The sequence below is a fragment of the Medicago truncatula genome, chromosome 5 (assembly GCF_003473485.1).
Source record: "Medicago truncatula cultivar Jemalong A17 chromosome 5, MtrunA17r5.0-ANR, whole genome shotgun sequence".
NCBI lineage: Eukaryota > Viridiplantae > Streptophyta > Magnoliopsida > Fabales > Fabaceae > Medicago > Medicago truncatula.
The window spans coordinates 32,732,029-32,792,976 of record NC_053046.1 but is presented as its reverse complement, the minus strand read 5'-3'; the positions used below and the strand labels follow the sequence as shown (position 1 = coordinate 32,792,976).

The 60,948-nt window shown below is 34.8% G+C and overlaps 4 protein-coding genes, 1 non-coding gene and 2 pseudogenes across 5 annotated transcripts; 4 read left to right on the top strand and 3 right to left on the bottom strand.

Annotated features, from left to right (window-relative positions):
* Positions 1 to 2,234: 2,234 nt before the first annotated feature.
* Positions 2,235 to 3,452, bottom strand: LOC11415730 (probable WRKY transcription factor 40). The gene is made up of 2 exons (XM_039834169.1): positions 3,327 to 3,452; positions 2,235 to 3,193 (listed from the first exon to the last, which is right to left on the bottom strand). Exons 1-2 carry the CDS (start codon positions 3,442 to 3,444, stop codon positions 2,502 to 2,504), a joined length of 810 nt encoding a protein of 269 aa, XP_039690103.1. The 5' UTR covers positions 3,445 to 3,452; the 3' UTR covers positions 2,235 to 2,501.
* Positions 3,453 to 3,795: 343 nt separating this feature from the next.
* Positions 3,796 to 6,757, top strand: LOC11416714 (uncharacterized). The gene is made up of 3 exons (XR_005646227.1): positions 3,796 to 4,086; positions 4,566 to 5,128; positions 5,338 to 6,757. It is a non-coding gene; the product is annotated as an uncharacterized protein (transcript).
* A 7,970-nt stretch (positions 6,758 to 14,727) lies between these two features.
* On the bottom strand, positions 14,728 to 15,622 carry LOC11409596 (uncharacterized). The gene has a single exon (XM_003615882.4). The coding sequence runs from the start codon at positions 15,615 to 15,617 to the stop codon at positions 14,928 to 14,930; it is 690 nt and encodes a 229-aa protein (XP_003615930.2). The 5' UTR covers positions 15,618 to 15,622; the 3' UTR covers positions 14,728 to 14,927.
* Positions 15,623 to 22,936: 7,314 nt separating this feature from the next.
* On the top strand, positions 22,937 to 25,352 carry LOC11412866 (exocyst complex component EXO70B1). Its single transcript, XM_024783741.2, has one exon. The coding sequence runs from the start codon at positions 23,156 to 23,158 to the stop codon at positions 25,190 to 25,192; it is 2,037 nt and encodes a 678-aa protein (XP_024639509.1). The 5' UTR covers positions 22,937 to 23,155; the 3' UTR covers positions 25,193 to 25,352.
* A 4,910-nt stretch (positions 25,353 to 30,262) lies between these two features.
* On the bottom strand, positions 30,263 to 30,808 carry LOC112422156 (uncharacterized). The gene has a single exon (XM_024784950.1). It carries the CDS (start codon positions 30,806 to 30,808, stop codon positions 30,263 to 30,265), a length of 546 nt encoding a protein of 181 aa, XP_024640718.1.
* Positions 30,809 to 36,077: 5,269 nt separating this feature from the next.
* LOC112422155 (uncharacterized) lies at positions 36,078 to 36,941 on the top strand (annotated as a pseudogene).
* Positions 36,942 to 38,743: 1,802 nt separating this feature from the next.
* Positions 38,744 to 39,539, top strand: LOC11412865 (uncharacterized; annotated as a pseudogene).
* Positions 39,540 to 60,948: the final 21,409 nt, after the last annotated feature.

The following is a 60,948-nucleotide window of genomic DNA, read 5'->3' as shown; positions in this document are numbered from 1 at the left end:
AGGTTGAACTTTTAGATGTACACTTAAACTCAGTTTACACGACCTACTTAAACTCAGTTTACATGACCTACTTAAACTGAGTTTAAGTATGTACACTTAAACTTAGTTTACATGACTTACTGAAAATAAGTTTACATGTACATACTTAAACCGAGATTACGTAGAATCATTGAACAAAGTTGAACTTTTAAATGTACACTTAAACTCGGTTTACATGACCTACTTAAACTGAGTTTAAGTATGTACACTTAAACTCAGTTTACATGACCTACTGAAACTAAATTTACATGACCTACTTAAACTGAAGAGGGATTTTAGGGTGTAATCAAGAAAAAACGAAGATGCTTTTTGAAAATTAAATTTTATGGAAGGGTAATTTTGTCATTTTAGAGTGCAACAAGAATTAAACAGGGTGTAATTAGAAAAACTCAAAAATAAATTGTGATGTTTATTTAATTCTTTAAATTTTCTAACAAAAAGTAACATAAATAAATATTAATATTAATTCTTTTTAACATATGCTTTTTTTATCATGATTTGAATTTTTTTCTTAATTTTTTTTTTGTAGGAACTATACGAGTTGGGATGCAGAAAATTTGCTGTGACTGGGCTTCCTTCTATTGGTTGCATACCTATTCAAATAACAGCCAAGTTTGTAAAGGATCGTTATAAATGTGTGAAGGAAGAGAATTTAGAGGCTAAGGATTACAGCCAAAAATTGGCAAGACGTTTACTTCAATTACAAGCAATGCTTCCAGGAAGCAGAGTTATTTATACAAACATATATGATCCCTTGATTGGTCTTATCAAACACCCTGAAAAATATGGTGAGCTACATTCATCAATATTATTATTTTTTCCTTCCCTTTTATGTTCAATTTGTCAAAAAAATTCTCCAAGTTATGCTAGATCAATCAAATGATGATTAAGTAACTTCTTTCTAATGTGGAATTGTAATCCACTAGCAGCCATTTTAACCATCTCTATTTATAAGATAGATTTAAAACTCTTAACTCTCATCTGTCTAAGTCAAGCAAAATAATCATCGACAAATTAATTGAATTGATAATGGTAATTGCTAAAGAAAAATTGGCCAACAGAGATAAATTTAATGGGCGACGATCTTTGTCTTTTTTCAAAAAATTATGTTAAATATTTTATTCTTTAGGTATGACGGTTAAGATTTTTTCTTTAAATTTGTTTGAACTTTAAAAACGTTCGTTATTCCACAAAAAGATAAAGCTCAATCAGGATTCAGTCTACTAGAAAAGGCTAGAGTCTTATAGGGTCGCAAATGAGGAACCTATATTTAGTATCTGATAGTATCTCGAATATAATTATCTATTATAGGAAACCAAAAAATATATATAAATTTCAAGCTTGAATATTTTAAAAGTAACAGAAAAAATTAAGTTAAGGCTTTGGCTTGGAGTTTAAAATGGAGCTTTAAGAATAAGGAATAATGAAATGAAAAAGGAAGAATGGGATAGTCCTCAACTTGAAATTGAAGTTTTATATTTCTTGGTAATGAAAAATGCACTTGAGAATTTTTTTAGAAAGTTTTAAAGAGTTTAGATAAATTATTCAAAATTCTTTCAACGTCTTTATAATATTCTCAAAATTAAGAATATGTTAGTCATAAATATTTTCTTTCCATACTCTAGAAAACCAATCTCTCAAATAAGGCCGGAAATTTCTCTCTTTTCTCTCTCACATTCCCTCCAAAGTCTTCCCTTTCCCTTTTCTTTTCCTTCAAACATTTTGTTTTTTTGAAGGAAAAAGGTAAACAAACATTTTTTTTTTTTTGAGAGAAGGTGAACAAACATTTGTTACCTATAGTATTTATTTATGTATCTTTTAACATTTTATTATACAGGTTTCAAGGAAACAAACAAAGGGTGTTGTGGAACTGGCACATTTGAAGTAACTCCATTGTGTAATGAACTCACACCTGTATGTGATGACGCTTCAAAATATGTATTTTGGGACAGTGTGCATCCAAGTGAAGCAACCAACAAATATATTGCAAAGTATTTAGAATTGGAAGTTCTACCAAAGTTCCAATTTCATAGGAATTGTAAATTTGATTGAAGACTAGAGCTTCCTACTTCATTTGTATATAGTTCAAAGAATATGAAATCCATTTGGAGTCTTTGTAATTCATTCATTTGTAGTAGTAAAATCTATGATATATATATATAAATGATGAAGCTAAGTAACTAGCAAAAAAAGACTAAACTATCATAAATTCCTAACACACCATGTCATTAATCCCAACAAAGTAGAAGGGATAAAATATCAAGGTTTATCTTTACAAAAATAGATAAGTTATTACCTCTCTATAAGACACATGGTTCAACTAAGAGATTAAAAGAGCTAATGAGTAAATGTTCGAACCTTGGTAAAGGAGAAAATACTAACATAACAACCAACATACTAATATTTTCCGTTAAAAAAATAAAAATGAGCGACTTCCAAATAAAATTCAATATGAAAACATTTCATATCGATACCGAAGACTTCGTAGGTTCTTCATCAGAATCCAATTGTTCACTTCCAAATGATTGATCTTGCAAGTCAATGGAGCCCGTCTCGGAAGGTAAAAGTGAATAAAGATACTCAGATGATGAATTCCTCTTCATTGAAGACGTTGGCTTCCAATGATTATGTGTACCTTTGTATAGTGTCTCAATAACTTCTCCATCTATTGTTCTCTCAACCTTTTTCTTCACAAAACAATTAGGCCATGTACATTTATAATAGCTTCTTTGATTTTCACTTCCTTTTGCTACTTTCTCTTCATACTTTTTCCAATTATACCCATCATCATGATTCATCCTTCTTACTGACGACTTATTTTGTTGGCGACCATTACTATAATCAGATTGAAATTCATTTCTATTGTTATCTACACCATCAATTTCTATAGCTACATCATCTTCTACTCTCAAAGTTCCTATTTCATGCCTCGAACCCAATTTCGAACGAAGAACAATAAGAGAATAACATAAGATTGCAGCAACAATAGATAGAATCAAATTGATCTTCATCAATTGAACGGTTAAAATTCCAAGGAAGAAATTGAGGAGATCAGATTCAAAACCAAGATCGATCTGTCTTGATAAGCAAAAAGACATTAAAGCAAAGGCAACACAAGAAATCATGCTCAATAGGTCTGGTTTTTCGTTCGAAGCTTTATCGGAGACAAAAGAGTACAAAGATGTGAGCAACAAAACAAGAACACCCAAATGAGCTCTCAGCAAGAATCTCTTTGAAAGTTTCCATTTTTTCAAAAATAACATCATGCTACTGATACTGAAACTTACCACTGTGTAAATAATGATTTTGATGAAGTTCCACTTTCCAAAAAGATGATTGAAAGAAGAGCTGCTTGCATAAGAAATGAATCCCATAATACTTGAAAAAAATCCTAAAATTCTCCATTGATTTTTCTGTATTAGTCTATTGGAAATTCTTATGGGCATAGTTTTTTAAAGGGTAGTGCGTTAATTTCTATTTGGATTCTAAGACTGATATGTTTTCCTTAGAGTCAGAGAGGGGTTAGAGGTAGGAAAAAATGCATAATCAAGTGAATGAAAATTATTCAGTTTTTATGACTAGAAAAATATATTTAATGACAATATACGTTGAATTTGTATTGCAAATAAGACTTGGACAGTTGTCCTTGAAAAGTAGTAGTTAGTAATTGGACCATATAATCATATGTTTAGAATTTGAATACTTATGATGAGAGTTGAGTTACTGTTAGAGGGTTGGAGAATTGCACCTTATAATACCAAACATAGTATTTTTTATAGGATTAATTCTATGGCTACCGATTATGGTGGTAGACTAGTGTGAACATGTGAATAGAGAAGCTCTTAAAGTCAAAAGTTATGCTGAAATATCTTCACTTAGCGTGTTGAGACAAATTCAGTGCAAATTTGAAGTGGATCTTAAGTAATTTTATTTGGATAGTTGGTACAAATCCGCAGGTGTACGGTTCTACAGAACAGTAAAAAAATATCAATTGACAGGAAGTTGATGAAGTAATTACCAATCTAATTCTCACTTCTTCATTTTAAGGTACATTGATTCCTCAATTTTTAAAATTTTTAAGATCGATTTTCTAAATTTTATGTTTTATGTTTTAACTCATCAATTTTTAAGGTATAATGTTTGATTAATTGTTAGGGTACACTGCTTCCTAGGTTATTTACCCTAGTTTCGTTGACAGTTATTCATAATAATTCTGCTTCATCAAAATTCTCCGAATCTTGTTGTTCTATCTATGATAATTCTGAATCTTGTTGTATTTTGATTCATCAATTTTGTTTTGATAATTATTTTGTTTTGATATTTCTACAAATTTAAAAAAAAAGTTATTTTCTGCGTTCAATGTCAACTATTTGGATCTTACAATTATGGGAATCTAGTGTTCATTTCAAAGTCAACAATTCTACTTTTCAAGAGCTATTGTTCTCTATTTCTGTGAGTTTTATTTTGTGTTTACTTGAGTATTTGATTGAATTTAAGATGTTGACTAAAAAATATTGATTTGATAGTGAAAAACAAGAAAAAAAAAATACAAAATGGACAGCTAAAACATCAGAACAATGAGTTTTTGACAAATAGAATTGGCTCCTCACCAGCAACGAATTGAAGTTTTATTTGGAATTAAGTCAATATGGACGGAAAGCCAATATTTTTTATTGATAGGAAATTCCGAGGAAAGTGACCAAAAACCTACTTCCCACTTATTTAGTATGAGCAAGAGTAATGCTGTTTGTGCACACTTTCTGGATAATAATATGGGAAATCTGCACTGTTTAGGTAATACGCTCTTTCTACTGTTGTATAAAAACAAACAATAACATATAAGGTGTTGTTAGATTTGTCCTGATAAATATTTTTAAAGTAGAAAATAGAAACTACTATTAATAATTCTTATTTTTAAATATTCTTGTTGTATCATTCATTGATACCCATGATCATCCGAATTCGGATGTGGCTGTTGAAGGCAAAAGTGTGGAGATTTGTTAGCTTTGTTTCAGCTGTTATTGGATTGCTTTGTTATGCTCTAAGCTCTTCGTTCAACCATCTATTTGGAAATTGGAATTTGTTGAAGGTAATTCTTTTCAGTTTCATCATCTGCCTCATGATTTTGTATGCACATATATGGCAAAACTCAAGAAGGCTTCGGTTCAAAGCTCATACAGCTTTTCTGGTATTAACAATCACCTCTGTCTATTCATTTTTCTTTGGTAAAGTGGTGAATGGAAAACCAGATGCATATAGTCTAATAACATGTGCTGCCTTTGCTATCATGTCGCTTAGCTTGTCGAGCCAAATTCAGTGCGGATTTGAAGTCGATCTTATTTACTTTTACCTAGGATATTTAATTGTACAACTCACGAAGATTAAATTACTGTTATCTATTGTTGGAGTTTGTTATAGCTACTGTCTTATTATTCTTCGGTCTTCTTTCTCTTCCTTAAATGTTACAGAAGAAACTCAATGTCTTGGACTTGAAGAACAACGTGTGTAATCATTCAAGTCGATTCACAACATGAAAATACCAATATTGACAACAACATTATGCAGCAGTTTATAACTTGTAAAGTCCTTGACATGTTTGAGACGTTGTGTGATCTGATTCCTGAGTTCGAATCATTGTTTCCTAGTTCATTGTTGAATGAAGCAATAAAAGTAAAGAACGGATTGGGTGAAGTAAGTAGAGACATTTTCATGGAAATTGGGAATCTGGTCTTTCTTACACTAGATGCAGGGTTAGATAGTTGGGTCAATGGTGGAATTCATCCGATGCTCTGTGAAGCCACTGGCTACATCGTTATGGTTTTTTGGTCAAAACATAATTTGGAGAAATTTTTACGAGAATACCCGTTGGTTGTTGGTGATGGAGAGGGAACATCTTCCGTATTCTATTCGCAGGTGGAACTTGTAATGAAGCAGTTTGAGAGAAATTTGGAAGCCAAGTCATAAATTTATGAGGACCTTGATTTGCGATACTTTTTCATGATGAATAATCTAGGCCCGGTTGAGTGCAAATTGGAAACCTTTTGGGATATTAGATTCTGTAAAAATACGAGGCAATATTTTGAACTCTATTCTAGAAGCTCATGGAATAAGGTGATAGATATTTTGAAGATGGATATCAACGAGTCAGTGGCACAAAATTCTGAAGCAGATTCAATGAAAGACAAACTCAGTTTGTTCAATCAGAAGTTTAGGGAGATGTGTGAAATTCAATCTACATGGCGTGTTTTTTATGACAACTAAGGAAACAAATAATAATTTCTGTGGAAAACTTGTTGTTGCCGGCTTATGAAAACTTCATTGCGAGAGGTTTGACAAAGTTCTTGGTAAAAATGCCGACGAGTATATCATGTATGGAATGTCTGGCATTCAAGCTCAACTCAATCATCTGTTTCGGTTACAGTATTTCGATGCTGATTGTGTTAGATGATCGGTTAGAAATTAGTTAGTTAGTTATAGTCTGTTAGTTTTTGTGAGTTTAGGAATGAATAGTGTTATTTATGGCTAAAGCATAATAAACTGTATAAATAGGGTCCATGTATTATACATTCTGGATCTTTTGAATATGATTGCTCTTGAGAAATATCTCAATTTGCAAGCATTTAACTACCGTTTCTCTAATTTCTCTAATTTTCTCTTGGCCTTTGTACGGGATGTCATTATATCATTTGTTTCATATTTTTTATTGGCTAGTACAAGTTGAAAATGTAATTGACAAATTTTCAATTTTATTTGATGTTTGTAAACAAACTATTGAGTCTCTTTTATAAATTTTAAACTCCAACGATGCAATTAAATTTTTAGCTGCAATAATTCAATTAACCTGGCTTGGGAGTTGGGACCTTGGAATGTGCTCTTCCTCATGGTCTCAAGTTCGATCTTTCATGATGTTAATTTAGGTGGACTACTTTAGCTTCTTCAATTGGGTTTATAAACGACTACATTTAAGTTCAGCTGGATTTTGATGCTAAGAAAGAAACAATTCCACCATGTGACTATTATTGTGACACTCTCTATCTTTTGTCCTACTCTCATTTGCTAAATTTCGACCAAGTTTAATTTCAACTTCAAACACATTTATTAACCATACTTATTTTTCAATTTTACATTTATTTTTCAAATTTAATCCCTTCTTTCATTACAAATTCGCAATTCAGAAAACAAGTACATTCTTAGCGAGATTTCCTCAACAGTTTCTTCATATTAAAGTAAATGGAAGATCATAGCTGAACACAAATATTGCTAACACTGAAAAACTAGAGCTGAAGTTGCTAGACTTGTATTCAGGTTGCGGTGGGATGTCAACTGGTTTATGTCAAGGTGGTATGCTATCCATTTCGAAGATGGTTACTGTGAGTTTTATTTACCTTGCATATGAAAACAATAACTTGAATACATGTTTTTGTTCTTGTTTTGATATGATATCATTCGTTGTTATTTTAATAGAGATGGGCGGTAGATATGAATGAACATGCATGTATGATTCTTTAACTAAACCATTTTGAGACTGAGAGGTAATTATATGTTATTATGTTTTGTATTCATACATGTTAATTATTGGCTTAGTCGGCTCCTTATGCTACACTTCAAAAATAAAGAGTTGTTTAAGTGCATTTCTGACCCTCTAACTTTAGGGAAAAGAAGAACACGCATGTATTTTTGAAGTGTAGCATAATGAGCCGACTAAGTCAGTAATTAACATGCATGAATATAAAACAGAATAACACACAATTACCTTAGTCTCAGGAAGGTTTAGTTAATGAATGATACATTCATGTTCATTCATATTTACTGCCCATCTCTATTAAAATAACAAATAATATCATATGAGAACAAGAACGAAAACATATAGTATTCAAGTGATTGTTTTCATATGCAAAGTAAATAAAACACACAATAACCATCTTCGAACTGGATAACAGACCACCTTGACATAAATCAGTTGACATCCCACCGCAACCAGAATACAAGTCTAGCAACTTCAGCTCTGGTTTTTTAGTGTTAACCATATTTGTGTTCATAAATGATTTTCCATTTACTTTAGGATGAGAAGAAACTGTTGAGGAAATCTCGCTAAGAATGTCCTTGTTTTCTGAATTGCAAATTTGTATAGGTCGAAATTTAGCAAAGTAGAGTACGGCAAAAGATAGAGAGTACCACGGTAGTAATCAAATGGTGGAATTGTTTCTTTCTTAGAATCAAAATCCAACTGAAATTAAATGTAGTCGTATATAAACCTAATTGAAGAAGCTAAAGTAGTCCATCAAAATTGGCATTTGGAAAGATCGAACTTGAGAGGAAGAGCACAGTCTAAGGTCCCAACTCCCAAACCAAGTTAATAATTGTAATTGAATTCTTGCCGTAATGAGTTAACTTATAGTGTCCTTAGCTCGGTATTGCCATTGCGCCCTAAAGAACAATTCTCCATCAACTGACTTGAACATCTCTATAATTTTACAAATATAACTCTCTCCATCAAGTGTCCTTAGCTCGGTAATAGCATTGCGCCCTAAAGAACAATTCTCCATCAACTGATTCGAACATCTCTATAATTTTACAAATATAACTCTCTCCTCCTTTCTCACCCTGAATATAAAAAAAAAAAAAAAAAAAAGATCAATCTCATATTTTGAATTAACCAAAAAAAATAGTTATGTACTCAAATTATGGATTCATCATAGCAGGTGAATACAATTATGTTTGGATATTCAAGAGTTTACGCATTTAATTTTGATACCAAAGATCGTTAAGATGAAATTACAAGAGTTTTGTAATAAAAAAATAGCAACAAATTCTAAGAGTTCACTTGAAAGTAGGACATTATAGTCATTAACACTTATGAAAACAATATTATTGCATTTCGTATCAACATATCTAATCTATGAATCACAAACTCAGACATGGCCGGACACGACACGGGCACGTCAACAACCATAATAATTTTAGAAAATGATGTAATTTAATATAATCATGTGTCGGTGTTATGTCGTAGGTGTGTCGGACACGATCCCTATCCGACAATGGACATGCCTAATTCAAAGAGTATGTGATTCATGTATCCATTTCATCTTTACTATATCCTAAAGAAAAATTCAATTTCAACATGGATCTACATTTACACACGTTCAGTTCAGTTTATCACATTCTCTATCATTTACAAAATACAAATCGCAGAACATTCTCACTTTCATATTCAAATTTCAATTATTTTATAATTGCATGTGCAATCAAGATAGTTACCGGCTCTAGATACCGCTTTGGCCAGCGCCGTTTAGTTTATTCATCAGGAACCGGATCTCCAAGAAATTTAGAGTTTGAAACTTCATCATCACCGCTGTTACCGTCAACATTCATCGGAACAGCTTAACATACTCTCTTCTTTTCAACATTCCGATTCGTCTTCTATCTGGATTTGGATTTGTTACGAGTTCTAATGGAATTTGAATCGCCGGAAACAGTTATGGTACGACCAGAGGAGGTGGATGAATCAACACTGACTGTAACGGCGTCACCAGAAGATGAATCAGTGGTAACAAAATAACCAGAGGCGTGGTTGTTGACCTAGTTTTTTTTAGGTCCATGGTGAAAATGGAGTGAGAAGAGAGCGCTTAAATTATGAGATGATGGGGAAAGCGGAAGCGAAATTTTAGGATTTTACGGTTGGAATTGATTACGTGGGTTGACTTTGGTTTATGGGCTTTTTGTAATGGGATGGACTAATATCAAAGAAAATTGCACTTCTCCAATCAAATTTTGCTCATTCCCAAGTGAACAATCCAAAATACCTCCGCGTGCGTTAACTCATGTAGATGTTACACGCAACGTGACTTAAGTTATACTCGCTACCTAACTTAAGCCAGCGTGAAATAGAATTGATAGAATAGTTAGATGTTGATTAAAGTATAATTGATTGAATTGGGGTAGAAATTGTAAGTAATTGTTAGGAATTGTTTCAAACTGTTAGGTATTTGTGGTAGAATTTTTTGGATTAGAGAAGGTTTTGACCATTGATTTTAACATTGTGTAGAGATGTCTCAGAAACAAGGTGATGCTCAATTGAAAAAGGAGGGTGAGAAGAAGAAAGCAAAAACCACCGTGACATGGCACAATATCGAATGCGAAGGATCCCGACAAAAAAGCAAGGTGAAGTGTCAGTGTACAATTTCAACAAGATGAGAAGGAGCGGAAAGACGTGTTATTTTGATCGCTAGCCAAAAGCAGGTGTCCCAGGAACCGTTAAGGACAACCCAATTGACTTAAGTGAAGAGGGAGATGATTAAATGTAATGGCGTGTAATATCTCATTTGGGTACATTTTGGTATTGAATAAATTTGAATAATGTTTTGTATTGAATAAAGTTTTGTATTGAATACATTCGAATAAAGTTGCACAAGTAAACAAAATCAATTCAAAAAATACACAATTTTATTTAGTTTTAATTTCATCTAAATTTCATTACATTCTCCCTAAATATGTGGTATCATAATGATGTCGGGTTTAAATTATATTCTTGAAAGTTTGCCGAAAATTTTGGCATTAAAGTGTCTTATACTACGGGTAGAGATTTGCAACATCCTTTGAATATTCAAAAGAATGAAGAGAACACAACACATGTATTCTACAAAATCAAGAATATAGGTTATCACATCGAATTCCCTCATATAAGATGAGTAGCGACGTAAAGGAATGCATTCCAACACATTCTTTTGAACTTAATCCTACTGCACTGCCAACTAACAAGTTTCAATTGACAGAGAAGCATGATCAAGCACAAAACAACATCTTAGAGGTGCACTCCCTTATGTCACACACTTCTTATACAAGGAAATTCAACGTGAAAACATATATAGTTGTTTCGGTAAAATACATGTTGTGTTATCTTCATTATTTGACTTTTCAAAAATTCTTGTAAATCTTTACACTAAGTATAAGACACTTTAATGCCGACATATTCAGCAAACTAACAAGAATTAAACTTAAATTTCAACAAAATAAAGACATTAAATAATAATCATGCTACCTAAACATAATCTTCTGGTAGAATCAAACTCTTAAGAATATCTTCAGGCAATCATTGGTGATTGATCAAAGCTTCAAACGACTCTATTTTGATATGCTGGCAATTCACAACGTCTCTTTCACACCTCTATAAAAAGGAGTGAAGACTCAGAGAATGGTAATGCATGAAAAATGACTCAACAACAATTTACAAAGTGCCAAAACTCTGCTGAAATTGTTCTGCATTCAAAAGTTCACATACAATTTCTTATTAAAGTTCATATCTTAGAAATTCTAGAGTCTTAAGAGTCTGTATCTGATTTCTATTGTGAACACCACTGATTTTATATCAAGTGTTCAACCTCAAACATTTTTCTTGTAATTCTATTTGAATTTAGAAGTCTCTTGTAGTTGTGCTTGAGAATTAGAAGTCTCTTGATTGTGTTCAGGAGCATAGGAAGTCTCTTGCAGCTGTGCTTGAGCATTTGAAGTCTCTTTGTAGTTTTAGCAGTGAGCAATTGTAATCAGATATTACATAGTGAACTCTCCTTGGAAGTGCAAGGGGGACATGACTGACTTCTGGTCTGTGGAAGGAACCTGTATAATTGTTTTGTGTCTTTCTTTTTTCTCTCTCTCTCTCTCTCTCTCTCTCTCTCTCTCTCTCTCTGTTTTATCCGCTGCATCTAGTCCTGAACATCACTTCAAAATTAGAACTCTATTTGCTTCTGATCAGTGTTTTCAGCTTAGGAGAAAACGAAGAAAAAACCAACACAATTCAACCCCCCTTCTTGTGTTTTTCTCACCTTCAATATCTACCAACACCTGTATTTTCTCACGGACAGTTGTATGTTGTTGTTTCAAGAGTTACATCCAAAGAAGGACTAAAGATATTGATCACTGATGAAGATGGTGAAGTACCAATGTAACATCTAACGTCGCATATGAGGAAGTATTTCACAATGTGCGATGAAACTACATGCCAATGTACTAAAAATTTCATATTTATTTTACCAAATTATCCTTATTTATTAATTTTGTTAGGTCTGCAGTAATTTAACCTAATATTTTCCCGCTCATTTGCTGTATTAGGTTAGCAGTAATTTAACCTAACAAATTTCATCTAAAAAATGCATCGCACCAATTTCATTCCTATCCTCTTGGTTTTTTTTTTTTGACAATATTTTCTACACTTATTTAATACGTTTACAAATCCTAATTTCCATTGGCTATATATACCAAACCCTAATATGTGTTTCTCTCAAAAAAACTTTATTTATTAATTTTTTTAGGTCTGCAACAATTTAACCTAATATTTTCCCGTTCATTTGCTGTATTAGGTTAACAGTAATTTAACCTAACAAATTCCATCTAAAAAAATGCATCGCACCAATTTCATTCCTATCCTCTTGCCTTTTTTTTTTTTTTTTATAATATTTTGTACACTTTTTTTTAAGGAAATATTTTCTACACTTATTTAATACTAAAAAAATGCATCGCACCAATTTCAATCCTATCTTGTTGCCTTTTTTTTGACAATATTTTCTACACTTATTTAATACATTTACAAACCCTAATTTCCATGTAAACTTGGCGATATATACCAAGCCCTAAACCGTGTTTCTCTCAACAAAAAAAAAACCTAAACCGTGGTAAGTTTCACACACAACACAGTTTGGTGATCAGGTTTTTGTATCCAGGCTATCTATATCGCCTTCAGATGTCAGTATTCCCTTAAAGTTTCAACGAAGATAATTTTCTTTGACTGTATCATTTGAAATGACAATTAACAAAAGTCAAGGGCAGTCGCTTAAACATGTTTGTGTATATCTACCAACACCTGTATTTTCTCGCGGACAGTTGTATGTTGCTTTTTCAAGAGTTACATCCAGAGAAGGACTAAAGATATTGATCACTGATGAAGATGGTGAAGATACCAATGTAATGTCTAACGTCGTATATGAGGAAGTATTTTGCAATGTGTGATGAAACTACATGCCAATGTACTAAAAATTTCATATTTCTTTTACCGAATTTTCTTTTATAATATTTAATCCAACATATCAATTAAATAATTACTACCTTTAACACTTCATAGATTTGAAGATTGAAAGACGATAAGAAAATAAAATCATGAATTTTAAGCTTAAAAATTCATATGAAATTGGACAAAAAAGACCAAATTGAAATGAAAAAAAGATAAAGGACCAAACTGTTACCTGAAATTAAGTTAAGAGACTAAAAGTGTAATTTTGCCTTAGAATTAAAAAAAAATGGAAAACAAAAGAAAGTCCGTGAAAGTTGATGATTTGCGAAATTAAAGAGTTGATAACTGAAGCATGCCATTTCCTTCCTTCAAAAATTTACTCCATTGAATTCCAATACTGAAACTTTTTAGTATTGGCAGTATGTATTTTGATAACAGAAGCAAAAAAATACTAATAATGCCATTTACAACATTGAATTCCAATACTGCTACTTTTTTTTAACGAATTGAGTATTGGAGTACTAGTATTGGTATTACCGGTATGTATTGGTATTGCCATTTGATTGACTTTAATTAATTTTGGTATTGGTATTCGAAGTAATTATGATGAGATGGGAGTTTTTCTATTCACACCCTATATATTTCTGGTTACATCCAGTTTTTTTAAAAAGTTTTTGATAATACCAAAATTGTCTTTTTATATATATATTTTTTAAAATCTTGATTTCATTCATTGTCACTCTAAAATTCCATTCTCTTTCAACCACCAACGATCAAACAATATCCTTATGGAAGATTAAAGAGTGAATCAAAACATCTTTCATTCATACTCGATTGCATATAAATAAGTGAATTTTTTCTTCTTTTTCAATAACGCTGGTTTCAATTTTCTTCTTCTTGTTCAACTGCACTATACGACAGTTTCAGTTTTACATTGTTGAGGTTAACTTAAATTCAGTTTAAGTAGGTTCATGTAAACTTAGTTTACATAATCTACTTCAACTTAGTTTACATAACCTACTTAACTGAGTTTAAGTATGTACACTTAAACTCAGTTTACATGACCTACTTAAACTAAGTTTACATGTACATACTTAAACTGATATTACGTATAATCATTGAACAAGGTTGAACTTTTAGATGTACACTTAAACTCAGTTTACATGACCTACTTAAACTGAGTTTACATGACCTACTTAAACTGAGTTTAAGTATCTATACTTAAACTCAGTTTACATGAGCTACTTAAACTAAGTTTACATGATCTATTTAAATTGAGTTTAAGTATGTACACTTAAACTTAGTTTACATGACCTACTTAAAATAAGTTTACATGTACATACTTAAACTGAGATTACGTAGAATCATTGAACAATGTTGAACTTTTAAATGTACACTTAAATTCGGTTTACATGACCTACTGAAACTAAGTTTACATGACATACTTAAACTGAATAGGGATCTAGGGTGTAACCAAGAAAAAAGGAAGATGCTTTTTGAAAATTAAATTTTATGGAAGGGTAATTTTGTCATTTTGGGGTGCAACCAGAATTAAACAGGCTGTAATTAGAAAAACTCATAAATAAATGTAAAATGGAAAATTGACTTGAGTGACGCTTGCAAGATTTCGGACATTAGAATTCATAGTTGCATCATTTTCAGCACTTTCTTTTTTAACGGCAAAATATTTTTATTAAGAAAAAATGGATAAAGATACAAGAAATTCTAAACACACAATATTGGAATTACAAACAAATGGAACTACACCCACCCTGAGATACGACGCACCAACAGACATAACATAACACAGTTATCATTCCACGCGAAATAAAGAGCTAGCAATCAATGGTTTGCATCTTCATCTCCAACATCAACTATGTTTGCACATTCAGACCCTTCCAATAATCCAATCAATGATTTTTCTAACCATCGTCTTCTTCTTGTTCTCGTTACTAGGATTGGTTTGGTAGAAATGTCTAATTGGATCTTCTTCAACACTTGATGCCGCGGTATTATTTGGGATGAAATGCAGAATTGGATCACTTTCTGCGCCGTTTTGATTGCCTATGGAAGGTTGATCTTGGATTGGGAGTCCGCTTTCACCCGGGTAAAAACGAAACATGATGAGAAAATAACTGAAACTCGCACCAACAACAACTAAAAACAATTTAATTTTCATTAGTAGTAAAGTGAAATATGCACAAAAAAAATATAGGAGATCAACCTCAAATCCCAGGTGAGTTTGCTTTGACATACAAAGCGACATGACAGCAAAAGCAGCAAGCGATATCAGGCTATATGCATCCGGTTTTGCGTTATCTTTTTTATCAAAGATATAGGAGTAAATAGTTGTGATTGTGAAAACTAAAAATGCCAAATGAGCTCTGAACCTAAGACTTGGCGACGTTTGCCATATGTTTGCAATCAAATCCGCGATGCAGATAATGAAACTGAAAACAGTGTAAAGAATTATCTTCAACAAACTCCACTTTCCACATATATGATTGAAGGAAGAGCTTAGAGCGTAAAAGAGTAGTCCAATAATGGATGAAACAAAACACACAAATCTCCATATCATTAGCTGCATCTTCCTACTCAACATTTGGTTGAGCTTGGAAGTCACGTTGTTTCTCAAGCGAGCAATGTTTGCTTTCATTTTCTAGGAGATAAGATATGAGAAGCCTTTCTATTATTTTGAAATTAAACTTAAAGGAAAATATAAGTTGCATTTTTCATCTTCTAGAAGAATAAAAAGAGGATCTTCGCCAACAATGAATGAGTTGCATTTTTCCTTGACTTATGGAATGGAAAAGTCTTTCATGGTGGGAAATGTAAAAGAAAATAGAGAAATCTTGTATAATTTTTTAAGACTATTTTTCTTTTTTAATGATAAATTAATACTTATGATTATTATATTTTTCATTTTTAAAAATATTATAACCACAAAATTAAATTTGAAGAATTCACGTAACATTATAACAAAGTCAAGTAAACATTCCTTCAAAAAACAAAGTCAAGTAAACATATATAGTTTTGGCAACCGCAAATTAAGAAAAATGAGTCGGTTTTGAAATATTGAAAATGAAATGAAAGCGACCAGTTTTGTGTCTATATTCGTAAGTTTCGTTTCTTCTTCTTTCGACATCCTTGTATAGGACAGAAGCAACCACTTTTGTGTGTGAATCATAAGAAACCAATATTTTTTAGTTCATAATATGATGAGATATAGATAAAAGCAACCATAAATCACATCTCTCTTACATAGTATGGAGAATAAGAGTTATTTTTTTCCTTCAAAAAAAAGTTTTTTTATCTTCTAAAAATATTAAAAAAATATGAGTTTCTGACATCATAATCCTCTCATAAAAACAGTTTATCCTTCTCATTTTGCAATGTTTTGAAAGGTCATTGCCAAATAAAAAGGGAAGGCTTATTGATGTGTTTAGCCCTTGCAATTAGGCGGCATTTAAAAATTTGTCCCTGTAATTGCTAATCCTGGCATTTTAACCCTGCAATTGTTAATCATTTAAAATTTCGTCCCTCTCCCCACTTAATCACTGCCATGCCACATGAAATTCCAAATTTACCCCTGGGTTTCCAATTCTTTCTTCAATATTTTGTCCTCTTCTTAAGGGCAAAATTGGAATTTCATGTGTGACAGTGATTGCCACGTCATCAAATTAGTGACGTGGCAGTGATTAATTTGGTCCAAGGACCAAATTTTAAACGATTAACAATTGCAGGGTTAAAATGCCAGGATTAGCAATTACAGGGACGAATTTTTAAATGCCGCCTAATTGCAAGGGCTAAACACATCAATAAGCCAAAAGGGAATTATTTCATGGTGTGCGTAATTAACTTGCACGGCCTTTCTTGATTTGTTTCAAGTTAAACTTGGCAAATGAACGTATTTTTTATCCTCCATTTGTTATACTAGGGAGCTTCTACGAAGAAGTCAGTAAAATGACTTCTTCGGTAAAGTCGTTTGAATGAGCCAATCAAATTTTAAGTGATGACACTTCAGAAGTAAGGACAAATTATAATATGGATCACTTGCTCCATATGTTCCACCATAGACAGATTTACTTCATGATCTTAATGGTTAGATTTGTTTGGTCTCTATGGTATTATGGTACACCATCTACACATAATTTTTTGTCTAATTTCAATTCTCTCTCCACCCTATCACTTATTCATCTCTCTCATATTTATTTCTCTTTCTTTATTTACATATTTTCTCTCTTCCAGATTTTTAACAACATCTTTATCATACATTCATCATTTTCATCAACTTATTCATCATCTTCATGAGAAAGAAAAAAAAACCCAAAAAATTAAAAATATATTAAATTACTTAATTTAAAAAAAATTACAATTAATCACATTAGTTTAATTGTAGTACCCTGACTGTTTCAAAGTCTTCCAATGTAGTCTAGAACTGATTTGTTTGGCTTATTTTAACCCTCAGCATAAAAAATCAATCATCATCTCATACCATGGAGTTTGCAATCATTCTCAAGATGTTGAAATTTAAGGATTTGTGAGATAGAACGCGGATGTTTAAATTTGCGAATGAATTGATACGACCCAGTTGAATAATCAACATAACGAAAAAAGTGGCACGGCAGCAGGAAATCAAATTCAATGGGATACGTAAGTGCAGTAATAAGGAAATAAGGGAATTGAAACATTAAGTGCAGAAACCAATTCAATGGGATACGTAGCAACAATAAAAATTAATAAGGATTGGAAATTTGGAATTCAATTGACACAACAATGGAGACTAACAATAAATGGCATTAAATAATCATAAAACCAAAGTTCTCAAGGTTCTCAACGATGCAATAGCTAGCCTAAATGAAATAGAAAAAATAATTTAAATTAGAGACGTGAATGAGCAATGGCATCATGAATGAACAATATCAATGGCAGCGTAAATGCAAAGAATAAAGAGACAATTGAAACTTTGTATTAAATTGAAAGTAGTTTGCAGAACCTCAACTATCAATTTATTGTTCCTAATTTTTTTTTTTGAAAGGAAGTTATTCCTAATTTAATTATTTAGAAGTTGAGTTTTGATTTTTGTGTTTAGAAGAAGATTTGAGGTGAACATAACAAAAATTTATGATATTTGGACATATATTTGTGTAGAATTTTTTTTGGTTCAAGGAAACGATGAAGATCCGAGTGAAGAAGATGAAGATTTAAAAGAAGAAGATAAAGATGATGAACATGTTCATCTTATTTTTGGATTTTTATTTTTATTTTTAATAAAAAAATATTTTTAAAAAATAAAATTATGTATTTTTTAGAAAAAAATGAGAAAAAAGATTTATATGTGCTTTTATGAGAGATAAATGACTTAAATGGAAAAAAATAGATAAAGAACTAAAGTGTTACAAATAAATAAGATAAAGGACCTCTAATATAATTTTGCCTTATTTTTAATAAAGAAATATTTTTTATAAAAAGGATTACCCAATGTGGCTTTTATAAAATGGTTTATTTAAATATTTTTTGAAATAGAAGGAAGAAAAAGTCAAAAAGGAGAAAGGGAATAAGTATAGTGTGAAAAACAACACAATAACATTAGTGAGGTGCTTAATCTGATGGTTCAAAAAAGCTAGTCTACGATGGAACATATTGAGCAGGTACACAATACATACCATGCAACAATCAGCACACATGACATGTGACGCATTATTATTGGATGTAGGGTAACTTCACCGAAAAAGTCAATTGAATGACTTCTCCATAGAATTTCCCATATTTTTTATATCCTCCTTCTTTCCCACATGTTTCAATTACATCGTAAAACCAACTAGATCATAACACGTGTCATGTAATGGCCCGATTTTCGCTAGAATTATTTTAATTATCATTATGTGTGTTTATATGTGCTTGTATATGATTATTTGTTCTGTATGTATTTTATTTGGGATTAATGGATTTTGGCTTGTGAAAGGTATTTTAGTTATTTTGGACTCAGGGGTATTTGGGTCTTTGGTGAGCAAGGTTAAAATAGTCTTTTGGTTATGAGAATTATTATTTTAGCGTTTTAAGTGGGAACAATTATATTACTAAGTTACTAGTGAGTTGTCGTAATTAATTAAAGATGGTGATTGTTTGCTATTTTGATGGTTAAATGTGTAGTAACTCGGTGAATTAGTTGGTAAGAATATTGAGCCCATTAAGACAACTAAGGTTGAGCTCATTTGAGCAGTGACTATATAAACACTAGTCTCAAGAGAAATTAGGTCTTTACCACACTTTTACAAAACATTTTAAGATAGAGGTAGAGAGAGAAATGAGATCTTGAAGAGCAAAGAAGAACTAGAGAGAGAGGAAGTTTGGGGTTGGTGATTAAGAGCTAAATTGAAGCTAGGAATTGGATTATTGAAGCTTTGAGGTAAGGGGGATAGTCTCTTTTTCACCATTTAAGTTATAATCACTTTTTCTACTTGTGGGTTTAAGTGCTTTTGATATAGTTGTGACTTTTTATGGTTTTGAATGATAAAATTCATGCTCCTATTTCATGTGAAATTATGGGTATGATAAACTTCATGAAATTGACGAATTATGTGCTTAAAACTCATGGTTGTTGTTATTAATAAGTTGTTATGGTGATTTTTGTTCAAATTGGTAAAATGAAGTTGTTGTTGTCGATTGTTGACGAAATTATGAGATTATGTTTGATTGATGTTAGGTTGTGTTGTTGATGATAATTTATACCTTGCGTGTTGTTATTGGGGAAGTTATGATTAAGTTGTTGTTGTTTTAATGAGCTTTGAAGAAAATGGGTCATTAATGGTGAATTGTGATTCTTGATGATTTGAGGTGAATTGTTGATGTTGTTGTGTTGTGTTGATGAGATGATTTAGTTGAACTTCTATTTTTGGTTATAAGTTTTGTTTGTGAAAAGTTTTTGGATGGGAGAAACTTGAATTTTTCTGTAGATATGATAGAGCTAAGAATTACGGACGTATAGGCGAAAACGGCAATAAAAACGGAGTTACGTGTGGGTTTTTACGCGCGAAGACCCATGAGTGTGTTTTGTCTGATGCAAAACGCACGGTCTGGTACAGGGGGCGTGCGTTTTAAAGTGCACCACCGTGCGTTTTTGTCTTTCATAACATCAACTTTTGTGTTGTTGAGCCTTTTTCACCCTTTTTTGTTTTGAATTGGACTTTTGGTGTAAACATGAAAGTTTTAGATAAAGATGTTAGCTTTATAATGACTTTGGTTTGACTTAAAAAGAATTTTTAGATTTTGATTTATGATGAAAATACTACAGTAGGTCTTGGTGAAATTTTACGAAAATTCAGCATAACCATTTTTAAGTGAACTCAAAAGCTATGGTTTGGTTCCAAAACTCAAAACTTGAGTACTAGGAGTTTAATTATGATGTTTAAGAGTATTTAACCTGTCCCGTATGTGTAGCTCAATTGGTAGCCACCGGAGATAATTTGTGCAAGGGCCGGAGTTCGAACTTCGGATTCTCCACTTCTCTACACATAATGTGTGTGAATCTAGTCATTAGGCCACTTGAAAAAGAAAAAAAAGATTATTTAATGTATGTCATGATGGATATTACTTTGTTTTGTTTTGAAAATAAATTGGTTTTTCAAAATGACAAAATGAGACGAATTTTGGTATTTTTCGGTCTTAGCCTATGAAACGTTTGTGTACACGCTACTGCACTTATATACGATTTGTGTGTATGCTCGGTTAAGGCATTTGAATTTTTTTACTTTAATTTTTGAAGATTGTCGGAAAATGCTAGATTTCATAAATTTAGCCGAACTTTGCTGAACTAATGTTTTATGGTTGGATGACTTGTAAGAGACTTGAATCCATGTTAATATGATAGAATGTGAATGAGTCTATAAGGTTTGGATGTTTAATTGGATGAATGTTGTGATGTGGTAAATTTGCCGTATTTTGTGAAGAATGCGATTTTGGAACCATATGTTCTATAGAAAATTGTTGTTGAATCATTATGATAGTGATGATTATGATGTTAATGTTTGATGATGAGTATGATGGTGATTTTAATGATGATGAATTATTATTGGCGACAAATTCTTACATGCAAATTGGCGACGACTTGATGATGTATGCATGTATTGGAAAATGTTGATGTTGATTGTTGACGACTTGTTGTTGAACATATGCATTGATTGAGTCATATGTTCATGCATTCATGATGTTGGTGTTAGATGTATATCCATATTGGCGACAACGAATACTTTGTATTCATATTGGCAGCGACCATATATTCATATCCATATTGGCGACGACCGAATGCTTTGCATTCATATTAACGACGATTATGATATAAATGTATCTTGGGTGATGACCTCGGTGTTGACATGGTAACACATGCATCAAGACGGGTCTAGAACATTATATGCATTTGAATATTTGGTGGGTCGTGTCATACTTGAATATGTGACTTAGTGAATTTGGCATTGGTGAAATTTGGTGAATGTTATGATTATATGGATTGGTCTTGATCATACCTGATCAGAAGGTGGCTGCCAGTGCTTGGTTGAATGTGGTTGTTCACGGTGGTAGTTGTACTTCCGGTGAGCGTTGAACCGAATGGGGGTTGTGTACCTGCAGACACTCCGACGCTCAAGTAAGTAGAGGTTCAAAATGAGGGGTTTGAGAGTGAAATTTATTCTACCTTGGAGGCTGCAAGTAACCTCCTATTAATAGAGGTGGGTGAATGCAGAGCCGCTGTAAGGCAAACGTATGTCTGACGGTTACGAAATCAGTAGAAGTGTAACCACCGGTGAGATATTCGCGGGAACGTGGGAAAGAAACGTTACTGTTCATTTGAACATGTCTCAGTTGCTCCGAGCACCCCCCTTGCGGAGAAGGGGTATGTTGCGAGTAAGTTGCCAAATGCAGCATGTGGACTTGGTTTGTTATTGGGCCTAAGCAGTTAAGCCCAGGTCTTTGACCGGTCCAGAACAGTAGCCCCCCAAATCGTTGCTCTTGCCTAAGAGTGATGACTTAAGTCGTGGCGGGGGAACCGACTATGGAGGTCTTTAAGGTCTTTAATGATTTTGATGAAGTTCCACTTTCGAAAAAGATGATTAAAAGAAGAGCTACTTACATAAGAAATCAATCCGATGATACTTGAAAAAAATCCTCAAATTCTCCATTGATTTTTGAGTAAATTACACTCCCCTCTCCTCAAAGATGCTTGAATTACACTCCCCTCCCCTCTTATGTTAAAATATACACTTTCATCCCCTCTTATTCAAAACATATTAGAAAATATTTCACTCCCCTCCCTTAAGAGAAGCTTGAATTATATTCCGCTCCCCTCTTAAGTTAAAATCTACTCTTTAGTCCCTCAATAATTTTTTTTTTAATTTCTAATAATCTAACACACTTCAAAGAAAAATAGTAGCGATAGTTCATTTTATTTTAATATAATCAAATATTAAATACACATCTTTCTCTATTTTTTATTCACCGTCTCATTAACATATAGTTTTATACCCTATTATAAAATATGAAACAACTCAAAATAAAATTAAAATATGTGAAAAATTACTAAAATCGATTAAGTAAAATATTTAAATTTAATGTCATTGACATTTAGATTATAAAGAAACAAATTTCTATTTTTTAAATGGTGATTCAATATTAATATATGTTATAAAAATATTTATCCATGTTAAAATAGATTAAGGTGTAATCCATATTTAATTATTCAGGGGGTTGTAATTCAAGCATCTTATAGGGAAAGGGAGTATAAATTTTACTTTTCATGGGAGGAGAATGTATATTTTAACATAAGAGGGGAGGGGAGTCTAATTCAAATACTCTTGATTTTTCTGTATTCTGGGCTTTAAAGGGTAGTGTGTTAATTTTGTATTTGGATTCTAAGACTGATGTATTTGGATTCTAAGACTAATATGCCATACCACACATTTATGATAAGCCTAGATATGTGGTCACAGCTTGTTAACAAATATGTTTGACTTTCCTATCAATGCAACACTCATGTCACATAATCTTCCATAATTGGTTTCCCATAATTGCTTACAAAAGTTTCTCTGTAAGCAATTTTTAATAACATACTTTGTAAGAAAGAACATGAAAGTACACATGGTCATCAAAATTCAGAGGTGGCTGATGCAGACAAAGGTATGGAGATTTGTGGGCTTTGCTTCAGCTGCTGTTGGACTGCTTTGTTATGCTCTAAGCTCTTCCTTTAACTATCTATTTGGAAACTGGAATTTGTTGAAGATAATTCTTTACACTGTTTTCAGTTTCATCATTTGCATCATGATTTTGTATGAAAATATATGGAAACAGTCTAGAAGTCTTCGGTTCAAAGCTCATACAGCTTTTTTAGTATTGACAATCACCTCTGTCTATTCATTTTACTTCGATAAAGTGGTAAATGGAAAACCAGATGCTTATAGCCTCATTTCTTGTGCTGCCTTTGCTATCATGTCACTGAGTTTCTCGAGGCAATCTCAGTGTGGATTCGAAGTGGATCTTCTTTACTTTTTTCTCGGATGTCTAACTGTGTTACTCATGAAGATTAAATTGGAGTTATTCATTATTGGAGCAGGTTTGAGTTACTCCCTTCTCATTTTTCGTTCTTCCTTTTCATCTGTAGAAGAAATTGGATTATCTGAATTCCAAGATGAAAATTCAGTAATTATTGATGTAGATTCGCCACATCTAGCTAACGCTGATATTGCTAGTACGATTGAACAACTAAAAAATTATCTTAACTTGCTACAGCAGAAAAATCTGAACCTCGTTGACATGCTTTTGAAGCATGTGAATGAATATGATGACTCTGAAATTATGTTGCCCAGCCTTAATTTCATGATCGATGAGTTGCCTTCAGATTTAATCAACTACCTTCATGAAACCGCGAAGTTCATGGTAAGTGCTGGGTTTGAGGAAGAGTTTTCTAATGTATACATCAATTGTAGAAGGAAATGTTTGGAGGAGTGTCTAATAAATAGATTATTCGGCTTGCAGCAGATTAACATCATGAATGAAAATCAAAGGGTGAAATATGTAGATAATGTGATTAAAAAGTGGATCACAGCATCAGAAATCTCTCTGAAGATTCTATTTCCATTTGAACAACGACTCTGTGATCATGTCTTTTCAGGTTTCGCTTCCTCTGCTACTCGTTGTTTCACAGAGGTTTTCCACGGAGCAACGTTTCAGCTTCTGAATTTCGCTGATGCAGTTGCTGATGGAAGCCCTTCCATTTGGTGTTTATTCAAAATGCTCGCAATCTTTGAGACATTGCATCATTTGATATCGAAATTCAACTTGGGTCCTGATTCTTCGGTGAAGGAAGCTGCAGTTAGAGTCCAAAACAGATTAGGAGAAGCAATCAGGGACCTTTTCTTGAAACTAAATTATCTGACTTTCCGTGTCCCAGCAGCAAAGAAAGTTGCTCGGTCTGATGGACGACATCATCCAATGGCAGTCCAGATCATTAGCTACGTCGCTTCTGCTTGTAGGTCACGCCACACGCTAGAACAAGTTTTGCAGGAATATCCCAAGGTGAATAATGGAGTAGTGCTGAAAGATTCTTTTATAGAACAGATGGAATGGATAATGGATATGTTAGAGAAAAAATTGAATGGTAAATCCAAAGAGTACAGAGACCTTGCTTTGCGCAATCTTTTCATGATGAATAATAGGAGGCACATAGAAGATTTACTTAAAAGGTGGGATTTGGAAACCGTATTTGGCAACGATTGGTTCCAGAAAAATCAAGCAAAATTCCAACAAGACCTTGATCTTTATATAAAAAAATCCTGGATCATGGTGTCTGAGTTTTTGAAGTTGGACAACAATGACTATGCGGCACTCAATGACGATGTTGCAGAAGATATATTGAAAGAAAAGCTAAAATTGTTCAACAAGCAATTTGAAGAGATGTACAGAGTTCAGTCCAATTGGTTTGTATATGATAAGAAGCTTAAGGAAGAAATAATAATATCAGTGGGAAATACCTTGCTGCCAGTATATGGAATCTTTATTGGGAGGTTCCGTGATTGTCTTGGTATTCATGCAAATCAGTATATTAGATATGGAATGTTTGAGATTCAAGATCGCCTTAACAATTTGTTTCTGATGAAAAACAGTTAGTAGAATAATCAGTACATGGAACCATTTGGTGTGTTTGTGTTTTTAAATTGCATATGCATTTATGTTGTTGTAAAAGTTATGTTTGGACCCAAAATAATTCTAGGATTTCTCTGGAATATCTGTTTGAAAGCGAATTTTCAATTTACAGTTTCAATTCAAATTGAGTTCAATTAGGACCAGGAATTGATTTCAAGTTTAATTTAAAGTTATGAATTGATTTGTATTCAAATCTTTAGGCAAAAATATATTTTTTGAACTAGTATCCAAGTCAGGTTTTCATAATGTCCACACTCCAACTTGAGGGAGAGTAACAGAGTACATAGTAACTAACAGAGACAAATGCTGTTAAAACCTTCTAAAATTTAGGCTAAAGGTATAGGCTTGAGATAAAGCTCCATATATTTGTAATTTGTTGGTCCTAAGATAGGAACCTTGTATCTTTAGCAATTTGATTTCAACAGAATCAATACACACAGAAAATTCAATAGTGAGATTATGCATGATGATAAAAACTCAAGGAATAAAAAATTTCCATCCAAAAATCACTTAGGTTCTCTGAACAATCCTTCTTTAGTTACTGTTTTGACTCCGGAAAAAGAACATCACACTGACAGAACTTGATCATGATCTGGATGGAGTTGATTCCATATACTGCGATGTTGAAGGTGATTCTGAAGATCCTCACAAAAGATACATAGTTGGTGGTTGGGATAAGTTTGTCGGGGAGAGAAAGATTGCCATTGGTGACAGGTTGTTGTTCACAATTGAAAATGTTCCGAATAATATTTTTGTTCAGTTCATTGACGATGAGGAGATTGACTTTGATAGTGATTAAGTTCTTGTTGCCTTGTTTATGTTGAATTTCAGTCTGGTTTGGTTAGGAAGTATGAAATAATATCAATGTAATGTGTTGTTATCTATTGTTGTGAAAGTGATTTAAAATTGGAGAAATTGAAGTTTGCTGAAGCTGTCAAAATCGGAGCACGATTTATGGAGCAGAATTGGCACATTCATTCTTAAAAAATCGGAGCACGATCTGGCAAAGTCGGAGCACGATTTCGCGCAGAAGAATAAAAATAAAGTATTTTTATGGGCCTGATTTGGTTCCAATTTATGAGGGATGCTTTTACTATAAATATGGACATTGTATTAGTGTAAACCTTGAGATAGAGGGGGCTAAAACAAGGGTTTAGAAAGGCAACAACAAAACTAGGGTTTGTATAGAGTTTGTCTCTTGGGAACAAACACTAAGGTTTGAGGGTTGATTCACCTTGGGAAACACTATTAGGATTGAGTCTCTTGGTCACGGGAAGAGATTGGGACTTTTGGTAGAATTAGGCGGGATGCATCTTCTTCTAACCCATTGATATCTCTTTTGTAAAGTTACTCATCATTATAGTGAAACGGAGGGTTGCTCTCTCCCCCATACTAGGTCAATTTGGACCGAACTAGGTCAACAAATTCTTTTGTGTTCTCTCTTCTTCTTTTCTCTCATTGTTTTCTAATTTTGGTTTGTAATTATAACTGTTACCCACTTGTATTGGTTGCTTGAGTATCTCTTACTTCACACATCAAGTTTGTTATCGGTGTGTATTTTTCATCGAATTCGCAACAATTGGCTTCGATGTTACCCAGTTTTGGTTTGTGGTTCTCAATTTTGAACAACATTTAGGCACTAGAGTGTGATATTTTTAGCCTATAAATAGAGGCAAGTCAAATGTGAAAAAGTACACATTTTTATTTGGTTAATTATTTTATTAAAAACGTTTTTTTTTTTAATTTTACAACCAAGACTTCAATGGATTTGTGAAATTTATTTTTCAAACATAAAGCACATTTTCTGATACTATTTATTCCGTTAATTACCTTATTTCTTAATGTTTTTGTCCTGGTTAGTGCAATTAAAAAAGGAAAATTAAAGTGTAACCAAAAAAAAAAAGGAAAATTAAAGAAAAAAATAATGCATTAATAGGGGGACCAATATTGTGAGTAGACAAAAAATAGGGGGACCAAAATTGTAATTAAGCCTATTATTTATCTCATTACTAAACTTCGGTTATTAGAGTTTCTTTTCAAAGGTTAACATTCAAATAGTTTTTTTGAGAAAACATTCAAATAGTTGGTGAGATGGTAAAGTCACAAATCTAAATTATTTAAGCAAATAAAACTTTGAGTATTACTTTTCCCACTCTGCTGCCTTCTCGCGCGCCTTGAAAAAATTCCACAAATATCCCTGGTCCGAATTATGTTTTCCGAACCAGATTGTTAGTGTTTTTGGAAAATAAAATCTGGACGCATACGACCCCAGCATAAGCTGCAATGCAATTGCAGGGGTCGTATGAGCGGTCAACAATGACCATGACACCACAAACACTCCTAAAAGCTACCTAAAAACTTAAAAAATTTGAAGAAAATGTAAGAAAGGAGGTGAAAAAGAATGAAGGAAAATGTTGAAGATCCAAGCCTCTTTATAGACTAAAACAAATCATAGGTCATTTGGAAGTCAAGGAAAACGTGTTTTTCATTCAAAACCGTCCAAAAAACGTGTTAAAACTCCGCTAACCGACCAAACCTTTGGTGAAACAGCACCGGCCAAAATTTTACTAAGGTGTTCCGGAATATAAAATCTGGATTTCATGAAGTTGTTCCAGATCTTATAGTCCAAACTGCACCAGCGTGAGAAAGATCCTTAGCTTGATGGCAAAAATTTGTGTGTTTTGCTAGTATTGAAGCTCAAAACCAGAGAGGGTGTATTTATAGAGGTCCTTGGATGTTGTGGACCACATAAACTCTTATACAAAAGAATCCTATGTTGAGGTATTCCGGATGTCGTTTTCCGGAATACACTTACGCCCTAGGTGAATCCGGATTTCGTAATCCGAAAGGCATATCTTTGGTTATTTTATCGATTAAATGAACATATTTGACGTACATTAAAATATAGAACATTATCACGGATCATCTAAACTAACTTCTTCATCTGGTCCCTCCAACAGAACCCTGATCTCTTCGTAGTTCCTGGGTCGGTGCAAACTTTTCAGAATTTGTTCAGCAGATCTAAACAACGAAGCGTCCAACTCGATCGGTCCTCTAGTGTTGTGCTGACCAAAGAAAAAGAGCATGGTTCTCACATCGTCGTAATTTTTTAGTTTCATCCGAATGGCGAAGAGATCCGGCTGAGTCGGACAATGGACATCGGTATTCATCACCGACCACCCTCCTCGTGTCTTTGCGGTTGAGTTGACGGTTGATTTGATCCACATCATCCTTCAGCTCGGAGAGGGTGACATCGTTGCGAATCCTAAACAGTTGGGGTGGTGTTCCACCGTTGTAGAAGACTGCCGATAGCTTGGGGTTCAGATCAAAGCCAGTGAATTCCATGTTGCAGAGGTATATGGACGTTGTAGTTTTCTTGAAATGTGGGACATGCAAAAGAATCCAATTGTTAAGCAATCCAAATTTTAAAATCTGAACCAACCATCACCATACACAAAGTCCAAAGTATCCCTTTGGTTCAAGCCATGATCGTATTTTTCCAGAATATATAATTCGAAATATATGTCTATTCCTGATTATATATTCCGGAGTGCACTAGAAGCTTTGGGTCGGTGGTCTGCACCACAAAGAAAACATTTTTCAAACTTTTTCGACGGTGGTCAAGTTGAAAAACGTGTTTCTACATGTTTTTTGACCGGATTTAATGCCTTCCCCACCTTCTTTTCATCCCCCTCCCCTATAAATAGGCTTCATTTCCTTAAAAAAAAATCACACCTTCTTCTTTCTCCTCTTCTCCTCTACAACGATGTGTTTCCATCGTTGGCTTTTCATAGAAAGAGGCCTCTTTGGAAATCTATCAGGGATCATATGATCGGTCAATAGGGAAGGGGTCAGTCTGGGTGTGAGGTTGGTTTGTCTGGGTGTCATTGACCATCATGGTCTCTTGTTCTCTAGAGGCCCTTGTGCTCCCTCTGTCTCCCCTCCAACACCAAAGCTATTGATATGTCCTATTAGGTAGCATTGGTTTCTTCTTTTCCGCCATCTTCTTTCCTCCAACCCTATTTCCTCTCCACCAGTGGCTGGAGCCATTGGTATAACTTATGTAATAAGATAAGATTAGAAATAGTTTTAGGATGTAATAAGCTTAAAAAGCTTCAACATTATTGTAATGTATTATTCAAATATCAATAAAATGACTTGTTTTTATCTTTTTGTCTTTTTATTTCTGTTTTATATGTTTATTTGCATTTATTTTACGAATTTCAAAGCTTAAAATCGTAAAAGTTCTGGAAAAAAAACCATTCCGTAGTTTAAAATCCGGATAAGTCTGGAAATCCCTAACAATGCGTTTCGGAAAACGAAATCCGAACAAGGTGTAAAAATGGGAAAAAAAAAATAGGGCGCGCGAGGAAAGACAACAGGTGGGAAAAGTAAATCTCTAAAACTTTTTTAGACCAAACAAATGTTCTAGGGCCCATTTCAGTTAGACCTACCAATTCTACATGTGGGTCATCTACTCAATTCATACCTCCTCCTCGTGAGGTAGGTGCTCACAGCAATCTAGAATACCATTTCAAACTGAACTATAATGTCACCTCACTTGCTGTAAAATTTTGCCTGACGGTTACCATTTTTATAAATGCATATCCGTCAAACGCTGGACCACCCCGCCGGCTATTTCAGAGCTTACAGACGCCAAGAACAACTGCACCGGATGTCATCTTTCTGATGAGGTACGATCAAAAACACATACCACCTTATTATTACAATAACATATATGTTTTTTTTGGTTTTGCTTTTTCCATTGACCTATGTGTCCAAATTATTTAAAATTGTGACCAACATCTGAGTAAACTTTTAATTCAATTCAAATTCAAAATTGTTACCAATTCAATAAATTAAATTAACCATAATTTTCATTGTAATTTAAACTAACAATATTGTATACGTGATTAATCAAGTGTTGCAAGAAAAAATATGAGTGTTTGGGTATTTTTGTGTAACTGTCGAATAATGATACGTTTTTTTTTGGTTACAAAGATAAACAAAAGAGAACAAACAGAAAGAGAGAGACTAGGCTCTAGGAAACAGAGTTCCTATTGCATCCATCTGAAGCAAAACAAGAAGTTCTTGAGGGGCGGAGGCATGTACTAAACACTCTTCATTCGATGAAGCTCCCAATTTTGCCAAGTAATCCGCACATTGATTTCCTTCACGGAGACAATGATGAACTGAGTAATTTTGTGCAGATAGGAGGTCCTTGATATCTTGTATTAAGACAGCGTAAGCATGGTAGTTTGAAGCTGTTCCTGTAATGAGATTGATGGATAGAAGCGAGTTTGAGTAGCAAGATAACTCTTCTATTCCCATTGCAGCTGCCATGAGTAAGCCTTGATGAAGGGCAGTGAGTTCAGCTAACAAAACGTCCGTTGATTCCGGGATGAAACCGGAGTAACCAGATAGGTAAGCACCAACGTTGTTTCGAAATATACCTCCGAACCCAGCCCGGATTGGGGTTCCGAGACAACTGCCGTCCACATTAAGGATGAGACATTGATGGTTTCCTTGATTCCATTTCACCATGCGAGTTGAATCCGAAGGAATGACATTGCGCTTCATGAAAGGCGACTGAATGGCGTTGACGGAATTATTTATGCAGAAGCCGATCCTTGTTAAAGTCCAAGTTTCGTTGCTAATACACATCAAGTTACGGTTCCTCCAAGACCACCAAAGACCGGAGAGGAAAGGAATTGCGCGAGAGCCAGAAGAAAAGGTTCTTATCCAGTCCTGCACACAACTCACGGAGAAGAAGGTAGCGCTATCAAAACCAATTTTGTGCCAAATAGCTGCAGAGTGTTTACAGTCGCGGACACAATGCAAGAAGCTTTCATCATTCTCTCCACATCGCGAACAAGTGGCAGAAGTGTTTAATATGAGTGTTTAATGTGCAAGAGTCTACGTTATTTATTTCATTATCTAATATACAAAACAATCATTTTGAGGTTGTTATGAAGAACAAAAGTGGTTGTCATGTTCCCACTTGATGATAAGCTTTCATTAAATTATATAACCTTTAGCTTTTATAAAAGTTGTTATTACTATAATTAGGTAGTTGTCACGTTTCTTATTGAACGCTTAATCCAATAATACCAAATAGCTTTTATATATGGGTCTTGCTAACCGGTGTCCCTGGGGCACTGGTTAAGCATACAAAAAAAGGAAATTCTTACCATAAAAGGAAGTTTTGTTGACTTATTTATAGATTAATTAAACAATTTTCAATGCAATAATTAACATATAATTTCCCTTTTTATTATCCTTAACCGGTGCCCCGGTTAGCATTTCCCTTTATATATATATATATATATATATATATATATATATATATATATATATATATATATATATATATATATATATAAAAGATTACAATAAATATATAGAAAGAGTGACGAAAAAACTTATAAATACGGTGAACATTGCATATACCTCGTAATATTGTTAAAATGGTATGTTCCAATAGCATATAGTTGTTTGTTTCGTAAGCAGATCGATATACAATATTTGAGATCCCAAAAACTGAACCATGCTCTTTGATACAATGCTAACAATGGTGAACATATTGAAACATAAAGGACAAATAACACCCTTTTAGATGGAGTTTCAATAGAATGATCAAAACTTTGAGAGTAACAGTTGTAAGGTAACCCCATATAAGGTGGTCATCTTAGTCTTCATGGAGCTACTTGTGGAGCTCAACAAAATCATTGGTGATTTGGAGAACATTGAGGTGCGTGTCTTGAGGATGTGGGTGCTCTGATGGTGTGGTGTTGTTTGGAGGATGAAGAAGGTGATGTGTCTCACTTTGGGATTGATGCCTAGTGGAGCGGTGGTCGTTTGGAGAGACGTTAAACACTCAACATCATCCTGGAGAGGCGGTGGTAAGAATACTCATGATAAGTCTGGACAGGCGGAGGCAACAATACTCATAATCTACCTGTTGCATGAGGTGGAGTTTCAAGGTTGAAGACATAGTGGGTTATGAGTACGCTTAGCTTGAGGTGGAGTTAAACACACCGATAATGGTACGACTATGGAGGACCTTGGTTGCTATGCTCTATGGTGAGCAAGAGATTTCTTCATGAAGACGGAAGACATTTCAGAGGTTGAAGAATGTATAGCACGGCTTGCGGGATTACCCTAAAAAAGGCCAAGGGTGATTGGATGCAAGGAGACCTTCAAGAAAGTGGGAGATGTCCTGTGTTGAAGATTTCATGGTGAATGCTTGTGGAACTACATAATTCTCCTAGTGTAGTTGGACTACAAGGACTCTTCGAGAAGACGGAAGACGTTCCGATGGCTAAAGAGGTTAAGGTGAATGCTTGTGGAACTACCTAAAATTCCTATTGTAGTTGGACTGCAAGGACCTTCGAGAAGGCGGAAGACATTCTGATGGCTGAAGGGGTTAGGGTGTAAATTTGTGGAGCTACTTGGTGTAGTGGGAAGCAAGGGAAAGAACAACAATGGTGGTTGATGTTAAATTGGCATCATCACTGATTTGAAGTCAATGTGGAGAATTGTGAGAGTTAACTTAAAATCAGGTTTTGCAGGAATCGTGGCACGATTGAAGGGCAACGTGGCACGATGAGATGTTTCAGTTATGAGGCAAGTCACTGGAAAAATCTTGGCACGATGGTGCACTGGCAGGGAATACCATAAATGTATTTTTGGGTGCAGATTTGTTCCAAATTTTAAGCGACACTTTTACTATAAATATAGACCTTGTATCAGACTAAACTTTGAGATAAAAGGGGCTGAAACAAAGGTTTAAAAAAGTAACGACAAAACTAGGGTTTGTATAGAGTTTGTCTCTTGGGAACAAACACCAGGGTTTGACGGTTGATTCACCTTGAGAAACAGTATTAGGATTGAGTCTCTTGGTTACGGGAAGAGATTTGGACTTTGGGTAGAATTAGGCGGGAGACTATTCTTGTAACCCATTGATATCTATTTTGTAAAGTTACTCATCATATAGGGCTGCTCTCACCCCCAGACTAGTTCAATTTGGACCGAACTAGGTCAACAAATTCTTTTGTATTCTCTCTTCTTTTCTCTCTCGCTGTTTTCTACTTTTGGCTTGTGTTTATAATTGTTCCATACACTTTGATTTTGGTTGCTTAATTATTCCTTGTTCCACACATCAAATTTGTTATTGGTGTGATTTTTCATCAAATTCGCAACAACACCAATAAAATAACTTGATGTGTAGAGCAAAGTAATCAATTAACCAAAACAAAGTGGGTGACAGTTTTAAACACAAGCAAAAATAGAAAACAACGAGATTGTGACAAAAATACTTGTTTAACATATATAATTTAATTTTAATCAAAAATTATTTTAAAATTTTCCTATAAATCTGTTAATTAAAAAAAGTTTATCTATTTGTCAACAAAAAATTAAGTATTAAAAATTTAGTTACAAAAAGTTTAGGACCGAAATGAAACTAAAAATTCGTTAAGGGATGGAAAAAAAAAAAAAACTAATTTTAACTATTATTGCTCATACTAAGTCAGAGAGATGTAGATTATGGATGCTTTTATCTATATTTTCATATTATGAATAGAAAATATTGTTTTCTTATGATTCACACGCAAAAGTGGTTGCTTCTGTCCTATATAGCGATGTCCGAAGAAATAGAAACGAAAGTACAAACCCTATGATTCACACACAAAAGTGGTCGCTTTCACTTTATTTTCTATATTTCATAACCGAGTGATATTTTTTTATTTTGCAATGAGAATTTGACTATATATGTATACTTGCATTCGTTAAAGAAAAATGCAACTCATTCATTGCTGGTAAAGATCCTCTTTTTATTCTTCAGCATTGCTTCTCATAACTTATCTCCAAGAAAATGAAAGCAAACATTACTCGCTTGAGAAACAACATGACGTCGAAGGTCAACAAAATGTTGAATAGGAAGATGCAGGTAAAGAAATGGAGATATCTGTGTTTTGTTTCATCCATTGTTGGACTGCTATGTTACGCTCTAAGCCCTTCCTTCAATCATCTATTTGGAAAGTGGAATTTATTGAAGGTATCTCTGTACTGTCTGTTCAGTTTCGTTATCTGCCTTGCGGACTTGTTAGCAAATGCAATCACATGGCAAAAATCGCCAAGTCTCAGGTTCAGAGCTCATTTGGCAGTTTCAGTTTTCACAATCACTACTATTTACTCATTTTTCTTTGATAAAGCTAATGCAAAACCAGATGCATATAGCCTTATATCGTCTGCTGCTTTTGCTGTCATGTCGCTATGTATGTCAAAGCAAACTCACTTGGGATTTGAGGTTGATCTCCTTTATTTTTTCTGTGGATATTTCACTTTACAACTGATGAAAATTAAAAAAGTTTTAGCTGTTGTTGGAGCGTGTTTTGCTTATTCTCTCATCATGTTTCGTGTTTACTTGGGTGAAAGTGGACTCCCAATCCAAGATCAACCTTCTATAGGCAATCAAAACGGCGCAGAAAGTGATCCAATTCTGCATTTCATCCCAAATAATACGGCAGCACCAAGTGTTGTGGAAGATCCAATTAGACATTTCTACCAAACCAATCCAAGTAACGAGAACAGGAAGACGATGGTTAGAAAACTCATTGATTGGATTATTGGAAGGGTCTGAATGTGCCATCATAGTTGATGTTGGAGATGAAGATCCGAACAATTGTCTGCTAGCCCTTTATTTCGTGTGGTGTTGATCAGGACAGTGGTCAGGGGTTTGGAATGATAACTGTGTTTAGTGTGTTGGTACGTCGTATCTCTGTCTGGGTGTAGTTCCATTTGTTCATGCCTATCTTGGGTGTTTAGTATTTTTTGTACTTGTATCCATTTTTTCTTAATAAAAATATTTTGCCGTTAAAAAAATGTGTTGAACTTGAAAATGATGCAACTATGAATTTTAATGTCCAAAATCTTGCAGCCGTCATTCAAGTCAATTTTCCATCACAACAAGGCAATACTGATTAGTAGATAACAAAATTAAGAGGCAATAGTACTGATGGTTAATACATAAAGCTTTACGATTGTAAAAAGGAATTAGTTGAGATAAATCAGAAGTTTAATCGGTTGCTTTCCTCGAAATTTCCTATGAATAAAAAGTCTTGGCTTCGTCTTGTCATAGAAGCAAGAGTCTACATTCTATTCATCCCATTATTTAATATATTTAACTAGATTGAGACGTGACAATAATTTAACCATAAATCTTAAAATGAATGAAATCGGTTACACTTTTTTTTTATTCAAGTGTGATCCATCATACAATGTAAAAGTAATCACACACTTGGTATACCTTGCATCTAAACCCTCACCTAAAGTATAAGGCAGTGGTTGTTGCCCCTTTGTTTGGATTCAGAAAATCAAGATTAACAAAAGCATCTATGCATCAAACTCAACATTTCTCAATTTCCCAAAGGGAGTCTGAGTTGAACTCTATCAGATGGAGTGTTGGCATGGCGTAGCAATTTGAATGGGTTCTCTGGCATAAGTACAATCTGGTAAAAGGTTTGGTTATTACTAATCACAAAAAGCAAATATGAGAGGAAAACTAATTCATTAAGTTGTGGACTTCTGTTTTTACCTCACACGGAACAATTTTCTAAAGCTTCTATTTGTAATTTTATTTTGCGAGAGTACATCATTGTGCCTCAACGACCACATTGACCCGTAGCTGTGTTAAAGCACGGAATCACACTCTTATGATTGCAAAGGCTTTCTTTGTATAATCCTAGCACTGAAACATAAAAATAATCAAGTCTTTCAAATAGTCTCTGAATAGAAATTCATCTTTTTTAAAGTGAATATGTGGGGTGTCTCTTGCATATATTATGCAATGTCTATACCAATCGTGCTAAGCTCACGGGAACATAAGTCTTTCAATTTTCAGAATAACAACTGTTTACTCTTTCAAGCTCACGGGAAGTTCATATGTTATGCTGTAAGCTCTTCCTTCAACCATCTATTTGGAAATTGGAACTTGTTGAAGATTATTCTCTACACTGTTTTCAGTTTCATTATTTGTCTTGCAATCATTTTTGCAAACAAATGGCAGAACTAGCCAAGTTTCCGGCTCACAGCTTATTTCGTATTTCTATTTTCACAATAACATTTGTTTACTCGTTTTTCTTTGATAAAGATAACGGAAAACCAGATGTGTACAGTTTGGTTTCCGGTGCGGCTTTTGCTATAATGTCACTTGGTTTGTCAAAGCAGAGTCACTTTGGTTTCGAAGTTGATCTTTTTTTATTTTTTTATTTTTTTTATTTTTTTGTCGATATCTAACTTTACAATTAATGAAGATAAAGTTGTTTTTGGTCATTGCTGGAGCGATTTTCAGTTATCCCCTCATCTTTCTTCGTTTTTATTTGGATGCCCCTACAAAATATTCTGAAGAATTAACCAATACTGCTGATTATCATGTTGTTCAAGTTGATGGCTCCCAAGTCAATTCTGATTGTCTTGTTGCTCCTGACTTGACTTTTGATGTTCTGCCCGAAAATGGGGATATTGGACTTTAACAGCAAGACTCCTTGGCTTTGGTCAGTCAAATCAATTCACCTTCGCAACCAGACAATGTTGTTGGTGATATTGATATTGCTAGCATTCACATAGTGACAGATTTAGATGGTGTAAGCCAGATAAAATCTGAATTTCATTCACAAGTTGTTCACATACATGATTTTAACAGAAACCAAACGCACGCCTTGGTCATCAACTATAATTCAACAATGAATGATCAAGAATCCCTCCAAGACACTCTCACATTTCCTTTTATTTTTCTCTCTCTACAACTTGTACACTCAAGTATGATTAAACTTTTCCCTAATAAGGTTCTATATTTATAGACACTACGCAAGGAGTAAGTTAGCTACAACCATCATAACTGAAAATGATATTGCATCAGAATCCAAATGTTAAGAACTGTGAGAGGCAAATGATTGATCTGGCATGTCATCAGGGACGTGATCTGAAGGTAAAAGTAAAGATACTCAGATAATGAATTCCTTTTCTTTGAATTTTTAGGCTTACAATGATTATGTGTGTATATTGTCACAATAATCTCTTCATCAATTGTTCTCACAACTCTTTCCTTCACAACAAAATTAGGCTACATACATTTATTATAGCTTCTCTGATTTTCACTTCCTTTTACTATTCCTCTTCGTATTTTTTCCAATTATACCTGTCATCATGATTCACCCTTCTTCTTAAAGACAGATTTTGTTTCCTATTAATTACTATAATCAGATTGAAATTCATTTATATTATTATCTACACCATCAATTTCTATAGCTATATCATCAACTTCCATTCTCAAAGTTCCAATTTCGTTCCAAGAATCAAATTTCAAACGAAGAATCATAGGAGAATAACAAAAGGTTGTAGCAATAATAGATAGCATCAAATTGATCTTCATCAATTCAACAGTTAGAATTTGAAGGAAGAAATCTAGGAGATCAAATTCAAAACCAAGATCAATTTTCCTTGATAAGAAAAAAGACATTAAAGCAAAAGCTGCACAAGAAATCAGACTCAACCGGTAAATAATGAAAGTTTCCTTGAAAGAATCTCCTTGAAAGTTTCCCTTTTATTCAAAAGTAACATCATGCGACTGATACTGAAACTTACCAGTGTAAATAATCAATTTTATGAAGTTCCACTTTCCAAAAAGATAGTTGAAAGAAGAACTGAATGCATAAGAAGTGAATAGAATGATAATAGAAAGAAAAAAAAATCGTAATATTCTCCAATAATTTTTTTATATTAGTCTATATGAAAGAAATTCGTCATAATTAAAGTGAATGAAATTTATATTTTAATTTGTGGTCATCACAAGTCACAATCTGTTGTTGACAGTATATGTTGTCTTTCTATTGCAAACAAAACTTGGACAGTTGTGATTGCAGGATTTAATAAAGGTTTTTATATGAAAGTTTGTAAGGATTATAATAATCAGAAGGATAGACGAGTGTGAACATCTGAATAGAGTAGCTCTTAAAGTCTAAACTCATGCTGAAATATTTTCGAAAAGTAGTACAGTACATTATTGTGGATTTCTAGCAGGTACTCTTAAAGTCCATTTGTCAGTGTAAGCAATTTTTAGTAATCCAAATTTTTAATCTCCTTGAAAGTTTCCCTTTTTTTCAATTTGTAGTCATCACAAGTCACAATCTCTTGTTGAATATCTATTGCAAACAAGACTTAGACAGTTGTCCTTGAAGAGCAGTAGTTAATGATTGGACCTTATAATCATCAGAATTTAGATGAAGAATTAGGTGTATTTGTTTCTTTAATATTTATTTTATGTTGTTGTAAAAGATATATTTGTCAAAGAAAACTGCAACACACTGCTGGTAAAGAGCCTTTTCTATTCTTCAGATTAATTTCCTTGAAATTTCGTCGAAAGAGAAATGCTTCTCATCTCTTCTCTCCTATAAAACGGTTTTTCTTTGTTGTAAAAGCAAAAACCTCACTCGATTGTGAAACACCATGAGATCCATGCTAACCCAAATTGTGAGATGGGTGACACAGCCAATGATCTGGAGATGTGTGTGTTTTGTTTCATCCGTTGTTGGCACTGCTTTGTTATGCTCTTAGCTCTTCCTTCAATCATCTATTTGGGAACTGGAACTTTTTTAAGGTACTTCTCTATAGCGTTTTCAGGTTCATTTTCTGCCTCGCCATCTTGTTTGCAAACAAATGGCAAAACTCGAACACTAGTCTTCCACTTAAAGCTCATTTAGTTTTTCTGGTTTTCATAATCACCACTGTTTACTCCTTCTTTTTTGATAAAGCTAACGGAAAACCAGATTTGTACAGTCTAATTTCCGGTGCTGCTTTTGCCGTCATGTCTCTCAGTTTGTCAAAGCAAACTCACTTCGGATTCGAAGTTGATCTCCTATACTTTTTTTGCGGATATTTAACTTTACAACTGATGAAGATAAAATTGGTTTTAGTAATTGTTGGAGCGAGTTTCAGTTATTCCCTCATCATTTTTCGTTAGTATTTGGTTAAACCAAGAGAAAGTGGTGGCCATCTTGGACTACAAATCCAAGACCAAACTCCTATAGTCATTCAAATACACCAAGATTCTGAACAATCGAGCACTGGTCAAGTGAACTTCTATGAAACTAACACCGCCACTGAATGGGCTGAAATTGGTTCACATATACATATTGATGCCCAACAAGAAGACATGGCTCTTGGACCGGTCACTCGCATCAAATTGTCATCACAAAAAGGCAAACGTGATAATGTATACAACAAAGCCTTGACGATTGTAACGTGGAGCTAGTTCAGATGAATCAGAAACTTAATTGTGTTATTTGGCAGCTGCTTACAAAGACGAGGCAAAAAGTCATTCCCAACATCAAATATTTGGGAGATTATCATCATGGACAAGGGGATGAGCAACATTAACAACGACCTACTCAAAACAGTTAAAAAAATGATGGAAACTGGTTTCAGACTGAGTATTTCAACATGTACAGCATTTTTAGGAGCGAATTCCAGAACAAATATCGTGTATCAGAAACAAATGAATGAGTTGATCTTAAATGTCAAATATTCCATCCATGACATACTCATTTCAATTTTTACAAATGATATTATGAAACATAGCATAATTGTTTTAGAATTATTATGTTTCCTTCGCTTCTCATCGAAAACACGCCTTATAAACTGAATTTCACACGTCTCCCTGAACTTCAGATTTAACAGAATTGTTTTAGAATTGGGCACAACTAATTCTTTTCCATTCATATTCAAAAAACATATCACCTTAATTCATGAGATTTAACAATAGAGTTCAAAGTTTCTCTAGGTTTTGTCTTGACCAAAAAGCCATAGTGATGTAATCAATGGTATCGCAAGTAATTGGATGAACCCCACCATCATCTCAACAATCTAATAACTCCGCATCCTATGAAAGAAAGATCGAATTTTCAAATTCCATGAAAATGTCTTTACTTATTTCACCCATCTATTCTTGATTTTTATTGCTTCGTTCACCAACGAATAAGGAAAGTCATTGAAAGTCATGAATCATATCACACATCGTCTCGAACAAGTTGATGAAACAAACGCCATGTTGAAAGCATAACAAAGAAATCCAAAACAATGGTTGTCATGTTATTTTGAAACGAGTAATAATTAGTTTGATAAGCAACTTCTCTATAAATAATTAGTAGTTATTTATTCTCTAATTTTTCATAAACTAATTATTTAAGAAAACCGCGCAACGATCTTATATCTAGATTTTTACAATAGCATCCCTCTTGTTTTCGTCTGACTTTTTAAGCTTGTATTTGAGTCCAACTATGGCCTAAATTAAAAGGGGTCATAAGGAATCAAATTTTGCCATCATTTGTATATAGCATGATGCTGAGATACTTGAGTGATATTGGAATAGCCTTTGGCGACAGTTACATATGGCAGGCTCTTTTAATGTTGACTGTTGGGAGACTAAGAAGGGTAGGAAGCATTCAAATAAATAAACAAATGAGAAGTGTTTCCCTTTTTTCCCGATGAAATTTCAAGGAAAGTAAGCTGACAAACATAAACTTTCCTCACCCCCAACAAATTGACTTTTTCTTTGACATATAAAAAATTGAAATGAAAAGAAGGTTTTTAGTCAGAAGAAGTTGTGGGGAAAACGACCAAACACCTACTTCCCACTGACTTAAGAGCATGAGTAATGCTATTTGGACACAACTTTTTGATAATAATACGACACATGCACTGTTTACCTTATTTATACGTGAATAGTGCCTTTTTATCTCGATTTTTTTTATTTTTTATTTTTATTTTTTATTTTTAAATTTGGAAAACGATATTTGTAATACAAAATATGTGTTGTGTCATTAACCAATTTTACAACTTCATTTTTTAAGCAACAATTTTACAACTTTGTTAACAACAAAGATGTATGTTTGATAGCACATTAGATTTAAGGAGGCACCAAAGAGCAATTATCAAGCCAAAGTGGACAAGAGACTACATTCTTAAGTGATGTTGGGCCTTTTATCTTATCATATTGTATTTCCTATCGGGTTAAGCCCATTATCTGTATTAGGTCTAAAGACCATGCCTATTTATAGAGGCACTGTTCCCCTTGAGGAGATAAGAAATATTCTGCCGTTTTATTATTCTTCTTTATGTTATTTTGTTTTTGCTTTCTTTTTCATTGGCATAACATAGAACTCTGATAATCTCCATACGTGAATTTATCATCGGTGCTTTCATTGATGCACTCCATGCCTCCCAAACCAGCCAAAACATCTTCCAAAGATCTAGAGGAAGCTCTTCAAGCCACTGAACAACGGCTGGAGAATTCCATCACCGCCTCTCATCATCATTTCACGGAGCAGCTGGAGGTGATGAACACCAGATTGAATCAACAGCAGCATCATGTTGACGCTAGAGATGCCAACCTTCAAACCCTTTTGGATGAATGCCATGAAACCCTTGTGACGATACTAGCTGTTGTGCTGCAAACGAGACAACCAGATCCACCACCTCCTCCAATTTCATCAGGTATACCTTCACCTTCTGGCACAACCCAACCCACTTACACACAGCCGGTACAAAACACCATTATTTCCTACACAAACCACCATCCCTATTGTAACGCCCTCTTTGAATTATTTGATTGTTTTAATAGGTTTAGAATATATTTATATGATTATGTGATTTATTAAGTGGCTTATTTTAGTATTTATGTGGTTTAAATGATTATGTGGTGTGTCGTTATTTTATTAAGTAGTCTTATTTTATTATTTAATATAATAAGTCTTGAAAATAGAAATAAGATTAAGATTGTGGGGCTGTTTTGAGAATTTAGAGAGTTTAGTGGATTAAGTGGAAATAAGATAAAATAGATGGGAATAGATAAATAGGAGAAACTAGGTTTATAATTATTTTTCACGTACAATCAGTTTTGGAGAAAAAGGGAGAAAACAAGAGAACAGGAGAACCAAGAGGGAGAGAGACCGCCGATCATCAATACTAAGGTAAGGGTGAGACTAACTTTCTCTAATTTTAAGTGGTATGATTCTGAAACTGGATTTAACACAAGGTAGGTTGTAGTTTTGGAAATTTGGAAATTAGGTTTAGAAGTTGTAATTGGTTGTTTTAATTGTAGAATTGATTGTTGAAATTAAGATGTTAATGAAGTTAGGGTTGTGAAAAGAAGTTAGAGTTTTGAAAAGAAGTTAGAGCTTTGAATTGCAATTTGATTGTTGAAAGTGTAGGTAATTCAATGAATTAACATATGAATTGATGTTCAGGTTGTAGAATAACAATAAGTGTGTTTGAGTCTAGTGAATTAAAAGTGATTCTTAAGTGAAAAACGCATTGTTAAACTGATTTTTGAACTGTTGTGAAGCTCAAAATCGGCCCCCAAGTTTCCAAAATCGGCCACGATTTCTGAGCTGATTTTCTAGCTTTGGTTAGACGAAAATCGGCCCCCGATTTGTCAAAATTGGCGACCGATTTTCTGTTAGGAAAATATGGAAATATTCGCAATTTGCACCCTTTTCTGTTTTGAATTTGTTTTCGGTGTAAACATGAAAGTTGTAGATAATTGAGTTAACTTTCCAGTGGCTTTGGTTTGACTTGAAAATGATTTTTAGTTTTTGAGATATGATGAAAATACTCCAAGGAGGTCTTAGTGAAATCTTGGGAAAATTAAGTATAACCTTTTCTAAGTTAATCCAAAACTTATGGAAAAATTCCAACCCTCAAAACTAGAAATACTATGAGTTTAATTAAGGTGTTTAAGAGTATTTAACCCATATTGTGAGTCGACCCTTGGGGTAGGAATGAATTTGTTAATGAGCCTTATAGGCTTAATTGCACTTTTGGACCCCTATCTTTTCAAAAGTTGCGGTTATGAACCCCTAACTAATTTAAATACAAAACAGCCCCCTATGTTTTGATTATTTGGCAGTTTTGGACCCCCAAGGCAAAAAAAAAAAAAAAAATTGACACGTGGCACCTCACTTAGGGTGCCATAATGGACTGGGGGTCCAAAACTGCTATAGAATCAAAACATAGGGGGCTGTTTTGTATTTAAATTAGTTAGGGGTCCATAACCGCAACTTTTGAAAAGATAAGGGTCCAAAAGTGCAATTAAGCCATGATTATAATGAGGTTCGGAGAGGATGAATAAGATGATTAATATTGATGTTTTACTTTGATGATTAAATGTGAAAATATTTATATATTGTGAAAAACGTTGATATGAAGTTGTAATCGTTATAAATGATATTGATTATTATTGATGGTGACTTGCTGCATATGTTTAAATGATGTTGTCTTGCTGTTGTGATGAAGTAATACCATTAAGATGTCTAAGTTGTTAAGTTGTAAGATGTTGATACAAATTATTGGAGTCATATGAGATGTCTAAGTTGTTAAGTCGTAAGATGTTGAGTTCATGCATACTCATTTAAGTTGAGGGCTTGATGCCCTGTAATGTATATTTATACATATTATGTTGAGGGCTTGATGCCCTGTAAGATGAGGGCTTGATGTCCTGTGAGCCTATTTACGCTCAATACGTTGAGGGTTTGATGCCCTGGTTTGTTCCACATGCATGATTAAGAAGTTGAAGTTGCATATGTTGAGTTCAAGTTGTAGAAGTCGCATTGTTGTTGTCGTTAAGTTGTCAATTGTCAATGAGTTGTTAATAAAGAACTAAGTAAAGTATTAATATTTATTAATCGTGGTTGTTTATGTTATTATGAGATGATGATTATGTTGTGTTCGGAGAGGATGAATAAGATGATTAATATTGATGTTTTACTTTGATGATTAAATGTGAAAATATTTATATATTGTGAAAAACGTTGATATTAAGTTGTAATCGTTATAAATGATATTGATTATTATTGATGGTGACTTGATGCATATGTTTAAATGATGTTGTCTTGCTGTTGTGATGAAGTAATACCATTAAGATGTCTAAGTTGTTAAGTTGTAAGATGTTGATCCAAATTATTGGAGTCATATGAGATGTCTAAGTTGTTAAGTCGTAAGATGTTGAGTTCATGCATACTCATTTAAGTTGAGGGCTTGATGCCCTGTAATGTATATTTATACATATTATGTTGAGGGCTTGATGCCCTGTAAGATGAGGGCTTGATGTCCTGTGATCCTATTTACGCTCAATACGTTGAGGGTTTGATGCCCTGGTTGGTACCACATGCATGATTAAGAAGTTGAAGTTGCATATGTTGAGTTCAAGTTGTAGAAGTCGCATTGTTGTTGTCGTTAAGTTGTCAATTGTCAATGAGTTGTTAATAAAGAACTAAGTAAAGTATTAATATTTATTAATCGTGGTTGTTTATGTTATTATGAGATGATGATTATGTTGTGTTCGAAGAGGATGAATAAGATGATTAATATTGATGTTTTACTTTGATGATTAAATGTGAAAATATTTATATATTGTGAAAAACGTTGATATTAAGTTGTAATCGTTATAAATGATATTGATTATTATTGATGGTGACTTGCTGCATATGTTTAAATGATGTTGTCTTGCTGTTGTGATGAAGTAATACCATTAAGATGTCTAAGTTGTTAAGTTGTAAGATGTTGATCCAAATTATTGGAGTCATATGAGATGTCTAAGTTGTTAAGTCGTAAGATGTTGAGTTCATGCATACTCATTTAAGTTGAGGGCTTGATGCCCTGTAATGTATATTTATACATATTATGTTGAGGGCTTGATGCCCTATAAGTTGAGGGCTTGATCTCCTGTGAGCCTATTTACGCTCAATACGTTGAGGGTTTGATGCCCTGGTTGGTACCACATGCATGATTAAGAAGTTGAAGTTGCATATGTTGAGTTCAAGTTGTAGAAGTCGCATTGTTGTTGTCGTTAAGTTGTCAATTGTCAATGAGTTGTTAATAAAGAACTAAGTAAAGTATTAATATTTATTAATCGTGGTTGTTTATGTTATTATGAGATGATGATTATGTTGTGTTCGAAGAGGATGAATAAGATGATTAATATTGATGTTTTACTTTGATGATTAAATGTGAAAATATTTATATATTGTGAAAAACGTTGATATTAAGTTGTAATCGTTATAAATGATATTGATTATTATTGATGGTGACTTGCTGCATATGTTTAAATGATGTTGTCTTGCTGTTGTGATGAAGTAATACCATTAAGATGTCTATGTTGTTAAGTTGTAAGATGTTGATCCAAATTATTGGAGTCATATGAGATGTCTAAGTTGTTAAGTCGTAAGATGTTGAGTTCATGCATACTCATTTATGTTGAGGGCTTGATGCCCTGTAATGTATATTTATACATATTATGTTGAGGGCTTGATGCCCTGTAAGTTGAGGGCTTGATGTCCTGTGATCCTATTTACGCTCAATACGTTGAGGGTTTGATGCCCTGGTTGGTACCACATGCATGATTAAGAAGTTGAAGTTGCATATGTTGAGTTCAAGTTGTAGAAGTCGCATTGTTGTTGTCGTTAAGTTGTCAATTGTTAATGAGTTGTTAATAAAGAAATAAGTAAAGTATTAATATTTATTAATCGTGGTTGTTTATGTTATTATGAGATGATGATTATGTTGTGTTGTTTATATTATTATGAGATGATGATTATGTTATTATGAGATGATGATTATGTTGTGTTGTTTATATTATTATGAGATGATGATTATGTTATTATGAGATGATGATTATGTTGTGTTGTTTATGTTATAAGATGATGTTTATGATGTGATGATTTATGATGTTATATGATGATGGTTATTATTTGATTATTATGTGTTATGTGACGATGTATATAATGCGATGAATATGAAGTTAATAATGATTAGAAGTTGATTGAGTTATTAATGAAATATTATAAGAATATTTAATGTTATTAATTGATAAAGTTTAAGTTGTTAAATGCTTTTGATGAATTAAATGATTATTATTATTGAATGTGAAATATCACCCCTTCTGGTTGGAAATGTTGCTCTTCGTATGAGTAACTTGCAGGTGATCGAGAATAAGTAGTTGTTGATTGCTGTCGTGAGTGGCTATCCCTCACTGTGTCTTTAGGTGCTCTGATACGTAACGAGATGGGAACTTTGTGGCTATTTTCTATTCCTTACGTATTGCTTATGAATATACATGATTAAGTTGTTAATTTGATTTCTATGAGATGTTTTGATGATGCCTTTGTGCCAAGACTATTTTAGATGTTGAAATAAATTCCGCTGCGAAGTTTTGAATATTTATGTTGATTGAACTTTGAAGAAAAATTAGTTAATTATTCCATTAAGTGTAGCATTCTGTTTGTGATGATTTACTATGATTAATTTAAATGAAATTTTTATGTTGGGAAAACGGGGTGTTACACCTATTCCATATACATCCCATCCTGTATCCTCTTCCCCACATACTACAACTAATTCCCTTTGGCCACTACTTCCCCACACACAACCTATTATCACTTCTCCCACCTCTCCGATTACGGTTTTACTACCCGCAAATCTCATGTATACACCACAACCACAACCCATCACTCAATCCCCCTCACTATCAATAACATCTATATATATTCCTCCTCACCAAACCCTACAACTGCTATTCCCTTTGGTACCTTTCAACAATCACCGTTACCATTCACCCAAGCCCAACAAAGCCCTTATGTTACAACCACACCAAAATCACAACCCCAACAAGCTTTCCAAACCCCCAAAATTGAACTACCCCCTTTTGATGGTACCGCACCATTAGAATGGATATTCCAAGCCGAACAATTTTTCTCATTCTACAACATAACAAATGAAAATCGTTTATCCCTAGCCTCTTTCTATATGAAGGGTGATGCCCTTAGTTGGTACAAATAGATGTACCAAAATCACCAACTTTTCGATTGGTCCTCATTCGCAAAATCCTTAAAACTTCGTTTTGGCCCTTCCACTTATGAGAATCATCAAGCCCAACTCTTTAAATTACGCCAATATGGCTCGGTCACGGAGTACCAAACACAATTCGAAAGGTTGGAAAAATAGCGTTATTGGCCTACCTCCGGAGGCCCTTTTGAATTCCATTGTGTCGGGTCTCATTCCGGAAATCCGTCACGAACTTGCTGTCCAAAAACCTTACACCATCACCCAAGCTATTGGATTGGCCAAACAAATTGAAGCCAAACTCAAAGACTCCAAAAATCGACCCACAAGGCCTCCCACATCCACCAACCTACCAAATTCTCCTACTGTTGCATCTATATATACTGCCCCGACCCAAACCGCACCTAAACCAGCACCACAAAATGCCCAACCCATTAACACCACCAATCATAATCCCAAACTCCAAGTCCGATGGCTCACGACGGCTCAAATGCAAGAAAGAAGAGCCCAAGGCCTATGTTATAATTGTGATGAGAAGTACATTATGGGTCACTGTTGTGCTACCGTTCGACACTTACTCCTAATTTTGGAACCGAATCAAGAGAACCAAGACATGCCGGAAGAAATTGAACCTCAAGATGACACCGGGGACATATACTTCCATCTCTCTCCGCAAGCTCTCACCTGACAGCCATCCCCATGCACTCTTAAATTCTGTCGCACCCTCTATAGCCAACCCGTATCCGTGCTTATTGACACCGGAAGTACACACAACATATTACAGTCCCGTATTGCCAACCACCTTCACATGCCCCACACACCTATCCCCAAGTTTTCCGTCGTGGTTGGTAACAATTCCCGCATCCACTGTTCAGGATTTTGCCCAAACGTGCCTCTTGAACTTCAAAATACCATTTTCCATATTCCCTTTTACCTCCTACCCATTGAAGGAACTGATGTGGTGCTTGGTCTAGAATGGCTTCGAACATTAGGACCAATTTTGGCTAACTTTTCCATTCCCTCTTTATCTTTCTCATATGAAAACCTCACAATCACCCTCCATGGTGACACATCTTCACAACCAACCCCATCTACATTCCACTACATATGCCATCTACTACATACGCCATCTACTACATACAGATGTTGTTGCCTCAATGCACCTCCTCACATGTACCCCTACCACACAAACTGAAACCCCATCTCATTCTCCTCTTACTCCAACCCAAATCCAGAACTTACTCCACAAATACTCAACAATCTTCCAAACTCCTCACGACCTTCCTCCCCCACGCCCTCATGATTACCACATTCCACTCCAACCCAATACCACCCCGATCAATGTCAAACCATACTGCTACCCTCACTCCCAAAAAGATGCCATGACCACAATTATTCAAGAGATGCTTAAAGAAGGAACTATCATCCCAAGCAATAGCCCTTTCTCATCACTCGTTCTTTTAGTAAGAAATAAAGACGGTACTTGGCATTTTTGTGTGGATTATAGAGCCCTAAATGCGGTGACAATCCGAGACCATTTTCCCATACCCACAATAGACGAGTTACTGGGTGAATTGGGGTCAGCTACTGTTTTCACCAATATGGATTTACGATCTGGTTATCATCAGATTCGGGTTATGCCAAAGGATACTCATAAAACGGCTTTTCGCGCTTTTGATGGGCGCTACGAGTTCCTAGTGATGCCTTTTGGGTTATCTAATGCCCCCTCCACTTTCCAATCAGCTATGAATGATTTGTTTCGTCCATATTTACGTAAATTTGTGTTAGTTTTTTTTTATGATAGCCTCATTTTTAGCAATTCCCATTCTGATCATATTAAGCATTTGCAACTGGTTTTAGATTTATTACAGGATAATAAGTTTTTTGCCAAATTGTCCAAGTGTACTTTTGCAGGTTCTAAAGTGGAGTTTCTAGGCCATGTGATCTTAGCCAGCGACGTCACCCCAGATCCAGAGAAGATCACCGCTATTCTAAACTGGCCCACTCCCTCCTCCCTCACAGCCCTTCGAGCATTTCTCGATCTTACCGATTTTTATCGACGTTTTGTGAGAAACTATGCTACTATTGCGGCCCCCCTTACAGATTTATTAAAGAATACAAGGTTCAAATGGAGTTTACAAGCGAAAGAGTCCTTTGCATAATTAAAAAAAATCCATGACAACAACACCAGTTCTTGTTCTGCCAGACTTTTCAAAGACATTCCATCTAGAAACAGACGCATTTGTTGTGGCTATAGGTGCAGTCCTGTCACAAGAAGGCCATCCTCTCGCTTTCTTCAGCCGGAAGATGTGCAATCGCATGCAGCAGTCATCGGTATATGTCCGTGAGCTCTTTGCCATCACCGAAGCCGTCAAGAAATGGTGCCAGTACCAGATTGAACGACATTTCCATATTTATACAGATCAGAAAAGTCTAAAAAACTCTTGGTTCAAACCATACAAACTCCGGTACAACATAAATGAGCAGCAAAACTTCAAGGTTTCAGTTTTGACATACACTACAAGCGTGGACGCACTAACCTGGAGGCTGATGCCCTCAGTAGACAATTTACATCCGACACCAGTTCTGCGACCAATTCTCTTCTCTTGGCTTTCACCTCTTCAGTTCCCACCATCCTGCAGGACTTGCGCAAGTTCTACAAAACAGACAAAAAAGAGAAACATCTAGTATCAGAACTCTTGCAGGGCAACAATCCAACACCACACTACTCTTTCCAAGATGGGTTGCTGCTCTATAAAAACAAAATTTATTTGCCAGACTTACCCGATTGGAGATCAGCCATTCTGTCCGAATTTCATGCCTCCCCGGCAGCAGGGCATTCAGGTGAAAGACCCACTCGTGCTCGTTTGTCCGCTGCCTTCTTGTGGCCTGGTGCTCACAAAGCTGTCATGGAATGGGTCAAGAACTGCTCAGTGTGTCAACATAACAAATACCTGCCAACAAAGAAACCAGGACTGTTACAACCTTTAGACATACCAAAACAGGTATGGGAAGACCTGTCAATGGATTTTATAACTCACTTACCACACTCTTTTGGCCACATAGTTGTAAGCTTGATTTGCGATAGACTTTCCAAGTTTGTACAGTTCATTACTCTTCCCACTAAATTCATGGCAAAGGATCTGGCGCACCGATTCTCAACAGAAGTGTGCAAACTCCATGGTATTCCGGCATCTATCGTGTTTGACCGAGATCCGATCTTTCTCAGCAAATTTTGGAAAGAGATGTTCCGTGTCCAAGGTACCACACTCCGGTTTAGCTCAGCCTACCACCCAGAAACTGACGGTCAGACGGAGGTCGTCAACCGCAGCCCCGGAACTTACCTCCGTTGCTTTGCCAGTGATCACCCCAGGCAATGGTACAAATTCTTGGATTTGGCAGAATACTGGTACAATTCTTCCTTTCACTCGGCCATTCAAATGATGCCCTTCCAGGCCCTGTATGGTCGTTCTCCACCGGCGCTTCTGGACTACATAAAAGGACAAGCCAACATCATTGATTTAGACCATGTGTTAGCACAGAGACAACAAATCTTGGACACTTTGGAAGAAAATTTGAAACGCAGCAAGCATAAAATGGAACACCAAGCAAACAAGAAAAGATGGCATTGTACCTTTGAACCTGGAGACAGGGTGTTGCTCCGGCTACAACCCTACCACCAACATACTATACACCACCGTGTATCTCCCAAGCTGTCAAAAAAATACTACGGCCCCTTTAAGGTCCTTCGTCGCATTAGAAACACCACTTATGAACTAAAACTGCCGGCTGAATCTAAGATTCAGCCAGTCATTCATGTATCCCAACTCAGAGCTTATCATGGACAGAACCCTGTTAATTGAAGGTGAGAAAAACACAAGAAGGGGGGGTTGAATTGGGTTTTCTTTTTCTCTCTAAAAAATCTTCTTCTGATAAACCTTCAGAAGCAGTTTGTGAGTGCTTTTGATGAAATGATCAAAATTAGATATGCAGCGGAAAATAACAGAGCAGAGAAAAGAAAGACAAAGACACAAGCAGTTATCCTGGTTCCTTCCACAACACGGAAGTAGTCCAGTCCCCCTTGCACTTCCAAGGAGATTTCACTATAATCACAAGGATTACAACTGATCAATACTTTCTAAGTATGAGACTTCACAAAGATGCTCAACCACACACGCAAGAGTCTTCCAATGCTCAAGCACTAAGCAAGAGACTTCTAATGCTCAAGAACGCAGGCAAGAGACTTCTGATCAAACAAAAATACAAAGAATTAAGTTTGACTTGAACACTTGATATATAATCAGTGGTGTTCTCAATACAATACAATAAAGACTCTAGACTTTGAATTTCTAAGATGTATCAAATCAGTGCAGAAATTCAGTGTGCTTTGTAGAATCAATTTGAGAGAGTTTTGGCGCTTTTGAACTTGTATATCTCTATCTTACAATCTTCAAGTCTTCACTCCTTTATATAGAGGCGTGAAAGAGACGTTGAGATAATTAGCACGTCTAAAGAGTCGTTTGAAATCCTTTGATCATCCACCAGTAATTCTTTGCCTGATTTGGGTGTAGTCCTTTGAAGAATAAGCTTCAAATTCATTCCCATCTTGAAGGCACAAATTCTGCAGGCATGGCTGTTGTCTTGTCTTGTAGCGCAGACAAAAAACAGAGTAGTGGAGGTAGTGGTTGTACACTTGTACTTTGTCAACTCTGTTAACCAAGGACAAATGCTCAGTGCTATCCATATGACCGTTGATACCTCCCTTTCAATTCTTCGTTCTTCTTAGATAAGATTGAATTGATAAATAGCTACTTTGGATCTTCAGTTTGAATATACGGATTAAATGTAGCTTCTGGTGATGATTTCGCTTCTGATGAAAACCTTGCTTCTGATGACCTTCTGCTTCTGATGAGCTTCTACTTCTGATGACGTCATCACTTCAGAAGCACTTCAGCTTCAGGAGCACTCTAGCTTCAGACGCAGTTTTCTTCAGATGCTTAGAATTCTTTTGCTTTCCATTTTTCTTCCAAGACCTATTGAAATTACTTGACTAGCCTTTGGTCCTGTACACTTGAACAATAATTAGTAATAACCAATTGACAATTTTTAATACCTTGTTATCATCAAAACTCATTAAGGTTCATTGTGAAACACATTTTGTTCCAACAATCTCCCCCTTTTTGATGATGACAAATAATAGTATTTAAAATGTTCAATTGTTGTTGATCTAATTAATAAGTTGACCACTGGGATAGAGGTTTGTAAGCTCCCCCTGAGTCCAATAGATCTTTAAAGTGAGGTTTGTAAGCTCTCCCTGAGTTCTATTCTCATTAATTAAATTTCAATAAAATACTCATGAAAAATAATAAATAATATCAGAAGTATTTTAAAAAGTTTTGAAGTGGTTATAGTGGGGCTCAGTGCCTTAGAATACTATACATTTACTCCCCCTTTTGTCATCAACAAAAAGAATAAAAGCAAAAGAAAGAGTAGCAAAGTAATAAACATATAAATCTTTAAACACAATGTATTAGAGTAGACAACATTAAAAACAACAAATATTATCAGAGTTAAAGCTTGTAAAACATAAGATTCAGAGACAATGATAACATTTATATAGATAAGTTAAGATACAAAGGCAAAGCTACTAACAACTTAGAACAAAAATTAAAACAAGCAAAGAATGTTGGGTGTGCAACTAAGGTTGGGCTTGCTTATACATCTGTTCCAAAATATACTTAATTTGCTCATCCTTCTTCTGAAGTAGCTCATCCTTTTCTCTCATTCTTCTTTTAAACCCAGCATGAATTCTAGCAGCCCTTGTAATGTACTCTTCTTCTGGATAGAAAGGAGTGATGCCTAGAAGAGGCACATAATTCAGCTCTTTCACCTTAGCTGCTTCATGCATATCATCCAACATCTTTTTCAGCATGGCAGAGTGAGCTGAGACACACTTAGTGCTTAGCTGATCCAGCAGCTCCTCAAAACTCTTCTTCAGATCCATCCACTGATCAAGATAGTGAATAGGAGGTACATGAACTGTTCTGCGAAGAATCAGTGTCTGAATCTCATCACTAAGCCTGATTACCTGTTCATCTATATACTCAGACTCTAGGATATTGTCAGGAATGGGTGAGGGTTCAGTTTGAGTTGTATGAGATGTGGAGGGTTGGTCAGAGGTTAAGTCTATTAAAGTAGGTGATGCTGGTTGTTGTTGTTCTGTTGTTTGATGATCAGAGGCTGTTTGTTATTGGTCAGAGTCATGATGTTCATGAACAGACTGTTCAGAAACACCAAGCTCTTGGTCAGAAGCAACTTGTTCAGAAACAGTTTGTTTCTGAACAGTTTGCTCAGGGATGGTTTGGGTTTCTGATTGTTGGTTTTCCAAAACAGTCTTTTCAGGGACTGTCTTAGAGGCCTTTGTGGGTGTTGGTTGCATTTCACCACCTAGATGTTTTTCTAGGTTGTGAAGGGTTGAGGATTCTTGTTGTTGGGGGATTTCTGAAGTAGTTGCTTCTGAAACTACTTCAGAGGCTCTTTGTGGAGTTTGGTCATTTTGTGGGTTTGTTTGGTTAGGTTCTTGTGTAGGTTCAGGGTGTTGTATGCTAACAGCTTCTGGAATAACTGGGTACAGAGGATGAGAAGCAGGCAAATTTAATTTCTCACAAATTTTAATTCTGTTCTTAGAAAATTCAATTTGAGTTTGCTCAAAGTCAAAGGTTCCAAAATCTGTTAGTTTGGTGGGTTTGGTATTGAGAAGTTTGTCTATGTCTTGGCTTAAGTTTGGTTCATCTGATTCTGTTGATGATGATGAGAGTGAAGAAGGTGGAGTAGGAAGGGTAGGAATCTGAGTATTAGATGGAGCTTTAGATGAATTACCTGAAGAATGAGGTTCTGAATGAGGTGCTTCTTGAGCTTTTGTAGAAGGATCTGATGATGTGGCTCCTGAAGCTTGCTTGTTCTTCAGGGCTTGAGATAGCAAAGCTGCTCTATCCTTGATAGTTTCTTGCTCTAACTCAGAAATTAAAGCAACTACATCCGGTTTTGGCTTATACCCTGCAGCCTTGAGACGCTCATCCCTTTCCTTCTCATACTGCTTCCTCATCTGTTTCTTCTCCTGTATCTTATCTTTAGCATATTCATCAGCTTCTTTCAGTTGAGTTTCAGAAGCTTCAAATCTGGGCAAGACTACAGGCTCAGTATTAGTAGTCCTCTTTGCTTTCTTAGGACTTGAGTCTTCATCCCAGTTTTCTTGAAGCTCTTCCATCATTTGCTCACTGCGTCCTTCAGCTGTCTTCAGATTTCTTGAAATTGAAGATCTTTTCCTTTTAATGGTCTGAAGAGCAGCTTCTCTTTTCTTCTTAGGACTTAGAGGTTTTTCAGAAGCAGCTGTTCAGAATCAGCTTGTTCAGATGCAGACTGTTCTACTGTTTCTTGAGCACTCCTTGTCCTTTTCCTGATCAGTGGGACTTCATCCAAGTCCTCCACTTCTTCTTGAATAGTGGACATAGCTGGTTTTTCCTTCTTAGCTTTCTGGTGCTTCTGAGCACCCTTCTCAGAAGCATCACCAGCAAGATATTCCTCCTTGGTGATCAGCTTTTTCTTGGATTTTCTGCCTTTGGCCACAGGCAATGCACCACCATACATCTGGTCAGGAACATCCTTCAAACTGATCTTCTCCTTTGTTCTTTCAAAGTGCCCCTTGATGTAGTTCATCTGAACATCCAGAGGATCTTGTTTACAGATGGGAGGAAAGTTTGGGATAAGGGCTGATTTGGCATCTGATGGCTTCAAATCAGTGGGTAGCTTCTTAACATCTTTTGCATCAATCAGATGCATGGACCTTAGAGGCTCACCATTGATAATCTTCCCTCTAACAGTTCCCAACTGTTCATCTGTGAAGATCTGAGCTTCCTTCAGCAAATCAATTATACCTCCTTGATGGAAAATCTCAGAGAGTAGCCTCCCATAGGGTACCCAACACCTATTATTTTGTTGGCTCTCCCTGAGTTGATGAACCATATGCCTGAAGATGTATCTGGGAACATTTGCCTCTACACCCTTTATGACAAAGTGTAAAAGGATTTTATGTTCCAGAGAGGGCTGATCATTACCACCACCTTTTGGTAGTAGGTTGTCGTTCTGAATCTTCAGCATAATCTTTGTCTTGGCATTCATATCAGAATAGGCACAGTCCTTTACCTTGTTGTAGAGAGTTCTGTTAACAATAGCATTCCAGTGGCTGTCCTTTGGCTTTGAAATCCCAGCCTCATGTTCTCCTTCTGCTGGTCTTCTGAGGACGAAGGCAATAACATCCTCAGTGATCCAAACAGGGATTCCCATGATGTTTGATCTTATCTGGGTTTTGGAGAAAGTTTCCAAGCCCATTTCCTTTCTGGACTTCCCTTTGAGTTCAGGATTGAGAAGAACTTTTTCATCTTCTTCAATCTTGGCAGCTTGCCTGTCGTAGATGCTGGCTCTAACCCAGAAATGTCGAACCAGTGTTTGATAAGTTGCACCATTCAGAAAGTTGAAGTAGCTTCCCAGGCCTTGCTTTTCGTAGAACTTGCCAACATCACAGTTGTGAGCGGCCAAAGAATCAAAGTCGACCGAACTTTCTGATTGAATTCTTAATTCCCATTAAAGATTCCCACACATCATTCCTCTGAAACTAATTTAGTTCTTCTTGCATAGCTAGTATCTAACCATCATCTGAGAGAGCTTCTTCAACAGTTTTAGGCTCAATTATTGAAAGCAATCCTATTAAAGATTCTTCTTGTCTGAAGTGTGATCTTGTTCTTCTAGGACTATCTTTGCTTCCAATGATTAGCTCCTCAGGGTGTGAAGATTTGTGCTTGAATTTAGGTTGAATAACCTGCTGAGTGTTATCTTGAATATTCTCATAAGCATTTTCATTCTGTACTTCTGAACTAGGTTCTGCTTCTGAAATAGACTCAGCTTCTGGACTGGTTTCAGCTTCTGGACTAGATTCAACTTCTGAATGCTTTTCAGAATCAGAAGGTTGATCAGATTCTGATGCATCTTCAGAATCAGTTATACCTGCATTACTTTCACTTTGCTCTGGAGTTTTACTTCCAGGCTCTCTATCATCAAATTTTACGTGCATAGATTCTTCAACACAATGTGTTTCTGAATTATACACTCTGTATGTCTTTGACCTTTCAAAGTAACCTAAAAAGATTCCTCTATGAGCCTTGGCATCAAATTTTTTCAGATAGTCTTTAGTGTTTAGAATGTAACAAGTACATCCAAACTGATGAAAGTAAGAGATATTGGGTCTTCTTCCTTTAAAGAGTTCATATGCAGTTTTCTCCAACATAGGTCTGATATAGATCCTATTTTGAATATAACATGAAGTATTAACCGCTTCTGCCCAGAAATGTTTAGCTAAATTGTTTTCATGAATCATTGTTCTGGCCATTTCTTGTAAGGTTCTGTTCTTTCTCTCTACAACCCCATTTTGTTGTGGAGTTCTAGGAGAAGAAAATTCATGGAGAATACCATGTTTTTCACAAAAAGATTCAAATGGCTCATTTTCAAATTCTCCACCATGATCACTTCTGACTTTCAAAATTTTCAATTCTTTTTCAGATTGTTTTTGAGTGCAGAAGCTGCCAAACACTTCACAAGCATAATCTTTACTTTTAATGAATTTTACCCAAGTCCATCTGCTGTAATCATCAACAATGACTAATCCATATTTACTTCCATATAAAGATGCAGTGTTAACTGGACCAAAAAGATCAATATGGAGTAATTCTAAGGGTCTGGAGGTTGATACAATGTCTTTAGATTTGAAAGAACTTTTCACAATTTTTCCTTTCTGACATCAACCACAAAGTGCATCTGAATGATAATCAATGCTAGGCAATCCTTTGACAAGTTGTAACTTGCTAATTTTAGAAATTAATCTTCAATTAGCATGTCCCAACCTTCTATGCCATACCCATTTTTTATCATTCATTGACAGAAGGCAAACTACCTTCTGATCAGCCAGGTCAGAGAAATTTATTTTATAGACATTCTCAACTCTCTTTCCCTTGAATGTAATGGATTTGTCATCCTTGTTGACTAGTGTGCAGTTGGTCTTACTGAACATTACATTATACCCATTGTCACAAAATTGACTAATGCTCAATAGGTTATGCTTCAGACCATCTACAAGCCACACATTATTAATTGAGATGGAGGAATTACCAATAGTACCTGTACCAATGATTTTTCCAGTCTGGTTGCCACCAAACTTTCTCCTCCATCTTTCATTGTAAGGTAAGGAACAAAGCTTTCTCTCCAGTCATGTGCCTTGAACATCCGCTATCTAGGTACCATGACTGTTGTTATCATGGTTTTTGGGTGCCAAGCCATTAATTGGACTTGAACCTTTTGACCGTTGATATTCTCTATTTTTTCTTGGGAAGGGCAAAATTGAGAAAAAACCCTTAGATTCTAAGTTCGGGGGTCGGTTTTACTACGGGAAGGTGTTAGGCACCCGGAGTAACTATAGTCCTCTATAGGAGCCGTTTTCCTAAGTTGATTTCTACGCTTTAGTTTTATTGCCTATTTATTGAAAGAAAAGAAGTTTTATTTGAGTGAAAGAATGGGGGTGAGAAGAAGTAGAATTTGATTTTATTTCGGCTTGGAGGGGTTAAAGTCCCTTGCCTACGTACCGTTTTACGGGATCAAAACCGGCGTAGTTCTTGCTAAAAAAGGACTTTTTTTGTTTTAATTGTTTGATTTTAAGTTTTGAAAATGGTTTTGAAGAAGGAGATTGGGAGGCTTCATGAGCATTAGATTTAGCAAAAAAGTGAGGTTTGATTAGTGATTAGAAAGAAAGTCTAAATGATTAAGATGAATTGAATTTTTCTTAAGAAAAAAGAAAGAAAAAAAATGAAGTGTTGACTTCATACTTATTATGAAAATTTTTGAAGTGAAGTTCAATTATTATTTTTTTGAAAAGAAGATGGATTTTCTCTAAGTGTTTAAAACCTAAACGCTTATTTAACCATACAATCCTATGCATACATCTAAGGTGAGTGTGTGCGTGTCGGTGCGTCATAGTGTCCATAGTCCATATTACAAAAATTACCTAAATACATTCTATGGCCCCTTTGCCAAGCTACAAAATAGTGATGACAAATTACATCTCTAAATGAATTAAAACTTGCAAAAATAAATGCTAGGCTAAAGAAGGTGGAGGGAATACTAAATGAGATGCATGAAACATGGAAATAAACTTGTTAGTAAAAAGAAAAAACATAACAAGTGCTAAGAAATAAAAGCATGCAAGATGGCACAAAAAGTTAACAAAATGACATTAAACCCTAAAAACTTAGGTATGAAACCTAAAGCATTCTTGGCCTCTAATTCTCATGCTTTATCAAATTTTGAAAGAGTTTTCTTTATCTCAAGTTATAGCATGGAATTATTGGAAACATGCAAGCATGGTTTCATGCCATATTTTCTAGAATAAACTTGGCATTTTATATCTTTCAAAATATGCATATATTGTTCATAAAATCAAGCACTCATGAACCAAATCAAAACAGCAAATCAACATGAAATTATAGGCACAAATCTCTCATATTAACACATCAAGTAGCTTTTATCACATATTCTCACATCAAGGACAAATGTGTGAAGAAGAATCCATAACAAATAATTCAAAGAGAATTAAAATGCTATGAATTAATTATACAAAAATTTCATAGATCCTTAATGTGCAAAAAATGTCATAAAAACACTAAGAAAAAATCAAGAAACATGTATGAATTTTTCTAGGAATTTTATCACAATTTTAATCAAGACATTGGTTCAAATAGCAAAGAAAAACAGTGCAAATAGCAAAAAAGTAAACAAAAACGTAAAAAGCAAAGAAATAAAGCCCAAGCCCAAAAAACCATAAGATCCGGATGCACAGGGAGCGTTGGATTGATCCAGAGGGGGAAACCCTAGATCCAACGCTCAGGATTGAAGGGATTGGACCGGTCTTGAACCGGTCCGGTTCAGTTGCCTATATAAACAAGCTAGCACCGGTTTTTTTCATTTTTACAAAACCTTTCTCTCTCTTCTCTCAGAGCTTCTCTCTCTAAACTCACTCTTCTCTCTTCTCTCACCTCCACCGGTTTCTGGCTATGTCGCCGGAGAAGATGAAGGTGACCGGAAACTTCATCTTCTCCGATGAACCTCCTAGGGTTCCGGCGAAGAAATTTCCAGAATTCTAAGATTCCTACATTTTCTGATTCGTCTTCTTATTCTAAGTATGATTCTGGCACTGGTTTTTTCAAACGAATCTTGAAACGACGTAGATCGGAAAAAGACTCCGCACGGTTTTGAAACTGATTTTGATCTTTTCTGAAAGGAAACGTTTAGATCTTTACGGATCTACATCGTTTCGTCGTTTATTGCCTCTCTAGAGCTTGTTCTTGTTTTCAAAACTTAGATCCTTATGGATCTAGATTTCGCTTTTTACGGTTATGGTTTTCTGTATTCTGGAATTTTTGATATACTTCGCTTGCGTGATTTTTACAGGTTCAAACTATGATTAACACTTTTTGAAAAGAGATTATGAGTTTTACCTAAGGTTTTGGTTGAAACCTTTAATGGAGGAAATCTTTGGAAAACTTTTGATTCTGTTCTTGATGGTTTTGATGATTTTGCTTGCTGTTGGACCGAAAATAAATCGGTGATTCACCGGTTCTGCTTCTTCATCTTCTTCGCCGGTTTAGAACCTTGTTTCTTTCCCTCTTCTCCTCGCTGAACCTTCTTCGTGATCGGTACTGGAATTTGCTGCTTCTGCAGTGAATCCGTGCCTTGAATTGCGAAGGAGATGATTCAATGATGATGATTCCTAAAGAATCTCTGAGAATCAATGGAAAATCCAACGAATTTTGATGATTCTTGCTTTCTGGAAAACGGTTAGGGTTTTGTGTTCTTGGTGTTCTTGGTGAATCTGAGAAATTTTTCTGTTTTGATTTTGTGGCTGCAAAAAGAAAATCGAATTTGTGTTTATGAGTTGGCGTGTAGTTATTGCTTCTGATTCTGACTCACTGTTTATATAGTTGACATGTGTACACTTGAGCCAATGAAAATGTGACACCTGGATTTGTATGGAAATGGCACGGCCTTGGACTTAGAATTAATTTGGGACCTTTCTGCAAAACTGAAAAATTAAGGGACTAAACTGCAAATGACCAAAAGGACTGAAATGCGAAATAAAAAAAGGTTCTGGATTAAAAAGCAAATTTGGACTTCTCTGGGGACCAAAATGCAAAAAACAAAATAATAATAAAAAAAAATAAAATTGGAATAAAATTGGTAACCTGACAAAAACGTAAAGCGAAACAAAAATAAAATTGACAAAACGGACTAAAACGAACCAATGGCCTAAATGAGGTACTTCAAAGTAACCTCCCCATGTCAAAATTTTATGTGAAATGACCAAAATGCCCCCTAGGGCTAAAAATGACCTAAACTGACTCAAACAGGCTTGACACTGACTCGGACGCAAGTTTGAAATGAATTTAAACAGGGTTTACTGATGAAATGTTAAAAATGAATTTGAAAAGACTCAGAGACAGTCACGAGGATGAAAATGGGTCCCACTGCAGGAAATGACCAAAATACCCTTCTGCACGACTTTTTGCAAATTTTGAAATAAACTGTAGAAAAAGCAATGTAATGATTCAGAGACACTTTTGAATGACTTACAAGACAAGTAAAGACATTTTGAAAGGTTTTATGCAAGAAAAACATAGGTAAAATTGTGATTGCAAATACTGCGAAGCAGAGACAATTTGAACTGTGCA

What these genes read in the sequence shown, in the direction of transcription:
- LOC11409596 (XM_003615882.4), bottom strand. Translation starts at nt 15,617, where the DNA reads ATGATATGGAGATTTGTGTGTTTTGTTTCATCCATTATTGGACTACTC.
- LOC11412866 (XM_024783741.2), top strand. Translation starts at nt 23,156, where the DNA reads ATGAAAGTACACATGGTCATCAAAATTCAGAGGTGGCTGATGCAGACA.
- LOC112422156 (XM_024784950.1), bottom strand. Translation starts at nt 30,808, where the DNA reads ATGAAGCGCAATGTCATTCCTTCGGATTCAACTCGCATGGTGAAATGG.
- LOC11415730 (XM_039834169.1), bottom strand. Translation starts at nt 3,444, where the DNA reads ATGGAGAATTTTAGGATTTTTTTCAAGTATTATGGGATTCATTTCTTA. An exon ending in AAATCATTATTTACACAGTG is followed by an intron (nt 3,194 to 3,326) that starts GTAAGTTTCAGT and finishes TCTCCGATAAAG; the next exon opens with CTTCGAACGAAAAACCAGAC.